We start from the raw sequence: 72,089 nt of genomic DNA, 5'->3' as shown, positions 1-72,089 counted from the left end.
TTGGCACCCATTCACTTGCATTGTTTGGACCAAAAAAGCTGAGAAATTCTTCCTAAAAAATCTTCATTTGAGTTCAGCAGAAGAAAGAAAGTTATACACATCTGGGATATCATGAGGGTGAGTAAATGATGAGATAATTTTCATTTTTAGGTGAACTATTCCTTTAAATTCTGTTGCATATTTTGGCTGCTGCCTGCGATATTTTCATACACAAATTTATAAGCTCACCTTACACATATACAGTGGACTAATTGCTAAATATTGGTCTCATTTTATAGAAAACCCCCAAATTATATATGTGAAAAAACACAGATTCCAATAATTTATAAATAATATTGTATATGTTTACAATCTTATGATGAACACACTTATCCTGTATTTGAAAGCCTGTAATTCAGGCTCTGTTTGCTCCATGACCCTGCAAAAACTGTTAATTTATTTATGGCAGCAAGTACAAGAAAAATAAATGTTCCCCTTTCACCTTCTATCACAACATACAGATCTGAAATGTAGGTGGCGCTCTAACACAGCTGAGTACTAACCATGTGCTCATCCACAGACATTCAGAGGGGAATGACTTGCGCCTGGTAAAAGCAGCGGCTATTTTCAGATGCTGTCTGTGCTGGTTTGATGCCTGAATCACTAAAGGAATTATGCAGATCAGGCAACAGCGCAAACGCACCCACAAAATCACTGCTGAACGCAATTTGCACTTGCAATTCTGATCTTGCTGGCCAAATCTGAGCGCTGTATAGCAGAGGATGCAGGATCCATGACACAAGAGTTCTCACTAGTCTCTCTGCTAGTGTATGTTAACACAAACAGTACAATGTATAATGTTGAAAACCTTGTGGATGTGCTTTTGAAACAGTGTGTATTTTAATGTTTATTCCAGTGCAATGCATTGCAATTTAGTTCACTTTTACAAATTGAAACAGTGGTAATCGTCAGCATGTCACAGATGTTGTCCATAGACCTTACCATGTATTGAACCCAGAACATTTCTTTAAATAAAGACTTTGTCACTGCTTCCATGATTATTATGTTGTATTGAATGATGCACAGTTTGTGACTAACCGCATTTTACTTCGGAGAGGACTGAGCAATTAGAGCTGTTGACCTCAGTGCAGTTCTTTAAATGATTGTTGTGATAAACACAGTTTGTGAGACAGGTCTCGTTTGATCCGGCTCTGCTCTGAGTGAGATTATAGACCAGTCCACAGCCGAGCTGATGGCATATGTCACTGGACACACTCTCAGCGACGTCTTCAGTCACAATCAAAGAGGAAATCCTGTCTGGAGATTTAATAGTCCAGGAACATGTGCTAGATGCCCGAGCCACATATGGAGAACCTGGAAGTTATAGAGGAAAATCAGCATTCCATATTCTACAATGTGCAAAGATTTGTGTTATATGTATCTCCATGATGTACTACTATGATGTACCATAAAAAATACAGAACTTTGTCATAGATTTAACTCTGCTTAGTGTGTAATGGTTAGCGTTGGGTGTAATATGGTTACAAAGTAATTATGTTACTTATCCCTTCAAACGGAGTCGGAATATCGCAATTACGAGTTCCAAGCACATGACTGACCCAGCAAAGTCGTACTTACGAATGGGAAACTCAGAATTCTAGATGATGCATGAGTTTCCGACAGTGGCGGATTTAGGCATGGGCGACATGGGCAGTTAATTACTTTTAAGTGCATTACTTTGGTTACACATTGTCCAAAAATAAAATTATTTCTGTAGAATACATTTAAAACATGAATTATGATCATATGTGCATCTGTTTGAGTTTCTGTAACAGCTGAAGGGTGTGCGATAATGAACAAGGAGGAAATAGATATTATTTTGAATTCGTTGAGCTGTAAAACAAATTAGTAAATTTGGGTAACACTTTAAAATAAGGTCACACTTGTTAACATTAGTTAACTACATTAGTTAACATGAACAATGAACAATTATATTTTTATAAAATTTGCATTCACTAAGAGATAATAAATACTGTAAACATATTTTGTTCATTGTTAGTTCATGATTCCACCTAATGTATTTACTGATGTTAAAAAATGTAACTTTATTATAAAGTGCTACCATAATTTGTAAAGTGTATTTATTAATTATTTATTACATGTGAGGTAAAATGGCTCAATATTTGGCAAGAATTAGATGAAAGTCACCCTTTTTATTCAGGATGTTATAACTGCATATCAATTATTTTTATGGAGTGACTATTTGCGCTAGGTGTAAATGGTAGCTGCCACACAGCCTGGCTTTTTGCACTCAAATAGTATGGTGAAAATACTGAAATTAAAGACAAACTGAAAGGATTGATCTGGGCAAAATTAATTATGGTTTTACATTAGTAATATTCTAGTCACCATGTTTTTTGTTTTGTTTTTTGTTTTGTACTGACACCTAGTGGTGTGGATGCAGCATCATTAAAAATCAACAGTTTTCAGTTTCAGATGCCATTGTAGAAATTCACTATTCACAAACAGCCATGATTCATTTAATCCAAGAGTGAAAGTGTCCAATAACAAGATGGTTACTGAGATTAAGTGAGTAGTATTCAGCTGGTCATGTGATCCTAAAATGGCAGCCCTCAAGAGGGAACCCTTCCCCCATGTAGAATAAAACAGCTTTTATAAGGTTACTGATATGAGTCCTCATCTTAAGTGAGTGGTCATGATTTTATACATATGTTTCAAAATTACTATTTATTTCTTTAGGAGTAAAATGTTTTTAATGGAGAAAAAATTACTGAGTGCACCTTTAAGTATATAAAATGCAGTTCATTAAAATAAAAAATTTAGCAAATTGGAGGTCGATAAAATGTAGCGCAACATATTTTCAAGAAAAATTATGGATACCATTGTGGTCTACATAGTCCATGGACTGAGACAGTTAGCTACATGCGAAATGCTTTTCTGTAATCTGTTTTTTGCTGCCAACAACTGTTGTATCATTTTCTTTCTTGTGTGGGAATAGTTTTTAGTTTCACATAATAAACTCTGACCTACATGACATGCTTTATTTAATGTCCCCATCAGTTCTTACCACAGATAACCTCAGAGAGTGTCTTGCAGTCATTTCTCACAGTCTCAGTGCAGTTGATCAGTTGAGAGTTGAGGTACAAGCAGCCGGTGAGACAGCTACTGTTGAGCACTACATTACTGTCCTTTGTTTTATACTCATCTCCACATCCCAGAGACACACAGATCTGTGAGAAGAGACTGTGAACGTCCTCCATCACTATCAGTGATGTCTTGTTATCAGAGGAGCTGAGGGTCCATGAGCATGACCCCGAACGCTCATCCGGTTGTGACACAACTGAGGAGACAATAAATATATAAAAGAAGTAACTCATAAGGTGAATTCAAACTTTTGGACTGAAAAAAAAAAAAAAAAAATCCTTTTCTTAATCAGTGTTTTTGTCTTGTTTCCAGTGTAAATATCAAAACATCTTTAAGTAACGGATAATGTACAGTCAGCCGATCATTACTGCAAAATAAACCCTGACAGGTTTAAATCCAGAACAAATGGATCAGAGGTCTTGATTCACACTGATGGGCTTTATTTTGTGATAATGGCCGGTTGACTGTACGTTATTCTGAACATTACACAAATAAACATACAAATCAATAAATACATAAATAAATGGACATGAAATATTGATTTGCATTGCAATTACATCATTCTGTGAGAAGAAAAGAATTTTGGAGTCTCCAGAAATTCCTCCTCCTGTTTGTGTCAGAGTTCTGTTGGTGATGTTTATTTTATAAAACTGACCGTCTGACTCCTCATTAGCAAGCTTATTACAAGATTTCATGCTAAATAAAGTAATAAATGGGCATGAAACATGCATTGATTTGAGTTTAAATATTTTACTAGCTCACTTGTAGAGATTGCAGAGTGATATGAGAAATAGGAAAGACGACTCGCAAATACCCGGATGAGTGGTCTGATATCACTTATACTGTATACATATATGTGCGTTTGTTATTCATAAAATATCAGACCGCTAGATGCTGCGATTGACCAATCAGAATCGAGTATTCCATGTCAGAAACAACATAATTGTACTTGAGAAGCAACTTAATAGTTAGATTTAGATATACAAAAACAACAATATTGTTGTTGTTATTAACAATTTTATAAATTCCAATCATAAAACATACAAACACAACATAAAAAAACGGAATAAATTATTCACATTAAACCCCCTCCCACTGAACACCCCCCCCCCCAAAATCTATCTCCACAGCCCCTCCCTGAGAACGTTCCAAAAAAGCCAAAAAAGCATATTGCCCAAAATGATATTATATGACAGACTTCCTGTTTGATGTGCCACCTGTTATTGTGTGGAAGTGAGCACATTTGCACAGTTTGAACAATAAGTGCATCACCGCCACATCCTGTCACACTCTACAAAAGAGTTCAAAATGAAGTCAGAATTATTCCTCTGATGCTCAACATTGAGTACACCTGAGAAAAAAAGCTAATAAAATGTACTACTACTAAATGAAAATTAAAAATGAATATCAATAAGATTTGTGCATACGTTTTTCAAGAAAGAGGAAAAAATATTCGTTATCACCCAAAAAATAAATAAATAAATAAATAAATAAATTCTGTCACCCAGCATGACATCCAATATAAGAAAAGTGAATAACTCACGTTTCACATTCACCGTGACATTTGGAAGCTCTGCAGACATGAGATTATCATAATCTGAAAAACAAAGACATAACATAATCTAGAGTCTGTTGCCTTTAATGAAATTATATTATTATTAAATTAATAGGCAAGGCAAGTTTATTTATATAGCACATTTTATACACAATGGTAACTCAAGTGCTTTACATAAAAATTATAAAGAAAAACAAGATACATACAAATCAATTTGAAAACCAATTAAAGGAATATTCCAGGTTCAATTCAAATTAAACAATGGACAGCATTTGTGGCATAATATTGATTACGACAAAAAATAATTGCAATTCGTCCCTCATTTTCTTTAAAAAAGCAATCAAGGTTTCAGTGAGGCACAATGGAAGTGAATGTGGAAAATGAAAGTGAATGGGAGCAATTTTTGGAGGGTTTAAATGCAGAAATGTGAATCTTATAATTTTATAAAAGCACTTACATTCATTCTTCTGTTAAAACTCATGTATTATTTGAGCTGTAAATTTGTTTAAATTGTCATTTTTACAGTTGTTTTAGGGTTTTAGGGTTTATTGACATTACATCGTCATGACTTACACAGATGCGGTTAGACTAAAATCATGTTAACACACATATAGTTTATGTATTGTGTCTATACTTTTGAAACAGTGAGTATTTTAACATTTACGGTTTAGCCACATTCACTTCCACTGTAAGTGTCTCACTGGAACAGATCTGTGCTTTTTTTTTTAAAGAAAATGAGGGACAAGTCCAAATACATTTTTGTGGTAATTAATATTATATCACAAATGCTGTCCATTGAGATTAACTTGTATTGAACCCGGAATAAAACAAGAAATAAGAAACGTAATAAAATAAAAATGATAAAAATGAATAAAAAAGGAAGAGGAAAAGAATACAGCAATAAAACAGTGCTCAGTCAGTAAATGTTTCCAGTCCTCATTCAATTCATAGGGAAGTTTTTTTTCTTTCAACTGAACAGAACTAAGACTGTGTGTTTCACTGTGTGCAATGACCGCAGCCGGTGTCTTTACAACACTATAGATATACACTAGATATGTGACCTGCTCTATCGTTTAAGTCACTTTGACCAAGAAACACATCTTGAACTTTTTTCTCAGCTTTCTAATGATATATTTATTATGTTTCTACTCCAAGCCGCTGTATAATCATTTAAACTATTTTCTTTTCACTTTAGTGCATAAATGACGATGGGTGAAACATACATTTCTGGGCATGTTGTCAAATTACAATAAATAAATTATTAAATAATAAAAAATAAAAACAACAATTGGGAAAGTTGTCACAATGGAAAACTGCCATTAAATAGCTTATTTTAGGCTTTTCAGATAAACGTAAAACAATTTAAAACAATTATACAAAATACAAAATAATTCACGAAACGTAACGTAAAAGGTAACAAAGGTAATCAAATTATTTTCTTTGGAAAACAGAAATTGGAATCAATGAACTGCATAAAATTACCACACATAAAGCATGTGACAACCTACCCTGACCTGACATTTATAAAATAGAGAGCACATTTCAAACTTTCAGGTAAATCCTTCATTATATAGTTGACTTTTGCCTGAATGTGACCCAGTGTGGATTCATTGCATTCACTTGTTTTCAGCTATATGCTTGAAAACCAAAATACAAACTGCAATAGAAAACTAGCATATGTGCAATCTGAATTTAGACCTTATAAATACTGAGTATAGTCCACTAAATTATACTTATATACTTATATATATATATATATATATATATATATATATATATATATATATAGAGAGAGAGAGAGAGAGAGAGAGAGAGAGAGAGAGAGAAAGAGAGAGAGAGAGAGATGCAGAATACAGAATATGGCGTATGCAGTATAGTATATTATATTATAAGTAAAATATAGCCTATTTATCAGTATAAATACACATATCTTTAATATGTATAATATTTAACATGTAATACATTTATATATTTTATGTATGCCAGAATTAAGTGATTTTAGTGTTTCTTTTCTGAATGGTTAACTATTATCACTTCATCAGATTAGACAGTTAAGATGATGATGACATTTTGTTTATGTTGTGCTTTTATGTCAAAATGGGCTAAGAGCATAATATTAAAAGCTACTGATTTCTTTGGAAGCCCAATGATTTCACCGAATTAATTCATTTAAGCATCTATTTAAAAAAGAATACAGATTTTACTGACATATTTACTGACATTAAAACTAATTGATTTTATCTAAAGGACCCCCACAACCTAACAGACAAAAAATAAAGTAACTTAAAGTATATGTACGACTGTATATTACCTTGACAGCCAGACAGACAGATCATTTGCAGGATTGTCATAATCTTGAAGGCATCCATTCTTCATGAGTTGAATGAGGGTTGTGTTCACAGCTTCAGTGCTTCACCTTCTGAACACAATCACAAAGAGGAAGTGATTAAAACATGCCGAATCCTGCAACATTTGCAACAGTGCACAAAATAATTCTAGTGTGCAGAAACATTCACTCCCTTAAAAATCCCACAATGCACTGTAAAAACAAGGTAGCATCGTTGCTCACTATAGATCTTTTTCACACTCCGGGTTTTGGAACATGGAAGTAAACAATTGCAGGGTAAACGTCGACAGCAGTTTTAAGGAATGTGTAGATAAGGGTGAGCTTTCAGAGTCTATGAAACAGGGCCTAATCATGCTACATCCAAAATCTAATAAAGATATTTTGCATTTAGACAATTGGTGCCCAACTGCTTAATTCAGATTATAAATTATTAGCATCTTTATATGCCTATAGATTACAACTGTGCTTGGAAGAAATTATATCAGTCACCCAATCTGGCTTCATGAAGGGAAGACACATCTCAAACAATATTTAATTTGTGCTATACCTTTTAGATTACCCAGAACTAATTAATGATGTTTTGACTAACTTATTTTGTTTTTAGATTTTTACAAGGCATTTGACACAGTTGAGCACAACTTTATGTACCATGCCCTAAATTATTTTGATTTTGGCCCAGACTTTATAAACATTGTACACGCATTTTACAAAAAATATCTCTAGCAGTGCATCACACTCAATATTTTAAAAATATATAATATAAAAAATATGCAAGATTTACGCTGCTAAATATGGCATAAACGCATCATCACAGTCTGTGAAAAAGGTCTATTATTCACCTTATGTGCAAGAGAAACTAGCGCGCAGCCATCTTGCACATTTCCAGTCTAGCGGTTGTTATATAGACATCTGTAGTGTTGATGTCAAAGTATAATTAGCTAGCGAAGTGGATTTACAGGATATAGAGTTGTCAAAAGTCATCATGAGTATTTTAAAGTGTTCATGGGATGTCATAACAACTGGAAACAGAGCAGGGAGATTTTAAGACAAGAGTACTTCATCCTACAAGATCCTACATTCAAGCTGTGGACGTACTGATGTGCTCATTAAACTCCAAGAGACAACACAAAGTCATTAAAAATATCTCTGTACGACACCTCTGACCATATTTTCGTGTCATTCATCCATCGTGTTATTGTGATAAGATGAAGATGAATAGATTTTTTGATCGTTAAACCGGGACGGGGGAGGGGTGCAACTATAAAAGTGTATGTTTTATTTTATATTCCGTTTACAACCATTTTAATCACATTTAAGCCTCTTAATATTGTAGGGTGACAAATTCATTTTAAAAAGTACAATTGTAATTTTCTTTAACGTTATGAACTTACATGTGTAATAATATGAACTGTCACTGTTGGAAATTTCATATTAACTACACATTAACATAAATTGTTGTAACCTAAAAAATAAGCAGAATTACACTTATAACAATTAAACGCTCGTATCATGAAAAAATTCAGTGTGTCATAGCTGTCTGAATGTGATCTGCCAGGTCCAATTTTACCTCCGCGGGTTTCAGAAACATTTAGAGTGACAGAAAAAAACACCTCACGAGCATTTTGATGTAGTAAAGGGGTGCTATAGACTCACACCATCAATACTGTCTGTGCTCCCACACATAATTTATTTTGATCGACTCTTCTCAGTAGCTTCAATACAAACAGGAAGTTCGATGACAAAATGCGGAAGAGAGGAGTGTGGAAAAGGGGCGGGGCTGAATAAGGTCAATAGATGCATTACAATCTACCGTTAAGGCCCAAACATACTCTACACAAGTACGTGAACGCAGACGCACTGTGAGAAAAGTTGCCCTCTCAGTAAATATATTTCAGTAAGCTAACATTTAATGGCTAGTACTCAGTTCCTATTTTCATAGTGTGTGTGCGTGTCAGTAATAGAAATCATTTGGAAAGTGTTCCGTTTCACTCCTGTTTCCCTGTTGAACACCGTCTAGTTGAACTCGTCTATTCTAAACTATTTTTGTTTCATTTACGCAATTAATGCAGAATCTGTATGTATGTCTTTTTCAAATAAGGTAATGACTGATCTCATTGGACAATGTAGTTAGTGTATATAGTAGATTTTCTTACTAATTACAGTAAATTATAGAAAAGAATTAACATAAAATGCCTGGACTGTGGGCATTTGAGGACACTGAAAGTGCTGATGTTGCAAGAATGCTCTGTGCACTCAGCTGTGGCAGGCAGAGACAATGGTACTAAGACATGAGAAAACTCTGGGAAGTATAGCAAAGTTAAAGTTTAACACAACCAATAATCAAAACATGCTCAGATTGTGATATATTGATTACTTAGAATGTATACTTTCATAATAAATGAATTTAAACAGTTATTTTTTTTAAATGAACTGAAAGCCAGGTTTCCACCATTAAAACAAAGTCAGAGGCTCTGTGAAATAATGGTGGCGAGCTGAATCCATTTGATACAAAAAATATTAAGAGGGCGTAGGCATGATGTAATGCTAGATAACAAACTGTATAAGACAGGATGGTTTTGACCGAGCAAGTCAGATCTCAGCTGACATCTCCGGTTTGTTGTTTTGCTCTATAAACTCTTAACCTTTGACACCTGGAACTCCTGACCTCGAGAGTTTCTTACTGACTCTCCACAACATGTACTGCTTTTCCTGTTCCTACAAAGGTATATAATGCTGTGCTGAACAATAAAGTATGAGAAATTTCTGATGCATACTTTAGTATCTGTGTCATTTCTCCCCTCATGAGGATCCGGATCGAGACAGAGACTGCAGACCTGACTTGATACTTAGGGGCCAATCCTGAAAAATTCCTAACACGCACCTTGCTACATAAGCTCGATTTCACGCATTGTTGCGTTGCGAAATGTGTCAGCGCTCAATTCAATAACCAACGCAAGTATGCGCTGCATTCTCATAATTTGCCGCAATGGGCGCTAGAGCGGATTTTCTTCTTTCAATCAACAACTGTCATGGCAACTCGGGCAGCAATTTGAGTTGAATGTTTTCGAAAAATATATACAAATTTTGTCCCCAGTCCATTCGAACGAACTTGTTTTTTTCTCCATGTCTCTAACCCCACCCCTCAACTATCGACTCATCTACCACATCCGGTCTGCATCCGAAAACGTAAGCAGCTGACTTGCTGCTTAATCAGATGATGTCTTCACTGACAGCTGTTTTGAATGAATGGAACTCTTAAGGAACTGATCTCCGAACAGTTTGAAAAGCACCTTATTTTCATCCTGCCTCCGTATACAGCCTCCGAAGGCAGCAATGTCCTGGTTTCGGATGCAGCACTGGTTTCGTGGTCACTCCTAAAAAAATATATTGCCCTGTTGTGGTCTGAGGTTTGTAACAGCCAGAGCAACGCAAGAGCGCATGTAATGTATGTACAACGGTACCACGCGTTGGCCAAGCGCTCGCGTCTGTGTTTGCGTACTTCAGTGAAGTATGTTTCGGCCTTTAAGGTGCGTTGCAATCCGCAGGGCCCCGCAGTGTTTACTACTCCCTACTCACTGAGCATGGGATATCTGTTGAAGTGCACGTCACTTGACTAAATTTGTTCATTTGGAATACCCTGAAACATCATCATACACAGATGACGCTTGAGTCGCGCTGATCACGGTGTGAAATTAAGATGACACAAAATACTCGTGTAAATACATATAAATGTACAGTAAATAAACTTTCATCCATATATATAATACATTCACCTGCATACTTATAAAAATGCATTGTTATACATTTAAATGAATATACAGGTGCATCTCAATAAATTAGAATGTCGTGGAAAAGTTCATTTATTTCAGTAATTCAACTCAAACTGTGAAACTCGTGTATTAAATAAATTCAATGCACACAGACTGAAGTAGTTTAAGTCTTTGGTTCTTTTAATTGTGATGATTTTGGCAAACATTTAACAAAAACCCACCAATTCACTATCTCAAAAAATTAGAATACATCATAAGACCAATAAAAAAAACATTTTTAGTGAATTGTTGGCCTTCTGGAAAGTATGGTCATTTACTGTATATGTACTCAATACTTGGTAGGGGCTCCTTTTGCTTTAATTACTGCCTCAATTCGGCGTGGCATGGAGGTGATCAGTTTGTGGCACTGCTGTGGTGGTATGGAAGCCCAGGTTTCTTTGACAGTGGCCTTCAGCTCATCTGCATTTTTTGGTCTCTTGTTTCTCATTTTCCTCTTGACAATACCCCATAGATTCTCTATGGGGTTCAGGTCTGGTGAGTTTGCTGGCCAGTCAAGCACACCAACACCATGGTCATTTAACCAACTTTTGGTGCTTTTGGCAGTGTGGGCAGGTGCCAAATCCTGCTGGAAAATGAAATCAGCATCTTTAAAAAGCTGGTCAGCAGAAGGAAGCATGAAGTGCTCCAACATTTCTTGGTAAACGGGTGCAGTGAATTTGGTTTTCAAAAAACACAATGGACCAACACCAGCAGATGACATTGCACCCCAAATCATCACAGACTGTGGAAACGTAACACTGGACTTCAAGCAACTTGGGCTATGAGCTTCTCCACCCTTCCTCCAGACTCTAGGACCTTGGTTTCCAAATGAAATACAAAACTTGCTCTCATCTGAAAAGAGGACTTTGGAACACTGGGCAACAGTCCAGTTCTTCTTCTCCTTAGCCCAGGTAAGACGCCTCTGACGTTGTCTGTGGTTCAGGAGTGGCTTAACAAGAGGAATACGACAACTGTAGCCAAATTCCTTGACACGTCTGTGTGTGTTTGATGCCTTGACCCCAGCCTCAGTCCATTCCTTGTGAAGTTCACCCAAATTCTTGAATCGATTTTGCTGGACAATCATAAGGCTGCGGTTCTCTCAGTTGGTTTTGTATCTTTTTCTTCCACACTTTTTCCTTCCACTCAACTTTCTGTTAACATGCTTGGATACAGCACTCTGTGAACAGCCAGCTTTTTTGGCAATGAATGTTTGTGGCTTACTCTCCTTGTGAAGGGTGTCAATGATTGTCTTCTGGACAACTGTCAGATCAGCAGTCTTCCCCATGATTGTGTAGCCTAGTGAACCAAACTGAGAGACCATTTTGAAGGCTCAGGAAACCTTTGCAGGTGTTTTGAGTTGATTAGCTGATTGGCATGTCAAAATATTCTAATTTTTTGAGATAGTGAATTGGTGGGTTTTTGTTAAATGTGAGCCAAAATCATCACAATTAAAAGAACCAAAGACTTAAACTACTTCAGTCTGTGTGCACTGAATTTATTTAATACACGAGTTTCACAGTTTGAGTTGAATTACTGAAATAAATGAACTTTTCCACGACATTCTAATTTATTGAGATGCACCTGTATTTCGCTAGACTTGTAACCCGTAAGTTAAATGACTATTGCTGATTAATAAATAATAATAATAATAATAATAATAATAATAATAAAATTTATGTTGTTATTTTATAATATGTGTGTGTCATGTGCGCATCTCGTGAGCTTTGTATTCGTGCACAACCGCACAGAAAGCACACCTGCGGTAAATTATGCTGAATTTAAACGACAGCGTCTCAAACTCCTTTAGTTTATTTGATTTAGAGTTTATTTTAGACAAACTACGTCAGTACTCTACTGGTTCGCAATGACTGGTGAGTAAATTTTTCTCTCCACTTCCTGTGAAGTGATGAATCGATGTACACTTATTTCCTGTGCCGTTTAAAGTGCCCTTCCAACTGAACATAAACGTTCCCTTCGGATTGTAATCTCCCTTAAGATCCCTACCGGAAACGTCATGTCTTCTGAAGTCTCCCAATTCGTTAGATGTAAAACTATGAAGTCCAATAATTATTTTCTTTTTAAAAGAAATGTTGCTTAATGTCTTTTATCCATAATTAAAATGAAAGGGAAACAAAAATATTTAAATTGTTAAAAGAAGGTTTAAAATACACTTTTATATTTTTTTATTTATTTATCCAATTTATCTGTTATAATAACACTGTACGTTTGAATATCTTCAACGAAAATGAACAGTAGTGTCATTTAGGACATACAGGGATGGTGCTGATTAATAACAGCTGCCCTTAAATGCGCGTGCTCGTTAACGTGTGGCGGGTGATTGAGTCAAAAGTGTCCCAATGTTCAGTGGATGAATACCATTGCCAGTGACCGAATTCACGATATACTACTGATTTACGACATAGGGAGCTGATTGAGACACACCCGTGGAGTGTCTATGGCTGTGTTTCGTTTGGAAGGCTGCGTCCTCCGGAGGTCGCATTTGTCGGCCGCAGACGTTGTCGAGGCTTTCTCGTTTCAGAAAAGTCAGTAGGACACTTCGAATGCAGCCATCTAATGCGACCTTCTTTCGCGGGAATTACCCACAATTCTTTGCTTCAACGGAAATGTCTAAAAAAAAAAATGAGGCCAATTTGCCCATAAATAGTAAGTAATGTTAATTCCCAAGTTGAAGTACCTCAGTAGATGGGTGTCGAGTATATAATATGTATAATTATAGTAATATATAATTAAAATAAAGTATTATAGACTAAAAGTACACCTGTAAAATCTATTTTCTTTTCTCTTGACATCATTATAACTCTTCTAAAATGTACCTCACACATTCACTTCTAACTCAAAGCGCTCGCGCTTGTTAAAGAGTGGCGTGCTGTCATAGCAACCATTTTACGTTCCATTTCCGTTTGTCCTACGAAGGCCGTCTCGTTTAAAAGAGACTTGTTTAAAGGAGGACGCTCGGTATACCGCAGCCTTCAAAGGACGCATCCTACCTAGCATGCAGCCTTCCAAACGAGACACAGCCTATCAGTCCGCAAACGTGTGTTTACACTTGCACTAAACGCACGTGGCTGCAGCAGCGCGGTCTCTGATTAGTCTCTTCACACTTGAGCTCCGCCCATTTAGGAAATGCAAGTGATAAGTTAGAAAGTTAATATTGAAACCCAATGTAAAAGAAACGAAACGCACAAGGTTATAGCACATTAAGCACACGACAAATACATTTGGCTTTATATTTGCATTTTTCTCGGACCGAAAAATAGAAGCCAACGGCTTTACACACTCAAGGCGGGTCTGAAAATTTCTTTGGAATTAATGTTTTAATTTAATCAGATTCATGGATTAATAATATGGCAGTTTTATACTTAATAGCTAATAATATGTAGATAACCGTTGTGTTCCTGAGACAAACTATGTCAAATAACGAAAGTAAACAAACAGGAAAGACAGGGCATATGATCGCGCGCGGGGACAGACACTCATGCGCATGCGCACCACTGACAGCGCTGATAAACAGTTGGCGCCGGCGCGAGAGGTAAGCATTGCGATGTCATTGATCATACTGCTAATTTTTGTTTGTTTAACATATATGCATTTAATTTGGCAATGCTTCAACATCTGTCTAATGCAATTACTGTTGCAAATTATATATATATATATATATATATATATATATATATTTATCATTGCACTTGCCTGCAGTCCTGCTGTCCAGCTGTAACATTATTGAACCAGCTTTATGTATTATTCACTGTAATCTTTTCATAATTTATAGCATTTAACCAAGTAACCCCAACAGAGTAAAAATACATATCTTTTCATTCAGATTGTTTATGGCAAATAAGAAGTTGCAATGCTAACAGGCTAAAGTTTTGGAGGGACAGGACTGAATGTGTAAATAGCATAAAAATGTCTTATAAAACACTTATGTCTTCATGCATTTACATGGATTGCATGCATATTTCGCTATGCACGTGCATTTAATGCAACATGTAGAATAATACTTTATTTAGTGTTTGTGACTCGAGAGCCCGCCCGACAATTTGGCGCGCGCGCTTGCTTTAAACATATGAAATGTTTTTTTAAAGACATGAAACTGCGCTTATAAATTCATTATTTACCCGTAAAGTAACGATATTCCTCAAGGCTGGAGAATAGTGCCGTTTATTTTATGTTATTATTACACACGAGTATGTTGGCGGTGTTTATTGTTTTCCCGGAACTTGAACTAACATAAGCTCAAATATGATAATATTTGTATGATAGACCATCAAAGAAGGCAGAACACACAAGATCATACATCCGACAGAAGATCATGACCAGAAAAAGGTAAGATAAATGTTATTATTACGTTTATATCAATGTAATTACACACAGCTCTGTTAGCTGAACACAGCTGGTTTTCTGTCGTGATGGGGAATTTCCATTGACTTGAGCTTAAGATATTGTCTGTCCCTTACTTCAAACCTAAACATTTTCGTTAAGTCAATAGTAGACAATGTATGGTGGGGACTGTCGGCTGCTCTACGTAACTAGGCTTGTGGGGACATTTCGGTCATAAATGTAGCATAACTTGTCTAACTCTCTTCTCTTCTGGTGTGTTTTAATGAAGTGGACGCCAGCAAGCCAGATCATCTGACAATGGGAGCACACACTGTATAACACGAGTAAAGAAAGAGGTATACATTGTTTCTGTTCAGTGTGCATGCTGTAATGTTGTGTGCATTCAAACATCAGTCCTCTTTATATTGCATGAAATTCTTTTTTTTTTTTTTTTCCAGCACAACAGGAAGAAAACATCAATCAAAAAGTGTAAAGGCGACACTCAGGTATTTCACACACATAATAAAGTGGATGTAGGTGGGATGAACTGTCACTTGCCATATCGGGACACTACAGCATTTTGACTGCTGGTATTTTATCAAGCAGACTAACATAGATGATGTGTTTTTGAAATTACGAAAATTACTTGTGATTAAGGATGTACTCGATCTGATACCTAGATCGGATTAGCTCCGTTACTGACGTTTTTAACCGGATCTGGCATCGATCCAACAAGAGCGATCCAAACCCGATGCTGTGTGTAAGACCCCGTTTCCACCTGGTATTAATATGCGTCTCGGGTGATCCGATCACATGTGGTTAATGTTAAATACAGGTCTAAAGGGGTCTAAAACATTTTGTGATCGGATCACAAAAAAACACATATGAATGTGGTCAAAAACACTTGTGACCACATTGCATGTGAGGTGTAAACGCTAAAATGTCCTGAATGTGTCCCGACAGCAGCGAAGCACCACCCCTCACCTGTCAATCAACTGCTGCACTAAAACAAGAATTTAAACTTTGCCGGTTACGAGCGGATTTAAATGGAAATAGCCATCTGACCAAAAAATTTTAAAAAGCAGATACATACACAATCACGACAACTTCAAAGATCTTCTTCAGTGTGTCTGAAATCAACAGAGATGAGAGGCACAAACATCTGAAGCTCCTTTAATAGCCTACAGGTAATCCACTAAAATAACGGATAATTCTGCTGGGAATGTTGTGTTTTTGCTTAGAATAAATTTCTGTCATACATTTCCATATGACTCTTGCATTTAATTTAAAGTCTCTTGAAGACATAAATCTCAAGGCTGCATTTAATGAATAAATATGAAGTCTGCATCCGCAGTGCGCTTCAGGAATTAAACGGTGCTCTGTTGTGTCACACACACACATTGCATGCATGGGCTGATAATGCAATGCTATTTTAGTGATAAAGTTGAATACATATGGTGAATAAATAGGTGAATATGCATGTTCTGGTTTTTCTGATTAACAATTTTTTATTGATTCATATATTAAACACAGTAAAACAAAACATATATACACAGAATCAATATTTAACCTCCACTATTACCCCTCCCAATCCCCAACCCCACCCTGGCCCTCAACAACATCCCAGTGGTCATACATGATTATAGACACACACACAAAAAAAAACATATAATAATCACACATTTTAACAACTACACCTCTCTCTCCATTGCCTCTCCCCGAGAACACTCCAGAAACACCAGATATCTGCCCCATTTCCCCACAAACGAGTCCAATTTCCCCAGTCATCTAGATGACTCTTCTGCAAAAGCCGCCACCCTCCCCATCTCCAAGCACCACTCCTGAAATCGGGCGATCCAGCCGACCTCCATCCTCTTAAAACTATCTATCTGGTGATCATGACACTGGTTAGGACCCAACTCTTTATGTGTCTGTTCTCTACATCGATGATCACCCAAAATACAGAGTCTGGGGCAAAATGAAACCTGAGTGCCCAATACATCACACACAAAACTCTGAACCTTCAACCAAAATTCTTGGATCTTAACACACCACCAAAAGACATGGGTTGTGTCTCCATCCTCTGATTGGCATTACCTATACAATCTAGAGGGGGTCCAATAGAATTGATGTAATTGTAATTGCAATTGAAATTGATTGCATAAGGCGCACCCTTGAATCTCTAGATGCAGACTTGACGTTTTTTTAGAATCCTAGCCCACACTCCCTCCTCCAATACCAGGTTTAAATCTTTCTCCCATAATCTCTTGATGGAAGTTAAAGCTCCATCCCCCAGACTCTGAATTAGCAGGGAGTAATACACTGATGCCTCATGACCTTTTCCAAAAGCAGTAATCACCACTCCCAGAGGGTCTGCCGCTTTAGGGGGGTGTATGCTACTTCCAAAAATAGTACAGAGCAGGTGGCACAGCTGTAAATATCTAAAAAACTGAGATCGGGGAATCCCAAAATGTTGAACCAAATTTTCAAAGGATCTCAACACGCTGCTCTCATATAGGTCACCGAGTGTAGTAACTCCCCTCACAATCCACTCTGACCAGCAGAAAAGGGACTTATTAATATATAATTTTGGGTTCAGCCATATGCTCGAGGCAACATTTAAATAAATTAAACACTGGACACTTTTGTCTATACTGAGTGCAAATGCGAGATAACGGTTTGTAACTTAACTTCTCTGGTTAGTTTGATAGAAAGGCTTTGCAATGGCGAAATAGGGGCAAGAACTTCCTGTTCAATACAAAACCAGGGAGGGGCTCTCAGGTGAAAGTGACCAATGAACCAAATGTCTGAGATGGAATGCATAATAATAAAACAAAATCTTGGTTAGGCCTAACCCACCGTCAATCGGCCTATGCATCTTACTGAAATGTAATCTGGGACGTTTACCATTACAAATGAAGGACTTCGCTATGCTATCAAATTACTTGAAATAAGAGAGGGGGACATCTATAGGGTGTAGTGGCATGGTAGTGGCGTAGTGGGCTAAAGCACATAACTGGTAATCAGAAGGTAGCTGGTTCAATCCCCACAGCCATCACCATTGTGTCCTTGAACAAGGAACATAACTCCAGGTTGCTCCAGGGGGATTGTCCCTGTAATAAGTGCACTGTAAGTCGCTTTGGATAAAAGCATCTGCCAAATGCATAAATGTAAATGTAAAATATATAGGGAGAGACTGTAGCAGGTAGTTGAATTTTGGAATACAATTCATTTTAATAACATTAACCTTCCCAATCATAGATAAATGTAATGAAGCCCACCTGCCCACATCGCTCAAAAACCTTTTTATTAAAGGGTCAAAATGAACTCTAACTAAATCACACAAATTTGCTGGGAATAAAATACCCAAATACATAATGCCCTGTTTGGGCCACTGAAAGGCACCCGGCTGAAAAGCTGTTACTGGGCAGTACGCTGTCAGAGACAAAGCTTCGGATTTAGACCAATTAACGCTGTATCCCGAGAATTTAGAAAAGGAATTAATAATTCTGTGGAGGCAAGGCATAGATCTAGTAGGGTCATAGATTAATAATAAAATATCATCTGCATAAAGCAAAAGCTTATGAGCCACACCTCCCACCATCACCCCTGGAAAATCATCCTCCTTTCTTATCGTGGCTTCTAATGGTTCCAGGGCAAGACAGAACAATAATGGGGATAGAGGGCAACCCTGCCAGGTGCCCCTATCCAGAGTAAAATTAAATTTATCTGAAATTAATCAATTTGTTTGTTCTGGTGCTACCGGGTGTCTGTAAAGCAACCTAATCCATCCAATAAACATATTCCCAAACCTGTATATTTCCAAAATCTTAAAAAGATAATCCCATTCTACCATATCAAATGCTTTTTCAGCGTCAAGTGAGATGGCAACGACCGGAGTCTGCTCAATCGCCACTGACCACATGATATTAATTAGCCTCCTGATGTTATCAGATGAGCTGCGGCCCCGAATAAACCCCACCTGATCTATATGTATAATAGATGTCATAACTTTACTTAATCGGTTAGCCAAAATTTTGACAATATTTTAACACCTAGTTGGATCAGGGAAATTGGATGGTAACTCTTACACTCGCTTGGATCTTTGTCCTTTTTAATAATCAGACTGATCCGGGCTTGCGTCATGGTTCCATTCTTTAATGATTCTGTATAAACTTCTAGCAAAAGTGGAGCCAATTCTGTAGCATAAGATCTAAAAAACTCAACAGCAAAGCCATCTGGCCCTGGAACCTTGCCTGTAGGCAAGGCCTTAATTTCTTCGCCAAGCTCCTCCAAGTTTATCTTAGAATCAAGATAATTTTTTTGCTCATTGGTCAATTTAGGGAGTTCTAATGGTTCCACAAAGTTTCTAATATCTTCATCAGCAGACGAAGACATGGAACTATAGAGATCAAGATAGAATTCTTTAAAAGCATTATTAATATCAATGGCTGAGGTAAATATTTCACAACCAGCAGATTTCACTGAGGGAATGGTAGAAAAAGAATCTCTCTGTTTTAATATCTAGCCAGAGTTTTCCTGCTTTGTCCCCCGACTCAAAGTATGACTGTCTTGCCCTGAATAGCCAATTTCCCTCACCAGGTCGTGATCTGAGACTAAAATGTTTCCAATTAAGCAATCAACAACAGATGAAATGAGGGACTTAGATATAAAAATAAAAATCTATTCTAGAATAAATCTTATGGACTGATGAAAAAAATGTATCGTCCCTACCAGATTGGTTCAAAAGTCTTCAAATATCTGTAAGACCAAGATTTTTACACATCCTGTGAAGTGTCAATGTTGCTCTAGGGGGCTTACACACTTTTGCTTCACTATGATCAAGGACTGAGTCCATCAAAGATTAAAGTCTCCTCCAAATATTATATCATGAGGGGTGCCCACGACTTGCAACATCCCTTCAAGATCTATAAAAAAGCCCTGATCATCAACGTTAGTTGCGTAAATATTAGCCAAAAATTAGATTTGCCCCTGAATTTCTGCTAAAACAAGAGACTCTTCCTAATTTTTCTTTAATCTGTTTGAGATATTTGAATTGTAGATGCCTACCTATCAGTGTAATGACTCCCCTGCTCTTAATTGAGCCAGCACTAAAGAAAACATGTCCACCCCATATCTTCCTAGTTTTTTCATCTTCCTGCAGGGAAAGATGTGTTTCTTGAAGAAACATCATATCATATTTCTTACATTTAAGAAGAGAAATAACCTTGCTTCTTTTTATGGGGTGCCCCAACCCATTCACATTCCACGTGGAGAGAGACAGTCCACTCATATTAACATTTGACATTTTGACATATTATTTTTATTTAATGTTGTTTATTTTTCCCCTTTTCTCCCTAATTTGGAATGCCCAATTCCCAATGTGCTTTTAAGTCCTCGTGGTCGTGTAGTGATACGCCTCAATCCGGGTGGCGGAGGACGAATCCCAGTTGCCTCCGCGTCTGAGACCGCCAACCCGCGCATCTTATCACGTGGCTTGTTGAGTGCGTTGCCACGGAGACATAGCGCGTGTGGAGGCTTCACACCATCCACCGCGGCGTCCACGCTCAACTCACCATGCGCCCCACCGAGAATGAACCACATTATAGCGACCACGAGGAGGTTACCCCATGTGACTCTACCCTCCCTAACAACCGGGCCAATTTGGTTGCTTAGGAAGCCTGGCTGGAGTCACTCAGCATGCCCTGGGATTCGAACTAGTGAACTCCAGGGGTGGTAGCCAGCGTATTTTACCACTGAGCTACCCAGGCCCCTGACATTTTGACATATTAGAAAAAATTGATTGTGTGTCAAAAATACAATTATAAAGACCACATTCCAACATTAGTGCAACAATCAAACCCCAAACTTCCCCCCGAATCAAACAAACAGAAAAAAGGAAAACGTGCGCATTAACCCCACGCACGACAGCGCCAAATGACGTCCAGTGTTTCTATACAAATTTTGTGAGACAGAGTTACACAACAGAAGATAATCTATAAAGCAAACTCCAGCCAATAGGCGGAATAAACACAAAGAATATTTAGATTCATCCGAAGGTGTTTTCCTCTACAAAACTTACTCCAGCCGCTAGCAGAACAAGCACACACACACACACACACACACACAAAAAAAGGCTGTTCAGTTTCTTCGGACAGTCAAACAAATGTTCAGTGAGCTGGCCTATTCGGCTGTTACATGAGTGCAATAAATGACCTAATCACTCCAATGTCTTGCAAGAAAAACTCCAACCAATAGGAGGTATAAGCACAAAGAGCGTGCAGAATCATCCACAACACTGTCCCGAAGGAGTGTTACTACACAAAACAAACTCCAGCCACTAGGCAGAACCAGCACAAAAAGAAACAAAAAAGGCGCTCAGTTTCCTCAGACAGTCAAGTGAATGTTCTTTGAGTCGGTCCACTTGGCTGCAACGTGAGTACCACAAAATAACTTAATCAGTCCATTGACTTTATGAAGGACATCGCTTTTTGGGGACATAAAAAATATTATACGCCCATTCTTAGCATCTATTCTCAATTTGGCCAGGAACATCAGTGCAAAAGCGACCTTCCATTGACGTAAGAGTTTCTTGCATTCCTTGAAACGATCACGTTTCTCTCTTGTCGAATTCGTAAAGTCTGGGAACAAGAAAATGCTGTGGTTCTTCCAAGAAGACTTACTTTACTCCTCGCCTCACGTAACACGAGATCTTTATCGGATGAACTCAGAAATTTGGCCAGAATTGATCGGGGCCTGTCTCCCTAAGCGGATCGCCGAGCCGGAACCCTGTGAGCTCGCTCAATTTCCAGCTTATGGCCTGTTATGTCGAGCAGACTTGGAAGGAGCCCTTCCAGGAATTTCAACATATCCCAACCTTCTTCGGCCTCAGGAATTCCAACAATCCGGACGTTATTCTGCCAACTACGATTTTCCATATCCTCTAACTTTTCTCAGATGCACTCCAAATCCACCTTGGTCACTAGCGGATTAGCAGATAATTCCCTCTCCGATGACTCCAGATAATCGATCTGTTTCTCAACATCCCCCCCTCTTGTAACCACCTCTGTGAATTTCGTCTCCATGGCAGTGATCGATCGACGTAATACAGCAAGATCCTCCAGGTCAGCAACGACCTTCGTCAGCATTGCCGACAAGTTCAACAATTCTCGCCGAATTTCCTGCACTTCCCCGGCCAGATCTGCTTCCGGGTTTAAAGCCTGCTCGGGGGCGTCAGCTTGAGCACGTAAGTGTCTTTTAATGTCTCTAGAGCCCAAGGATTTTGAATTCTTTGACATATTGTCTTCCTAGAACAGCTAAGGATCAGGGTATATCGAATCTCACCAGTTTATGACATAAAAAGTATTAAAACCAGAAAAGTGCACAGAGCTCGCCGTTCACACGTCCGAACCTCTCATGCCGTCACGTGACTCCCCTGTCTAATTTACATTAAAATTATGCAAATAAGTGAGAAGAATTAAATCACTGAACAGCTGAAATCAACCTCCGGTTTGCGTTTTGTTGGTGTTTATTTTGTAATTAATGAACGTCTGACTGCTCATTGTGTATCTTATTACAAGATTACTTGCCAAATAAATAAATAAATGCACATGAAACATTGCTTTGAGTTGATATTATTTTATAAGCTTACATGTAGAGATCACACAGTGATCCGAGAAGTAGGAACGTTGGCTCAAAAACCCAGATGAGCATTTAGGTGGCGCCATTGAACAATCAGAATCCAGTATTCCAGAGAGCTGTGTAATAAGTGTTAGGGCTGGGCAATAAAATTATCTCAATATTTATCACGATAAAAAAAAAATCCATTATATCAATGATAAGCTTTTGAGTAATTTTCAATATTTAGCCTATGTTCTACATCTAGACGATCAGGTATGTGTCGTTAAAAACGCAATCAGTTCGTCTTTCTCAGACTGTGTGTAGTTGCTAACAGTAGCTGCCTTGCTAGATTAGGCTCAAAATTAGGCTCCAGTCACAACGGTCTGTGTCCCGACCTTGGATTCATTCCATCCAGACCGAAAGACTTCATGATGACGGTTGCACCCTCTCATCGTCTCTAGTAAGCAGCATGACAAAACAGCAGTGCTGTGTACACCAGCTCTGATCTTTCTGCACTGTATTCTTGAATATTTTTCTCTAGCACCGAACACGCTTAATTTATGCTCTGTCCCGCTCTGCATGTGTTGCCTCTTTTCCCCACATGTGAGTAGACATGAGGCGCCACATATGTTAACGTGGTTTCAGAGCGCCTTTAGACCATAACGTTTTTTCGTTCTAAATTTAGCTTTATTAATCATCATGTTACGAGCCTTTAATAATAATAATAATAATGATAAACAAATAGATTACTGTTCTAATTTTGTGAAAATTATTCAGATGTCATCATCTCTGGCATGAGATGACAAGGAAGGACAATAAAATTACTAGTTTGGTAGCCTAGTCTTTCTCACTTTAATGAAAATATAAAAACGGTCCATTCAGACTTTTAAATTTTCTAAATTTTCTCTCAGGGGATACCCCTGAATCCCCATACAGTATCATTACTCAGTCACAAGGGCTTCTATGCCCCCATTTTTGGGTATCTGAATGTAAATAAAAATAAATAATTTAAATGTAAAAAATGTTCAAACAAATACTGGACTGCTGTCATTAAGATTCAAAATTAACAGATGATCTTTTAACATTCATATCCAACTGCACTCGATCGATGAACTCTATAAAATATTTTAGTATTTTGGACCTCAGACCCCACTGCTTCGGCTGTCTCTGGGCCCCCATTGCAGTTTTGTAGAGACTATGTTGAGTGAATTTTTTTTTTTTCTTATTTTTTCTGCCAACTTGGAAATTCAAAAAAATGTGTAAATGTGAATGTATATTGTGATAAATATCAATATCGAATGATATGAAAAATAATATCATGATAATATTTTTGGCCAAATCGCCCAGCCCTAATAAGTGTGCATATCTCATTATATGTTCTGTTCAGAATGTATGGAGGCGTGATGTACTGCACGGGATGGACAGAGTTGTGGAGTTCTCTGATTGGTCGGATCAAACACCAGACACAAGGCCGTCTCCTCTGCCAATGCTCAGGTGTGGTCCTGCAAATAAACACATTACAAAGCATAAACACTCTGACATGTACCAATAACGTACAACACTCTTTTGTGTATCTTGTTTATTGTTGATATATTGTTTGATGTGTGTGTTTGTGCTTTGGGCAGTTGGGGCAGCTCAGAGGACGTCTGGGTGAAAATGTTGAGTAAAGAAATGAAGTATCAACACAATAAGAGCTGCTTACACAGACACCCGTCACTGCAGCCTAAGATGAGAGCTGTTGTGCTCGACTGGCTCATGGAGGTACAAATTCGTATTGTCTGTTCTTTACATTTGATTTTTACTTAAAGACCCCATGAAATGGCTTAAAACAAATACATTTGTTGTGACCTCATGCTTGACTCTCTTCTCAGGTGTCTGAGGCATACACACTTCACAGACAGACATTTTACCTGGCGCAGGACTTCTTCGACAGATTTATGTTGACGCAGAACGACGTGCAGAAAGATCGACTGCAGCTAATAGGAATCACTGCACTTTTCATCGCCTCCAAAATAGAGGTACACAAACCCTCTTTATAACACCACAAACAAATTGTCCTGCATCTGTCATGCAGGTGTATGGTGTATAGCATGTCTGATATGGGTCATATCTGCAATGCTCTTGAATTTGTGGAGAACAACAAAGAGATTGTCTCTTTGTGACATTGGGTCGAATGCTCTGTTATTCTTGCAGGAAATCTATCCTCCTAAGATCACAGAGCTGGCCTATGTGACTGATGGAGCGTGTTTGGAGGAGGAGATACTTCACATGGAGCTGATCATGGTGAAGGTGTGGACGACGAAGCTTCTTCTGTTCTGCAGTTTAATACACATACGCACTATTTTGTCTTGGGCTGGGCGATATATCAAATATTTATGTGTGGGGAATCATACAATCCATGTGAAGCAGATCTAGACATGTGGTGCTGGGGTGAATGAGGGTTTCAGAGAGAAACCCCAGCACACCACAGCGAGACCTAGCTACCTGTAAACAACTGAGGCTGTTTTAAAGTTAGACAGAGGAGTACACAAGTTGATTGGCTAACAGATTACATGTCAAAGGATCTATCGAATTGGGCCAAGTAGAGTTTAACTCAGTCATCAATACATTTGCATCATCACTCAAAGGTGCTGAATAAAAATTCTCTCATCATTCACTTACCCTGATGCCATCTCAGATGTGTGACTGTCTCTCTTCAGCTGAACACAAATGAAGATTTTTAGAAGAAGATAGATTTCTTTTAGATTTCTAAAATGCAATTAAATGGGTGCCAGCAATTTGATGGTCCAAAAGTCACATTTAGGCAGCATAAAAGTAATCCATGTGACTCCAGTCGATCAGTTAATGTCTTCTGAAGCAAATCGATACATTTATGTAAGAAACAAGTCTATAATTAAAACGTTTTAACTTTTAAAAATCGCTTTCTGCCAGCAGTTGACGCATCACATAGTTGTTGCGTGACACAAGCGCGTCGGCGAGTTCGCACGAGAATTCGGAAGTACCGCTTATTTACAACAGAAGAATGAACATCAAGCGAGAGTTTGGCCATTTCAAACGGCATCAGAGCCCTGGACAGAAGCGCCATTTAAAGTTAAAAAACATTTTAATTATCAACTTGTTTCTTACATAAACATCGATTCATTTCAGAAGACATTTATTGATTGACTGAAGTGGCATTGATTACTTTTATGCTGCCTAAATGTGACTTTTGGACCTTCAAAGTGATGGCACCCATTTACTTGCATTATAAGGACCTGACAGAGCTATAACTTCTAAAAATCTTCATTTGTGTTCTGCTGAAGAGAGACATTCATACACATCTGGAATGGCATCAGGGTAAGTGAATAATGAGACAATTTTCATTTGTGGGTGATCTACTCCTTTAATGTTCAGAATGGATTTCTCCATGTATTAAAAATGTTTTATAAAAAATTATGTCAGTAAATAGTGCTTTTTATTACTAAGTATTGTTACATTAGTGCTAATGAAGCCATTTCAGAGCAAATAAATAAGTATCAAGATACATATTGAACATCATCATAAGGCTAAACAGTGTTGAAATATCTGTGCTCAACAGGCATTAAACTGGGATCTGTGTCCAGAGACTGTTGTGTCCTGGATGAAGCTGTACATTCAGATGGCATCAGTGTACGACTTCACCAATCTACTCGTGCCACAGTTCTCTCAGGAAACTTACATTCACATTACACAGGTGCACAGGCTTTCCACGCCACTAAACAACATGATTTTGTGTTAAATACTGTGCATCTAAAGTTGACCTGTCTATTGTGATTGCATTTTGATGCCACCTTTAATGATGTCTTTATTTTGTCTCAGCTTATGGATTTGTGCATTCTTGATATCAATTCTTTGGACTATAAATATGGAGTGTTGGCAGCAGCTGCTTTTTGTCACTTCATGTCAGCTGATGTCGTCCAGAAAGTATCAGGTAAGATTTAATCATCTACACAGTTAAAGACAGTTGTGTTCAATACCATCAAGCTCTTCATGGCGCTATAACTCTCAACATATTCCATATTTAAACACTTGAACAATAAATGTAACCACATTAGTCAAATTGTTTTGATTTTTCTAAATGCACTGTAGCTTCATTTGCAACATCGAATAGAGATTTACAACCAGTTACCAAAATAACACTCGCTAAATCCAAGACATACAAACGTTTTAAAGTTACCAGGGACTTTATGACTTTATAAGGGACAACATAATAGATGGTTTAAGTCGAATTATAAGATTGATATCTCATGCTGTAAGACAGCGATTTAAAAGAAAGACATTCAAATCATCTATTAAAGAAACATGTCCTGATTTGCAAATCTACTAACAGCTAACCTCAGTGGAAAATGTATCATCTGAAGTTTATTTAGATGCTTGAAGTTTTTCTCCAAAACACCATGTGGCGACACATATGTGCAATTTCCTCGCATTAAGGCATCAAAACGAAAATATGAGGAACAAATGCACAGTGTCTTCATGGTTTTTGTGCTAAGTAGACTTTCCCAAGTTACCTCTACAGTCGTAAGGACAAATATGTTTTATAATATATATATACATACTGTATATACACATTCATTGTAATATTTATGGAGAGAATGTAAATAAATCCAATATGGACGAAAAGCATGACAAGGTGCAGAGCTTCCAACTCTTTATCCCCCTTTTAAAAGGGTAAGACTATGACCATTTGATTTAATATTTATTTTCAAATATTTGTTTTATTTTTGTTATTTGTGTATTTATTTAAATGTTCATTTAGTTTCTTAAATGTTCAAGATTCTTTTTTTAAGCTCAGGGTTCCCGCGGGTCCTTAAATTTGTCTTAAATTCAGTTTTCTCAAATTTAAGGTCATAAAAAGTCTTAAATATCTTAAATAATACAACAAAAGTCTTAATTTTTATTTAAAGAGGTCTTAAATTGGGGAACGGAAAGACAGGAATTGCGACATGTCCTAATGTGATTATTTAACTTCAGAAGGATATGATTTAATTCAGTAAGAGAGTGCGCTGTGTCCTTAAAAGATGCGCCTTTGTTCCAAGCATGTGGGGAGCTCGTGATACTGTTTCCAGTGGTTGCAGGGCAGTCCGCAATCAGTGAGTACCAGACATTTATGACAAGAGATCGCTGATGATGCACTGTTGATGAATAATGACAATGTGTTAGAAGTGTTTATATTGTTATACGTTGTAGATTATTGTAAGAGCGCATATTTTATTCCCCTTATCTGTTTAAATGAGCAGATGTAAGCAGTGATGCACAGACATTGGAAATTTCAAAATAAGAGTCCACGGTGTGTTTTGGGCTTGTTTATTGTTAAAAGTCCTGCGTTATGTATCAAATGTTTTTTGTTTGTTTTGTTTTTTTGTTTTGTTTTTTGGGGGGGTATTTTGGTTGCACAATAAACCGCATTAAAACCGTGTAAAAACATGTCTTAAATATTTGAAACTGGCAGATAGCCTGTTTTCAGTGTTAAGGTCTTGTTGAATGTGTGCCCCAGCCTGTTTGAGTAAAAGAATCTGTGATACATTATTTATTTTGAGATTGTGTGGGTTTGTGTTCTGCTATTCACCTTATTAAGCCCCGCCCCTTTTCCACGCTCCACTCTTCCGCATTTTGTCATCGAACTTCCTGTTTGTATTGAAGCTACTGAGAAGAGTCGATCAAAATAAATTATGTGTGGGAGCACAGACAGTATTGATGGTGTGAGTCTATAGCACCCCTTTACTACATCAAAATGCTCGTGAGGTGTTTTTTTCTGTCACTCTAAATGTTTCTGAAACCCGCGGAGGTAAAATTGGACCTGGCAGATCACATTCAGACAGCTATGACACACTGAATTTTTTCATGATACGAGCGTTTAATTGTTATAAGTGTAATTCTGCTTATTTTTTAGGTTACAACAATTTATGTTAATGTGTAGTTAATATGAAATTTCCAACAGTGACAGTTCATATTATTACACATGTAAGTTCATAACGTTAAAGAAAATTACAATTGTACTTTTTAAAATGAATTTGTCACCCTACAATATTAAGAGGCTTAAATGTGATTAAAATGGTTGTAAACGGAATATAAAATAAAACATACACTTTTATAGTTGCACCCCTCCCCCGTCCCGGTTTAACGATCAAAAAATCTATTCATCTTCATCTTATCACAATAACACGATGGATGAATGACACGAAAATATGGTCAGAGGTGTCGTACAGAGATATTTTTAATGACTTTGTGTTGTCTCTTGGAGTTTAATGAGCACATCAGTACGTCCACAGCTTGAATGTAGGATCTTGTAGGATGAAGTACTCTTGTCTTAAAATCTCCCTGCTCTGTTTCCAGTTTTTATGACATCCCATGAACACTTTAAAATACTCATGATGACTTTTGACAACTCTATATCCTGTAAATCCACTTCGCTAGCTAATTATACTTTGACATCAACACCATAGATATCTATAGAGAACCGCTACAACGGAAGTTCCGAGACAACATTTTCAAAATGGCTGCGCGCTAGTTTCTCTGGCGCATAAGGAATCTGCTATGGCCACAAGGTATTAATTTTATTTGTTCAGGTTTTAAAAAGTCTTCAATTTGATTTTAGAAACCCTGCAGCAACCCTGAAACTACTTTGTGATTGTTTAACCTTAAATGCCAATTTGGTTTAAAAAAAAAAACAACAACTTGTCATTAAGAACAACAATAAATTTGATCTTTAACCTGTTTTGTAGTGCAATGCAGTAACGTGATAATACTGTATACCGCGACTGAAGCTTCAGCAATTATCACAATATAAAAATGTGAAACTGGCAGATGCCTAGAGTGTTTGTGTGTATATTTATAATCTGTTCAGATTTTAAAAGTTGTGTTGTGTGATCAAGCCTTACCGCAATAATTTCTGTAAAACAAGGGTCATAAAGGTTGCTGGTTGGTAAAGCTTGAAAAGAAAAGTCCAGTTTAAAAGAGGTCCTTCATAGATATTCAGACTGTCTCAGATGAGCACTTGTGATCCGATCACCCGAGATAAATATTCATATCAGTTGTGAATGGCCTCAGTGTAGAGATGCATGCTTTCAAACACATGTAAATTAACTTGTCGTCATCACAGGGTTGAAGTGGGAGGCCGTTGAACCATGTGTGAACTGGATGGCTCCGTTTGTAGAGACCATGTTGAGTTATGAGAACCCACAGCTCAAAGACTTTATGAAGGTATCTTCAGATGACAGACACAACATTCAGACACACGTGGACTACCTCTCCATGCTGGTGAGTGTCATCTTAACCTCTATCAAAATCACTGTCCCTGCAGTTCATGTAGTAGACTGTAGCCTAGACTAATGTTGTTAAAAGTACTGGTACTTCGGTGCCATGTCAACACTAAATTTAAAAAAATGTAACAATACCAGTATTTCTGCAGTACCGACTCAGTTCGGTCCTGGCATGACAGACGGCTGCTTACACATGCTCTGTGACTCCTTTTAAACTGAAATGGACAATTAATCAAATTAAAATGGTGTTATTCATAGTGACTATTAAAGTCTACATGTACTTTGTGCTGCAAAGTGAATGTGTGGAGCTGCTCAAATACTGAAAACACCACATTTTATGAGTGTCGCACTGTGCTTGCTGTAGTAGATGACAGAAAAGTGCGTACATACACTGATGCGCGCAGCGCCTGCATACTGTATATTTATACAATTAAATTGCAGCATTTTGTGCTTCAATAATCATACTGAGTCATTTAACCAATGTCTAATCTAGAAGTGTGAAAAATTCCATCATAAACACAGGACCGGAAACGCCTTCACGTCAAAATAAAAGTTTGTTTCAAAATAAAAGCTTGACACTTGAAATTTAAGAAATTGCGACAGAAATATAATACTAGTATTATCATTATTATTATGCTGATTCTACATATCACAAGCAAGAGTGCTGTTGTGCTGAATAGAAGTTTCCAGCAATGTTTTCATTTATAAAGTGATTCTCTGTTGTGCAGCAATTTATTTGACAAAAATCATATGTTGTGTTTTAGATTATGTTGAGAGGATCTTTACTAAAGCACTTCATTTAATAAAAAAAAAAAAAATTGCAATGGTATGTTGACAAGTAATTGTTCTGTTTTTCTGTTGATTGAAGTTTGGATCCATATGATTAAACAGTTTAATGATGAAACTGAATTAAACTTTAAACATGGAATTCAGTGAAAAATTGAAAACGTGGAATTTGGGAAAAAATAAAATAGAATTTAGAAAATAAAACTGATTTCATAGGATCCTACTTAAAAACTTGAAGCAACATTGAGAAAGACTTGAAGGAAACATGCATTTGTTTTAATTTATTTACTTTTAAATGTAACATTTTAATAGGCTAAAGGTATATTACCTATTTTTTTATTTGGTATCGAAATTAGCATCAAGAACTGTGAAATTCTACTGGTATTTGGTACCGACAACTCAAATTTTGGTTTCGTGACACCACTACTGTAGACTGTAATAAGATGTACTCAAAATGGCTGAATTTAACAACTATTGTCCACAGTATTTGAGTCCAACATTCACTTGGATTGAGATCCAGATTCTTTTTTGTTTTCTTGTTTGCTTCTGCAGTGTCAATAATTCATTTTTCATTTGTCTCTTTATTCCCAGAAAGAGGCTCAACAGAAGCATTCTGAAAGATTGGAGGCGGCCTTCTTTCCCCCAACACCACCCAGCAGCACTGAGAAACCCAATGAACACTAGTGCGCTCAAACTACACAGGCACAAGACATCTCAGCTGAACTGAATTCTGAGGTTCTAGTCACAAGTTGTAAAACTGCAAGTACTGTGTGTGTGTGTGTGTGTGTGTGTGTGTGTGTGTATAGAGCTTGAATTGCAATCTAAGAAAGTTAATTCTATTTTCTATTCCAAATAGACTTAATTTATGTGGTTAAGTTTTGACAGAGGTTCTTTTAAACTTAATAGTACAAAATTTGTACAGAAACAGGAGCAGGCCTCAGGATTGTTCTTATTTTTTTGTATCTGTTTTGGATTCATAAGACTGTCAATCTGATGTTTTTGTTTTTGTTTTGTTAGACCGTATATTGTTCATTTGTATATACATGTAAGCTATTTGCATTGACCAGTTTCACCTTTGCTAAAGGCATTAAATTGTGTATTAATGATCATTCCTTGTAACACAAAATTGTGTAAATGGAATACATATTTGACCACTGAAAATTGTGTATATAAATATACATCTTTGTGCACATGTTGTACGTGTAGAAATAACCTAACTCAATTGATAAGAATTAGGTTAGGCGTATTTATTTTAATTGTTTTTTCCAATAAAAAATGTATATGAAACGAAGCTCTTGGAGTGAATTTAAAAGTAGAGTTTGGCCATGGCCTGCAGGAATCTCTTCTTCCTCTTCTGTGCTGCGAGCTGCAGGACGTCCTCTGGGTTACTGGAGTTCAGCTCCGTCTGTCCAATCGCCTTGATCTGTTCAAACACATTTCACATCATCAATATAGTGAACACTGACTGAGCTGCTTCAGTTTACTTTGTGACAGTCAATTGAAAATCAAGCAATTCTGTACAAATAGTCATAAAAGTGCATTTAAAAACCAGTGGACATACAGTTGAAGTCAGAAGTTTGCATACACTTAGATTGAAGTCACTAAAACTAATTTAACCACTCCACAGATATTAGCAAACTATAGTTTTGGTAAGTCGTTTAGGACATCTACTTTGTGCATGACATGAGTAATTTTTCCAGCAATGGTTTACAGACAGATTATTTCAAATTTTATTGACTACCACAATTCCAGTGGGTCAGAAGTTTACATACACTAAGTTAACTCTGCCTTTAAGCAGCTTGGAACATTCCAGAAAATTATGTCAATCCGTTAGACAATTAGCGTCTGATACGAGCTGCACCTATGGATGTATTTTAAAGCCTACCTTTAAACTCAGTGCCTTTTTGCTTGACATGGGAAAATCAAAAGAAATCAGCCAAGACCTCAGGAAGAAAACACTGGACCTCTACAAGTCTGATTCATCCTTGGGAGCAATTTCTAAACTCCTGAAGGTACCACGTTCATCTGTACAAACAATAGTACGCAAGTATAAACACCATGGGATCACACAGCCATCATACCGCTCAGGAAGGAGACGCATTCTGTATCCTAGAGATGAATGTAGTTTGGTGAGAAAAGCGCAAATCAATCCCAGAACAACAGCAAAGGACCTTGTGAAGATGCTGGAGGAAACGGGAAGACAAGGATCTACAGTTGTGCTCAAAAGTTTGCATACCCTGGCAGAAATTGTGAAATTTTGGAATTGATTTTGAAAATATGACTGATCATGCAAAAAAAACAAAAAAAAAAAAACAAAACTGTCTTTTATTTAAGGATAGTGATCGTATGAAGCCATTTATTATCACATAGTTGTTTGGCTCCTTTTTAAATCATAATGATAACAGAAATCACCCAAATGGCCCTGATCAAAAGTTTACATACCCTTGAATATTTGGCCTCGTTACAGACACACAAGGTGACACACACAGGTTTAAATGGCAATTAAAGGTTAATTTCCCACACCTGTGGATGCACTGAGAAGGCTAGATACTGAGCCATGAGAAGCAAAAAAGAACTGTCAAAAGACCTGCATAACAAGGTAATGGAACTTTATAAAGATGGAAAAGGATATAAAAAGATATCCAAAGCCTTGAAAATGCCAGTCAGTACTGTTCAATCACTTATTAAGAAGTGGAAAATTCGGGGATCTCTTGATACCAAGCCAAGGTCAGGTAGACCAAGAAAGATTTCAGCCACAACTGCCAGAAGAATTGTTCAGGATACAAAGAAAAACCCACAGGTAACCTCAGGAGAAATACAGGCTGCTCTGGAAAAAGACGGTGTGGTTGTTTCAAGGAGCACAATACGACGATACTTGAACAAAAATGAGCTGCATGGTTGAGTTGCCAGAAAGAAGCTTTTACTGTGCCAATGCCACAAAAAAGCCTGGTTACAATATGCCCGGCAACACCTTGACACGCCTCACAGCTTCTGGCACACTGTAATTTGGAGTGACGAGACCAAAATAGAGCTTTATGGTCACAACCATAAGCGCTATGTTTGGAGAGGGGTCAACAAGGCCTATAGTGAAAAGAATACCATCCCCACTGTGAAGCATGGTAGTGGCTCACTGATGTTTTGGGGGTGTGTGAGCTCTAAAGGCACGGGGAATTTTGTGAAAATTGATGGCAAGACAAATGCAGCATGTTATCAGAAAATACTGGCAGACAATTTGCATTCTTCTGCACGAAAGCTGCGCATGTGACGCTCTTGGACTTTCCAACACAACAATGACCCTAAGCACAAGGCCAAGTTGACCCTCCAGTGGTTACAGCAGAAAAAGGTGAAGGTTCTGGAGTGGCCATCAGTCTCCTGACCTTAATATCATCGAGCCACTCTGGGGAGATGTCAAACATGCGGTTCATGCAAGACAACCAAAGATTTTGCATGACCTGGAGGCATTTTGCCAAGACGAATGGGCAGCTATACCACCTGCAAGAATTTGGGGCCTCATAGACAACTATTACAAAAGACTGCACACTGTCATTGATGCTAAAGGGGGCAATACACAGTATTAAGAACTAAGGGTATGAAGACTTCTTTGTCGCCATGTTTTGTTTTATGATTGTGATTGTTATAACCTACAGTTGAATATGAATCCCATAAGAAATAAAAGAAATGTGTTTTGCCTGCTCACTCATGTTTTCTTTAACAATGGTACATATATTACCAATTCTCCAAGGGAATGCAAACTTTTGAGCACAACTGTATATCCACAGTAAAATGAGTCCTATAGCGATATAACCTGAAAGGCTGCTCAGCAAGGAAGAAGCCACTGCTCCAAAACTGCCATAAAAAAGCCAGACTACAGTTTCCAAGTGCACATGGGGACAAAGATCTTACTTTTTGGAGAAATGTCCTCTGGTCTGATTAAACAAAATTCTTTTTTGGCCATAATGACAATCGTTAAGTTTGGAGGAAAAATGGTGAGGCTTGCAAGCCAAAGAACACCATCCCAACCGTGAAGCATGGGGGTGGCAGCATCATGTTGTGGGGGTGCTTTGCTGCAGGAGGGACTGGTGCACTTCACAAAATAGATGGCATCATGAGGAAGGAAAATTATGTGGCTATATTGAAGCAACATCTCAAGACATCAGCCAGGAAGTTAAAGCTCGGTCATAAATGGGTCTTCCAAATGGACAATGACCCCAAGAACACCTCCAAAGTTGTGGCAAAATGGCTTAAGGACAACAAAGTCAAGGTATTGGAGTGGCCATCACAAAGCCCTGACCTCAATCCTATAGAAAATTTGTGGGCAGAACTGAAAAAGCATGTGCAAGTAAGGAGGCCTACAAACCTGACTAAAATTCCAGCAACTTATTGTGAGAAGCTTTTGAAAGGCTACCCAAAACATTTGACCCAAGTTAAACAATTTAAAGGCAATACTACCAAATACTAACAAAGTGTATGTAAACTTCTTACCCAGTGGGAATGTGATGAAAATAAAGCTGAAATAAATCATTCTCTCTACTATTATTCTGACATTTCACATTCTTAAAATAAAGTAGTGATTCTAACTGAACTAAGACAGGGAATGTTTTCTATGATTAAATGTCAGGAATTGTGAAAAATTGAGTTTAAATGTATTTGGCTAAGGTGTATGTAAACTTCTGACTTCAACTGTAAGTGTTTTCTGGCAAATCTACAAAAAAACAATATTCTATAAGCACAGTGGTGTGATGTAACTGACTCTTGAATCATCATGGACGCCAAAAGAAATCAAGTCTCACCGCAACTTGTCTTTTGTCGCTCTCTCCTCGTTTGTGGTGAATGTCTGAATTCAAAGGCTACGGTTAAGGTGCTGTAAGCAATTTTTTCATGTAAAAGTATGCAAAACATGTTTCTACTCCCTTAAAGATATGAATGAAATAAGTGTCTTGAGAGATCTCACTGGTCTCTGTGACAGCTGTAGACTTTGTAAACAGCAAACAAAAATGTGTCTGCGGACACTGACACTTTTGACCTGTCAATCATTTTGCTCGTTCTCATAGTGTTGTATTTGAAGAGGATCATTAAAACTATGATTCGTAATGTTTGTTAGTTGAGGGCACTATTGTGCCACTGTTGAATTTGACAGCCACAGGAACAAACAATGCTGCTCTTTTTTTTTTCTCAAGAATGTATAGCTGCAGGCTGGAGACCTCCAAATGGGGGCGGGGTTACTCCAAAAGGGGGCATCACTTCCAATTATGGTTAAGGTTAGGGAAAGGGTTAGGTAAGGGGCTCCCTATATAGTCAATGGTAGTTTGGAGCGACCGCCCCTTTTTGGAGCAATGCCTGCAGTTATCCACCTTTTTTCTGAACGCGGAAGTGTTCCACGATTTGACTGTTTTCAATTTCCGGTCTCCAATGTTTTCACTCGCATCGGTGTATATTCTTAGTGGGTAATGTATTGTTTAAAGTGTTACATTTCATCAAAACCTGCCGATACTTCACAGAGTCAAGATGACGTTTTTTTTTTATAGACAGTGCCTCACCTGAGTGTGTAGATGTCATGAAGAAATGGTCAGAGATAAGTTACGTTGATATAATTAATTATTCTGAGCTGTTACGACAGCCAACAATGTAACAAGTTGAGCCTGAAATTCAGTTCAATTTGGCGGTTTTCACTTGGCCTCTTGAGACCGGAAATACAAAATAGGCAATTAGAATCATCATGGCGCCGCCCTGTGGTTGCTCAGGAAAACTGTGGATACCCTTCTCGGTCTTTTTGGTCTCAAAATAGACCTTTCACAGACTGTGATGACGCGTTTCCGCCTTATTTAGCAGCGGAAACCTCGCAAACTTTTTTATATTATAAATTTTTTAGATATTGAGTGTAAATTTAATACATTATGCTTATTGTTTATTACCCTGGAATTAGTTTAAAAAAAATGAATTACCACAGCTGTGAGGGTTTACCCTGCAAACGTTTACTTCCGCATTCCAAAACCCGGAGTGTGAAAAAGGTCTATTATTTTTGGAAGGCGGGGTTTTGGAATGAGGGGGCGTGGCTAATTCAACGGCTCAGTCACGTGAACGCTTCAGAACGCTAAAAAAAGTTAAAAAGTTAACAGCATACAGAAGATCTGACATCTTTAAAAACATCTGTTCCCTTTGCACGTTTGTTCATTAAATATGTTGGCTAATTTAATTATGCTTTGAGCTACTAATGGGTCTGTTCCAAAACATACTGAGCTGCCTTTCTGTGTCCTATGACAGCATCCTAACTGAAATAAATGAGAGATCAGGAACAGATCAGATAGCACTCATCATATGCAGCATGTTACACTTGAATACTGTAAGCCCTTTAACATTGTTCACTAGTGAAAATGTCATTTCAACTTATATCGGTTACTGCAATTTCACTAGCAGAATTTCACAGTGATCTGTCATTCATTCCAGTTCAAAACAACTGCAGATTTCTATAATTAATTTACTAATAGTTAACTTTTCAATTTCACATATTAGGAATGTACTACATACTTGTAAAAACAAAATTTTGTAACACTTGTAGCCCAACAATTAGAGTGATCCCTCCCTCAGTGAAGTTTTCCCTGAATCTCCACACATTATATTCTGTTAAAATTAGATGTTGCATGTTATAATGCATTATACTCTAAGGCATAACTATATGTAAATACTGTATTATAATTGTGGTTACAAATATTTATGAGAAGTTATAACATATTATAAAGTGTCTTATGATACATTACTAACGCATTATAATGACTTTACAATGCATTACAAATATGGGCTTCATAGAAAGTGTTACCCAATATATTTCATGTCAATAATAATAATAAAAATGCTCATTTTTGATATCTGGAATTTGGATTTCACAAGTGGCAATGTTAATTTCAGATATCTGTAATGTGATTATCTCTGGTAAGGAAGTCTTTTAATATATCTTTAATTACTCTTCAATTTATTAATATCTGAAATCCATTTCTAGATATCACAAATGCCAGATCTAACTGAAATATATTTACAGATATCAAAAATGAGCTTTTTCACTAGTTGTAATTCAATTGTTGATATCACTAATGGGTATTTGTACTAGTAACAATGTAATTAATGACATAACATAAATATATACTAGTAAGATTGGCTGATGTGTATTTGGAATTTCAACCAGTAAGACATTAATTTGAGATATCTGTGATTGTGTTATGAACACGAGAGAATGACAGATCATTGTTAAATTCTACTAGTGAAAATGTAGTAACAGATATCAATAATCATTTTTCACTAGAAAAAATACAATTTTGATATCAAGAATGTGTATTTCTGCAAGTAATAACATGAGTTTTGATAAAGAATTAACATTTTTACTAGTGCAAACCTAATTAATGGTAACAAAAAATGAGCATTTTCACTAGTAGTTCAAGAATGAACATTTTAACTAGTGAAGAATTCATATCCTGCATGTGAATAAATGTCCAAATGGCTTGAAATACCTGATTTCAATAAAGGTAATGTGAGAGGAATGACGCGATACTCTAATAAACATAAATATACACATCACACACACATTTAGGGCAAAATAGGGAGTTTTCTATTATTTTAAACCATTTTATCAATACTTTTAATTGTAGAGTGGATTGTAAGTATACTGTATTTATAATACAAATTTGACTCGCTTCACATCTTGGATTTATTTGTCCACCAAGTTCGTCACAGTGCAGTCTACACTATATAGAGTCCTGATCTTTTTTTAAAGGATACATGTCAGATATTCCAGAATGGTCACGTCCCAGATGTAGTCGTAGAAGGAGTCCATGGAGTCATGACTGATAAAACATAAAGATACTTTAATACTGAAGCGTTCAGTAAAGCAAGCGTTAATGCAGCATGTTTGTGAGTTCACCTGTTCTGCTCTTGTAGAGCTTTAAATGCGGTCATGTAGTCGACTTCTCGCAGAAACTGACAAAGAACAGCCACCTTCAGTGAAAACACAATCACATCTTGAGATTATCCAGTACACTACACTGAGATGACACTCATGAGGGTGCAATGACATCATCATTACCTGAGTGTGACAGTTCAACAGCGAGCAACACTTGATCATTCTCTTCAGCACCTGCACACACGTGCACAACACACCTCACATTAGGGGGCTTTTTAATTACAAAAAAAGAAACCAATGTTCTTGTATTTGTTGGTAAGCACCTGGTCGGTGTAGACGTCAGGTGGAACAGGTTTAGTGAAGTAATCTGAACACACGGTTCCTGCCTGCAGGTAATAATGCATCGCTGCAGAGTACTGGTTAGTCACTGCAAAAATAAAGGGCAAAAACGACATTTTAAACATGCACAACAAGATGAATCTCTATGAATATCTTCATGCTGTCACTATCATATCAGCTATAAATATTTTGTTGTTTATTGCTGTGAACAGGCTTGTAATGCTGCTTCTGTACAGTATGAGTGTACTGAAGGTGTACTGGATGTGTTCATGTAAGTGCTACACGTGTCTTCTCCTTACCGAAGTAAATGTCGGCCTGCGTGCAGAGCCACGACTGATTGTTTGGGTTCAGACTGAGAGCATAATTCACCAACTCCTTTAATGTGAGCACCACAGCTTCAACATCCACTGACTGTAAACTGCAGGAAAATCAACATTTCATCATCTAATCCAACCTTATATACCACATAATAAATACTGAAATGGTTTATATTTATTTCACTCTGTTTAGATGATCATAGTTTTAAACATGTAATAATTTGTATATTTATAAAGGATTTTCATAGGTTAATACTGAATATTTGGCAAAAGACTAAAACAGTCCAATCTAGACATAAAAAGACATTTAAAAAATGCCAAAAGTAATTGATGAAGATCTGGTACAAAAGTTTCCAATTCAATTTTAATGAGACCGTCATGTAACAGAAAGAAGCGGTTGAACTCTGTACGTTTTAATAATAATCAACTCCTGGGACATCAAACTGATCAAAGTTGAAGAAACAACCATATACAGATATAAACATATACAAGATATGATTTGATGGATGTGTTGTGACATACTTGGCTAGAGATGAGGGCCATATTGACAGATGCTCCGCTGTCACTTCATTCACTATATCATCCTGAAAAAACATCATACACATGTGTACACAAACAAAATGAACCATCATTTAAGAAGCAGCTGTAAATTTCAGATCAAGCTATTATTTATAACGTTGTATATGGTGTGTTAGCACATACCCGTACGATACTGTGCAGCCTCACAAACAAAGAGATGAGTGTCGTCAGAACCAGCGGCTCCTAAACCACATAATTTAACATACAGTCATTGTGGATTTACACTCATTTACCTACATTTACATCCACTCTTAATGTTTTTTAAAGCAATAATTTAAGACAGGTCATGCTACATTGTGATGACATTCATGGCTGTATGGAGCAATCAGCATCCAGGACCACATCTATCTGACTTACATATAGCTCAGGAAAAAATTAAGAGATCATTGCAAAATTATCAGTTTCTCTGGATTTAGGTGTATGTGTGAGTAAAATTATTATTATTTTTTTTTTAATCCTATAAAGTACTGACAACATTTCTCCCAAATTCCAAATAAAAATATTGTAATTTAGCACATTTATTTGCAGAAAATGACAACTGGTCAAAATAACAAAAAAGATGCAGTGTTTTCAGACCTCGAATAATGCAAAGAAAACAAGTTCATATTCATTGGAGGATCGGTGATGATCTGGGGGTGCTTCAGCAAGGCTGGAATCGGGCAGATTCGTCTTTGTGAAGGACGCATGAAAGCCACGTACAAGGTTATCCTGGAAGAAAACTTGCTTCCTTCTGCTCTGACGATGTTCCCCAACTCTGAAGATTGTTTTTTCCAGCAGGACAGTGCTCCATGCCACACAGCCAGGTCAATCAAGGTGTGGATGGAGGACCACCGGATTAAGACCCTGTCATGGCCAGCCCAATCTCCAGACCTGAACCCCATTGAAAACCTCTGGAATGTGATCAAGAGGAAGACGGATGGCCACAAGCCATCAAACAAAGCCGAGCTGCTTGAATTTTTGCACCAGGAGTGGCATAAAGTCACCCAACAGCAATGTGAAAGACTGGTGGAGAGCATGCCAAGATGCATTGAAGTTATTCCACCAAATATTGATTTCTGAAAAATGAATATGAACTTGTTTTCTTTGCATTATTCGAGGTCTGAAAACATCTTTGTTATTTTGACCAGTTGTCATTTTCTTCAAATAAATGCTCTAAATGACAATATATTTATTATTTGGAATTTGGGAGAAATGTTGTCAGTACTTTATAGAATAAAACAAAAATGTTCATTTTACTCAAACACACACCTAAATCCAGAGAAACTGATAATTTTGCAATGATCTCTTAATTTTTTTCCAGAGCTGTATTATATTATATATATTATTGATACATCATAAAACTAAAATTTAATTAAAAAAAAAACGTTTTTGAAATTGATGACTTGGACCAAATAATAAAGAAAAGCAGCCAATAAGTGCCCAACATAGATGGGAACTCCTTCAATACTGTTTAAAAAGCATCCCAGGGTGATACCTCAAGAAGTTGGTTGAGAAAATGTCAAGAGTACATGTCTGCAAATTCTAGGCAAAGGGTGACTACTTTGAAGATGCTAAAATATATCACAGTTTTGATTTATTTTGGATTTTGTTTAGTCACAACATAATTCCCATAGTTCCATTTATGTTATTCCATAGTTTTGATGACTTTACTATTCTAAAATGTGAAAAAAAAACAACATAATAAAGAATGAATAAGTGTTTCAAAATACCTATATATACACACACTGTATACCAATATACACTGATGAGCCACACCATTAAAACCACTGACAGGTGAAGTGAATAACATTAATTATATCATTACAGTGACACCTGTCGAGGGGTGGGATATATTAGGCAGCAAGTGAACAGTCAGTTCATGAATTTCATGTGTTGGAAGCAGGAAAAAATGGGCAAGCGTTAGGATCTGAGCGACTTTGTCAAGGGCCAAATTGTGATGGCTAGATGACTGGGTCAGGGCATCTCCAAAATGGCAGGTCTTGTGGGGTGTCCCCGGTATGCAGTGGTTAGTACCTACCAAAAGTGGTCCAAGGAAAGAAAACCTGTGAACCGGTGACAGTGTCATGGCCAAGGCTCAATGAGGCTCGTGGGGAGCGAAGGCTAGCCCGTCTGGTCCGATCCCACAGAAGAGCTGCTGTAGTACAAATTAATGAAAAACTTAATGCTGGTTATGATAGAAAGGTGTCAGAACACATAGTGTATCACAGCTTGCTGCGTATGGGGCTTCATAGCTGCAGACCGGACCGGTCAGAGTGCCCGTGCTGACCACATCCACTGCCAACACCTACTATGGGCACGTGAGCATCGGAACTGGACCATGGAGCAATGGAAGAAGGTGGCCTGGTCTGATGAATCACGTTTTCTTTTAGATCATGTGGACGGCCGGTTGTGTGTGCGTCGTTTACCTGGGGAAGAGATGGCAGCAGGATGCACTATGGGAAGAAGGCAGGTCGGTGGAGCACAATGTTCTGCTGGGAAACCTTGGGTCCTGGCATTCATGTGGATGTTACTTTAACACGTAACACCTACCTAAAGATTGTCGCAGACCACGTACACCCCTTCATGGTAACAGTATTCCCTGATGGCAGTGGCCTCTTTCAGCAGGATAATGCGCCCTGCCACCCTGCAAAAATTGTTCAGGAATGGTTTGAGTATCATGACAAAGAGTTCAAGGTGTTGACTTGGCCTCCAAATTCCCCAGATATCAATCCGACTGAGCATCTTTGGGATGTGCTGGACCAACAAGTCCGATCCATGGAGGCCCCACCTCGCAACTTACAGGACTTAAAGGACTTACCACCAGACACCTTCAGAGGTCTTGTGGAGTTCATGCCTCGACGGGTCAAAGCTGTTTTGGCGGCACGTGGGGGACCTACTTGATATTAGGCAGGTGGTTTTAATGTTGTGGCTGATCAGTGAATATATACATATTTACTGTATGAATTGTCAAATCAACCAAATTTCAGAAACTTCACTGGCAAACATTTTTTATTGTTAATACTTTTTCTGAAGAAACATCATTGAAAATGAAAGCAAAAATATTGAATGCCATGGGTCAAAATGTACTCTTTACTTATTTTGTCGATGGGGGTCAAAATGAAAATTTTCTCCAGTGATTTTGGAGCAAAACTACAGGTCAAAGGTCCATTACATAATTTTTTGTGTTGTTTTTCCAAAGTTGGAGACCCTGCCTATTACTCCATAAGTATTAAAGTCCATTTTCAATGGAAACTAGAGGTCGACCAAAAGTGGATTTTGCCGATACTGATAACTAAGGTTGTGGGAAAGGCTGATAACGGATTAATCAGCCAATACTTTTCTATATAAAGTATAGCCTATATGTTTATATTTCACCCGATGAGATTTAATGAGGAATAATGTTTATAATTATTCACAAGATATGAAGCTGGAGACACGATGTGTGTGCTGAAAAGGCACATTTCCAGATAGTCGCTCACTTCAATTTAAAACAGTTCTATCTAATCAATATAACAAAAAATGCATTGAAGTGAGGATAAAAATATGGATGAATATTTTCAATGATGAAAGATTTAGATACAGCAAATCCCCACAAGGTGTCAGTGATTGTTTTTATTTCACTGCTGGTATACTGTAGAACACAGCTGTTCTAACAGCAGAACCCACCAGTGCCGGCTTCAGAGGAACACGTACAAAAACAAAAAAACAAAAAAAAACAATAAAAAATATCAGCAACTTGCAGCATAGATTTTAGCCAATAACCGTTAGTTTCAAAAGAGACTATGGCACAGAATCAGTAAAACTGATATAAACTCACTGAGCACTTAGGTACACCTGTACATCTACTTATTCATGCGATTATCTAAACAGCCAATTGTGTGGCAGCAGTGCAATGCATAAAATCACGCAGTTACGGGTCAGGAGCTTCAGTTAAGGTTCACATCAATCATCAGAATAGGGAAAAAAATGTGATCAGTGATTTGGACCGTGGCATGATTGTTGGTGCCAGATGGGCTGGTTTGAGTATTTCTGTAACTGCTGATCTTCTGGGATTTTCACACACAACAGTCTCTAGAATTTACTCAGAATGGTGCCAAAAACAAAAAGCATCCAATGAGTGGCGGTTCTGTGGGCGAAAATGCCTTGTTGATGAGAGAGGTCAACAGAGAATGGCCAGACTGGTTCATGCTGACAGAAAGGCTACGGTAACTCAGATAACCGCTCTGTATAATTTTAGTGAGCAGAATAGCACCTCAGAATGCACAACACATCAAACCCTGAGGCGGATGGACTACAACAGCAGAAGAAAACATCGGGTTCCACTTCGGTCAGCCAAGAACGACTGGCTGATTAGATAAATCGCATGAATAAGTAGGTGTACAGGTGTTCCTAATAAAAGTGCTTGGTGAGTGTATCTCTAGTTGAAAACCAAATGTGGGTCAGATGGTATGAAGCAAATTTTTCTTGTCTAATCCACATTTGGTTTTCAACAATTAAAAACAGGTAAAGGTGAACAATTTGCACATGAAGTCACATTTAGAGCCCAGTATCTCCAAATACGGCCTTAAATTTGTATATTCCAAAAGGAAAGTTTGTTCTTAACCGTAATCTAAAAGGATATTAAGATATTTTTAATACTTCTGGAATAGGGGTGGGCAATATACCGGTAGAAATGATAAACCAGTTGAAATTTGGCAATTGGTATACATTTTGGATTAACGCCTGTATCGCGTTAATGCAAAATCTCCAACGCATGCAAGACATGTGCACTTCATTTTATTCATGTAACACATACATGGTACACATTCTGTCGGAGAAATGGAGGAGAAAGACAGAGGGGCTTTATGTGAGACTGAGAGAATTGAAGAAACAGGGTTTTTCCAGGTACTGACCATTTTTCGGCGGCCGCATTAATCTCACGCTCTGAATATGCTTCTCATCTGAAATACGCAGCTGTGTTTCACGTGACTTTCACATGCTCTATATCTGATGCATGAAAGTGCGTGAGTCCAGCAGGCTTCCAGATTGGGCTCCACAGACACTTGCGCTACTCAACACGGTTTCTCTCTATCGCAGCACAAGCTTCAATGCTTTGACCCATTTGAATTGTACTGAGTTTTGAGGTTTTTACCTTAAAGCGCTGAGGAGGAAGTCAAATAATTCAAATGGTGAGAGAGCCTGGCATTCTAACAAACACTAACAAGGAAAACAGCTAAAACAATGTGTCATGCGCCAACAATTATGTGTTAAATGTCATGCATATCATTTAAACTACACCACATCACTCTTAATAAAAATCAGTTTGAATGATGTTAGATATTAGAAAACAAACTGGCTTTGCTTTCAGATGTTCAAATATTGTCTACAAAGATGACTTAAACCATTAAGAGCCTAATGAAGTGTTTTACTATAATAATCCTGAAATCAGAATGAAATGGGAAATTTAGCATTCACCAATGTATTTTTTTGTTTTTTTATTTACTCTATGTTTGTCAAGTTCCAAATAAAGAGAAAATTATCAAGTCATTTTTATTTGTATAGCGCTTTTCATAACACGCATCGTTTTAAAGCAGCTTTACAGAAAATCATGATTTAACAGAAAATGAAGCTGTAATATCTATAAAGTCTTAGTCATCATTGTGTAGTTTGATTAAATGTGATCGTAAAACGTGTATACAAATAATTAAATAAATTGTTTATTTAGAACCCCAATTACATAAGTAGTTTTCATTTATAAAGTATTTAATTCGATGACTGGGTTTTTCAAAAATAGTCATTACAATATGGTTATTTAAATAATATTTTTGTAAAAAAAATTTTATGTAACTATATCATGATATATATCGTTATCATGATATAAAATTTGTGATATAAGATTTTGGTCATATCGTCCACCCCTATTCTGGAATTATAGACACCAACTTCAGAAAAACAACATGAAAAAACTGTTTGCTTTTTCCATTTTTAGACTCACCCCATTGGCATATAGTGCAACAAGAGCTGCTGAAATCAACTGATTTATTAATTGACCCACATATCTCTGTGTAAAAAAAAAAAAAAAATAATGATTCTAGCACCTTTCTAAAGTTATTTAATATCCTGTAGTTTTGCTCCAAAATCACTGGCGAAAACTGTCATTTTGACCCCCATCTACAAAATAATGGATTACTTAGTAAATAGTGGTCCATAGCATTTAATATTTTGGTTTCCATCATCAATAATCTAGTAAAAAATGATCAAAAACAAAACTGAGGTGTGGACCTCCAGATGAGTTGACACAGAATGACCCATTTGTGGATGTCACACTTACCCGTAGTTTCTTCATAAATGTCATGAATTTGCTCCTGAAGTCAACAAACAGAGAAAATGCATCAATGCATTAAACTAAAATGTGTTCTCATTGGTCTGGTTGAGTTAGAGGTTGTCTAAGATGAATTTAGCATTATTCCTCATGTGTGATAGTGTTCCTGCAGCAAACACACTCTTTCTCTGACCTGGGCAGTATGCCGAGCGAGGTCTCTCTGTGTTTGAGCAGACTGACTCTTCCGTCACTGCTGCGCTTGTGTTGACTGGACACACTGCAGATCTGCACGATCACTTCCCAGAGCTCTTTAGCTGTGCGGCGGCTCTCTTTAGGCCCCGGCAGCTCCTTACAGGTGGACGCGATCAGCTGACCCAACTGCACCGCTCACAGGATGAAGAATTTGTTGGAAATACACAAGGAGAGAATCAATCTGAGGTTAGAAATCTAGATCTGACGAGACTATTAGTGAACATGTGTTTAAACTGTGTACTAATATCAACCTCAGAAATGCATCTCCTGCAGCTCGTTCCAAAACCTAGTGAGCTGTCCAACTAAACAGCATTTAAAGACACCGTAGGCTCGCCACGGACACAAATGAGTTTCCATGTCGGCTAGAATGTTACCTTAGAAAGATAGCTGCATATATAGACAGTTGTACAGGGTTTGGAGCAGAGCTGGAGAATCTAGAGCACACACACCTTTATATAAGGGTTGTTGTTGACCAGTGACTGTGGCACCTGCAGCGTCAGATACTCGTTCTCTCTCCAGTTGAGCATGAACACCACGCACTCCTCACCAACTATCTGACGTAGAGGAATATCTGGGAGGGATTCATTTATAACATAACCTGTAAGATTACTACGTTCTTATTGTTAGCTGAATGCATGATCACATGACACAAAATATTTCTCGATATTCAGAGAGCAACTTGAGCAGAGCGATCGGTTCAGCAACTGATTCAATAGACAAATTTATTAATGATCTCAACACAATCACTACATCACACCGTGAATCCTCGTTTCCAGGTAACCGCGGACTCTGCTGACCAGGTCTGGTGGAGGTCTCTCCATGTTACCGTCGGCAGCAGCCGTCTCATGACCTCTGACCTCCAGCAGCAGGATCTCGTTGAGCATGACCTGACGCAGCTTAGGAGAAAACTCCGTCACCACCTCCAAACATGCATCAAACAGCTGACGAGCGTATGCAAAACTCTGCAGCACGTTAACACAAAAAGACAAATGAAGAGACAATAAAATATAAGCACTGATGAAATTAACAAGGGCTCATAAGTAAAAATGTCCCGATAATGAATTGTGCTGTTTTTTTTTTTAATTTTATTTGTAACATCTGATATATTTTGTTATACTGTATTCTATTGTAGTCTATATGGATGTCATATAAAACATCATTATTTTTTAGGTTACAGCCTAAATATTTAGAAGAATCTATTTTAATAAATGGATTTAGTTGAAGTGGTTGGCATGAAAAGATGACACACTGTACTGTATATATATATGGTTAGAAAGAAATATGCACCCTAAAAAAATAAATAAATAAATAAATAATTGAAAATCAACTACAGTGGTCAAATATTACCAGTAAAAAAAAAAACAAAAACAAAACTGATGCATTTTTGGGCTGCCGCCTGCAATTTTCACACTCAAATTGAAAAGCTCACCATTCAAAAATACGGTGGACTAATTGCAAAAAACTGGTCTAATTTTTCAGAAAAAACCCCAAATGAAGAAAAAAAAAGAGACTCCAATTATTCATAAACAATATTGCTTATTTCTACATTCTTATGATGACAAGAAAGTAAAGAAACAACTTATTTCTTTTAAATTATTATTATTATTTTGTCATCCTAAATTTTTAAGCTTGTAATTCTGGTTCTGTTCACTTTGAAAAGTCTTATTTCACTCCACTAGATGGCAGCAAGCACTAGAAAAGATCACAGATTACAGATCTGAAATGTAGGTGGCGCTCTAACACATTTCAGCCTACACAGATGTGGTCGTCCATAGACATTCAGTCTCATTTTCAGTTCATGCACCATCCTAATGGATTCATTGAATATCTTAGCCTATGAGTGGACTGCAGAGTTTAAGGGGTACATTCTGAAACAGAAAAAGGCGCTCCCTAAATTGTTGCCACAAAGTTGAAAGACAATTCTCTAGAAAGTCACTGTGTAACATTTAAGATTTCTGGACTTGAATTGCTGGAATAGCCAAACATACTTTTAGCCATGTAGAGCATGTTAATGATTTTAAAGTGAGTCACCTTTATATTGATGCAGTGCAGACCCTTGGCCATGAGAATATACAGCAGGTCTCTCGTCAGACTGTCTTTTAATGACAGTATGATGTTTACATAGTCAGCAGGAACCTCCCACTACAGGAAAAGTTCAAATGAAAGAGTCACTGGTAGCAAAAGAAACCATATTTTGGCATATAAGACTCAAGTCTGTGCTTTGATGTAGTTGTTTGTAGTCTGAGCAGAAAAATAAATGCATGATGCATTATAAGCTTCACATTTCTGCATTTAAACCCTCCAAAAATTACAGTGAGGTATAACCTTGATTTATTTATTTTTTCACCCAATTTGGAATGCCCAATTCCCAGTGCGCTTTTAAGTCCTCGTGGTGGCGTAGTAATTCGCCTCAATCTGGGTGGCGGAGGATGAATCCCAGTTGCCTCCTTCAGTCTCATTTTCAGAGACAGTCAATCCGCGCATCTTATCATGTGGCTTATTGAGCGCGTTGCCACAGAGACATAGCGCATGTGGAGGCTTCACACCATCCACCGCGGCATCCGCACTCCCCACCGAGAACGAACCACATTATAGCAACCACGAGGAGGTTACCTCATGTGACTCTACCCTCCCTAGCAACCGGGCCAATTTGGTTGCTTAGGAGACCTGGCTGGAGTCACTCAGCATGCCCTGGGATTCGAACTAGTGAACTCAAGGAGTGGTAGCCAGCGTCTTTTACCACTGAGCTACCCAGGCCCCCAATTTTTGCTTATTTTTAAAGAAAAGGAGGGACGAATCAAAATTATTTTTTGTGGTAATCAGCATTATGCCACAAAAGCTGTCGACTAAGCTTAACTTGTAGTGAACCCGGAATATTCCTTTAATATTTTATACAATATTATACTGTATATTAATATGTGACTACCTACTGTTAAAAAATAAAAATAAAAAATACATGTACATAGCAAATGTGAACAATTTATCACTAATTTACCATATAAAGTTTGTAAAAAAAACAAATAAGTTTTTCTCTAAACTCCATATCAACTGTTTATTTCAATTTTATCATCAAAATGGTGTTTAAATAAATTTATTTATTAAAGCTTTAATCAAATGAAAATATAACCATTAATTTTCAGCATAATATTGTATTATTTTTTATCAAATGAAGTGCTTATATACAGAACCTCACAGCACAATTCAAATATATTTTGTTAAATAAAGTGCTGCATAACAGAGCATCACAGATGTGAGATACTGCGTATGTATAATACAATTACTACTGATTTATTATTAGTAGTAGTAGTAGTATTACAGTGAATATTACAGAACTTTACAGTAGTGATATGTTTCTGTCATACTGTTTTCCTATAAATTTAACTTTAATTTTGACTGAGTTTTTATTTTGAAGTGTTTGTGTTGCTCTGACGTTATGATGACACATTCCCAGTCTAGAAAAGCCGGTCACTACATGATTCAAAGTGATTGTTAAACTGCAAAAGGCTGCTATTTAATTAAATAAGTTTGTACAGGTGCATCTCAATAAATTAGAATGTCGTGGAAAAGTTCATTTATTTCAGTAATTCAACTCAAATTGTGAAACTCGTGTATTAAATAAATTCAATGCACACAGACTGAAGTAGTTTAAGTCTTTGGTTCTTTTAATTGTGATGATTTTGGCTCACATTTAACAAAAACCCACCAAATCACTATCTCAAAAAATTAGAATATGGTGACATGCCAATCAGCTAATCAACTCAAAACACCTGCAAAGGTTTCCTGAGCCTTCAAAATGGTCTCTCAGTTTGGTTCACTAGGCTACACAATCATGGGGAAGACTGCTGATCTGACAGTTGTCCAGAAGACAATCATTGACACCCTTCACAAGGAGGGTAAGCCACAAACATTCATTGCCAAAGAAGCTGGCTGTGCACAGAGTGCTGTATCCAAGCATGTTAACAGGAAGTTGAGTGGAAGGAAAAAGTGTGGAAGAAAAAGATGCAAAACCAACCGAGAGAACCGCAGCCTTATGAGGATTGTCAAGCAAAATCGATTCAAGAATTTGGGTGAACTTCACAAGGAATGGACTGAGGCTGGGGTCAAGGCATCAAGAGCCACCACACACAGACGTGTCAAGGAATTTGGCTACAGTTGTCGTATTCCTCTTGTTAAGCCACTCCTGAACCACAGACAACGTCAGAGGCGTCTTACCTGGGCTAAGGAGAAGAACTGGACTGTTGCCCAGTGTTCCAAAGTCCTCTTTTCAGATGAGAGCAAGTTTTGTATTTCATTTAGAAACCAAGGTCCTAGAGTCTGGAGGAAGGGTGGAGAAGCTCATAGCCCAAGTTGCTTGAAGTCCAGTGTTAAGTTTCCACAGTCTGTGATGATTTGGGGTGCAATGTCATCTGCTGGTGTTGGTCCATTGTGTTTTTTGAAAACCAAAGTCACTGCACCCGTTTACCAAGACATTTTGGAGCACTTCATGCTTCCTTCTGCTGACCAGCTTTTTAAAGATGCTGATTTCATTTTCCAGCAGGATTTGGCACCTGCCCACACTGCCAAAAGCACCAAAAGTTGGTTAAATGACCATGGTGTTGGTGTGCTTGACTGGCCAGCAAACTCACCAGACCTGAACCCCATAGAGAATCTATGGGGTATTGTCAAGAGGAAAATGAGAAACAAGAGACCAAAAAATGCAGATGAGCTGAAGGCCACTGTCAAAGAAACCTGGGCAGGTGCCACAAACTGATCACCTCCATGCCATGCCAAATTGAGGCAGTAATTAAAGCAAAAGGAGCCCCTACCAAGTATTGAGTACATATACAGTAAATGAACATACTTTCCAGAAGGCCAACAATTCACTAAAAATGTTTTTTTATTGGTCTTATGATGTATTCTAATTTGTTGAGATAGTGAATTGGTGGGTTTTTGTTAAATGTGAGTCAAAATCATCACAATTAAAAGAACCAAAGACTTAAACTACTTCAGTCTGTGTGCATTGAATTTATTTAATACACGAGTTTCACAATTTGAGCTGAATTACTGAAATAAATGAACTTTTCCACGACATTCTAATTTATTGAGATGCACCTGTATTTATCTCATTAATTCACAGCTTTTGCGATTAAATAATCTCGCTAGAACATAACGTGATTTTAATTTGTGGGCTGAATGTTTATGTAATGATTTGTATGTCAAATGGTATTGGTTTTTGGTATTGGAGCATTTTTACAAGTACGAGTACCAGTACTTGAGCGTGGTATCGGGACATCCTTAATTGTCACATTAGTGACCTCTACAAGGCTTCCGAGCCCCTGCTGAACAAAGTCCTTCCTGACCTTACTGTTGACCCTCCAGAAGGGTCGTTCAGTGATGCCGTGCAGCTCGATGAGGATCTGTCTGATCTGACGAGCATCCAGAGACAGAATGAGCTGCTGCTCCAGCTGAGCGATGTTCACACTCGCAGATGCTGTCAAGAGCAAAAACACAACCAGCACTGCTCAGTCTGTACCGTTAACAACATCAATCACAGCAACACAATTGCCACGATTTAACATGTCCAGGACGCACCAGGAATATCGTAGAATGACGGCAGTGGTTTGGCACTGAGGTTGACAGAGGCTGATCTCCTCTTCATCTGCTCCATCAGCATCTTCTTCTCCTCATCCTGAAGAAGCTCCATGAAGAGTTTATGAGACGACACCATGAAGGCCAGAGAAACATCCTGCAGCCACTCACAAACACTCCTACAACCAAAACAACAGACAATCTGCTGAAAGATGACAGAGCAAAAGTGGTTTCCAAGTAACCTTGTTAGTGTGCTCACTTGATGAAAAGAGCCATTTTCCTCTTGGATGTTTCTGATGTGAGCTCCTTATCCAATGACCTCGCACACACCTGTGGATATATGAGAACAGTTTCAGTGTTAAAAGGAATATTCTGGGTTCAGTACAAGTTAAAGGAATAGCTCACCCAAAAATAAAAATTTGCTAATAATTTACTCACCCTCAGGGGTGACCCTCATCTGAGTTTCTTTCTTCATCAGAACAGGATTTAAGATTTTTAGGAAAGTATTCGAGGTTTTTAGCTTCATCCAATGCAAGTGAATGGACACCCATTTTTGATGGTCCAAAAAGCATATTTAGTCAGCATCAAAGTAATCCACACGACTCCAGTCGATTAAGTAATGTCTTCTGAAGATAATCGATAAGTTTGTGTGAAAAACAAATCGCTAATTAAAACGTTTTAACTTTAAATCGGCGCTTCCGCCAGCTCTCTGTAGCTGTTTGAATTTACCTAACTCTCGCGTGAAGTACGTTCCTCTGTGGTAAACGGAGCAGAAGTTCTGAATTCTCACGTGAACGTGCCAACGTGATGACGTCACGCGTCAGCGACGGGAGGTATTGAGTGTTTACAGGAAGCGATTTTTTTAAAGTTAATAAAGTTTTAATTAGCGATTAGTTTTTCACACAAACATATCAATTCACTTCAGAAGACATTACTTAATCGACTGGAGTCGTGTGGATTACTTTGATGCTGACTAAATATGCTTTTTGGACAATCAAAAGTTGGTGTCCATTCACTTGCAATGGATGAAGCTAAAAACCTGGAATACTTTCCTAAAAATATTAAATTCTGTTTTGATGAAGACAGAAAGTCATATACATCTTGGATGGCCTGAGGGTGAGTAAATTATTAGCAAATGTTCATTTTTGGGTGAACTATTCCTTTAAGCTCGATCAACAGCATTTGTGGCATAATGTTGATTACCACAAAAATAATTTCAACTCATCCCTCCTTTTCTTTAAAAAAATAAAAAAATCTGGGTTACGGTGATACACTTACAATGGAAATGAATGGGGCCAATTTTTAACGTTCAAAAGAATAGACAAACATCAAACAATGTGTGTGTTAACATGATTTTACTGTGATAAAATCACTTAATAACCGCATCTGTGTAAATATATAGCCAATTTTACAACTTCATTGCCATAAAGAATGAAAATGTAAACAACTTTACAGCTCAAATAATACATGAGTTTTAACAGAAGAATGAATGTAAGTGCTTTTATAAAATTATAAGCTTCACATTTCTGCCTTTAAACCCTCCAAAAATTGCTCCCATTCACTTCCATTTTCCACACTGACTTCCATTGTGCCTCACTGAAACCTGGATTTTTGCTTTTTTTAAGAAAATGAGGGGTGAGTCTATATTTATTTTTGTGGTAATCAACATTATGCCACAAATGCTGTCGATTGAGCTGAACTTTTGAACCCGGAATATTCCTTTAAGCATGTGCTTTAACTTGAACTTTAAAATAACTTTACTGCCGTTCACGTCATTTTTGACCTGGGAAAGGTAGATCATTTTTAAATACCACATAGTTTTTAGTATGGGAACTAAACTTTGGGACTTTGTCAAGACTATCAAAATACACAATACATTTTATTTTTTAATAGAATTAAGAGATTAAACCATTTAAAAAAAAAAAAACATCGTTACATCTTTTGCGTTCGCAGGTCAATTTTGACCCTGGCATCAATTGTGGCTATAGACATGACACTATATCAATTTTTTAGTACATCTATGAATTCACTTTTTACTTATAAACACTTCACTTCCATTTAGAATCTTTCTCATACTCTCACACACTTTTTTTGTCTCTCACTGGGACTGCATCTTGTTTACAAACATGCACACAAACACAGTCACATCACACTGGTTCTGCTGTAGTTAATGTATATTTTGAAATGTCAAACAATTTCTACATTTTATTATAAAAAAATAAATAAAAAAAAAGGCATTTTAATAAATAACTTATTTGTCAAAAATATCAATCTTTTTACATGTATGAACAGTTAAGAACCTATTAATGACGTACAATATAGTTTTAGATGAAACCCATCGGGTTATGAATGATTTATAAGCTTGAATTCCACCAGGACAAAACCGACCCAAGAACACAAAAGGTGTATGCAGATTCTGAACGCAATAGGAGGGTTAATGGTAGATGCTTTTACTTTTAACACCAACATGGCCTTTTAAAAGATCATAAGAAAGAAACTTTGAAAAGAACCTTGAACATTTATTAAACTAAATGAACATTTAAATAAATACACAAAACTTACAATTAAATAAACATTTGAAAATAAATGGTCACTATGTCTTCAAGTATTTTCCAAACTTCAGACAGTGGATAAAGGGTTTAGAGGCTTTTCTCCTTCAGCCATGCTTCTCATCCACGTTGCTTGTTTAAATTCTCAATCTCTTTAAATATTATAAAATATTTATAAATTATATAAAAAATGTACCTTCAATAAATATTTCTTTCTGGTCATGAAACTGTATTTAGCATGATTCAGTGCTGTTACTGTGTCACTTGAAATGAGTCAGTCTCTGCTTTTTGTCTTAATGCAAGGAATTTTACCCTTTTGTGTCTCCACATGGGGTTCTGAAGAAGACTTCAGTTATCCTAAGCTTTCAATTAGAAATTTTTCAGTGAGGTAAGGTTAGAAGTCGCAATGCTTTCTTTAACAGACAGTTTGAATGTATTTTAAAGAATGCTGAATGTTGCTTGGAAACTGTAAACAGCATGGAGTTCGGTAAGTTAACTACATTATATGGTAGAAGAACTACTTTTTGAACATCAGTGTATTGTATCGTAGTGCTGTTGCCACTGTATTATAAAAGCAATAAGCCATTAGGGTCCATGCATTGCAGTGATTTTACCACAGTAATTACATATTACCCTGTAATGTCCGGGCTCTCATAGCTCATTGCTTTATTATCCAGTAATGGTGCAAGGCTTGTACCTCCAGCAGGAAGCTGATGGTGTTTTTGTTGGGTTTGAGGAGCAGCTGATGGAAACACACACTAATCACTTCACCCTCCAATGCATCTCTCACTGCGTTACACACACACAGTTTATGGCACACCTCCTCCAGAGCCCTGTCCCTGTCATACAAACACATTCACACACATGTGGCTTCAAAGAACATTCACAAGGTCCACAAAGAGCATCTGTGACATGCTGTCAATTGCCACACAGAAAATATTGACTTGAAAGAACAAACAAGAATGGCATTTACAGTAATGCACTTACAGTGGAAGTCTAAGGGGCAAGTGCACAGGTGGGTATAAATATTAATTCTGTACTAATGTGAAATGTTATTTGCACTGTAATGTTTTAATAAATCATTATTTTAGCAGTGGGACTTTTCTAGGTGGATGAACTTCTGGTTATATATAAGTAGTTGTAACTGCTGTGCGCAGAATGCTTTACTGATAGTTACATCACATCTCTTACATGTACCCTCCTGGTCTCCTTGCATATTGCTTGGATACTAGTGTCTGCTACATGACTAAATGTAAATGCATATATCCTAAAATGAAAATCAAGCAAAAGAAACCGGGTTTACTTTTTAAGCTGGTCATGATATGTATAACTTTTCACAGACAAGGTTGGTAAGTGATTCTTTCACACTTTATACTTTCGAAACCATATGATTCACAGAGCTGTCATTTTGCCTGCTCTACTTCCATTGGAAGTTCATTCCTTAATTTGCCTTGTTTAAAGGGAGAAGCTGAAATTTCTGTAGTAATTGACAGTATGTCACAGATGCTGTTGATAGGGCTTAACTTGAAATGAACAGAGAATTTATTCTTGTAATGTTTGTCCATTAGGTATGTAAAGCATCAGTATTTCTCACCCTTGTTGTAGTTTGTGCAGCAGCTCCAGTTGAACTGAATGTCTGAAGCTGTTGGGTAGACCGAGTGTGATGTTATCTCTGATGAAAGACTCTATCAAAGCCTGCACAATAAAAAACAAAAAACACATAAGACAACACCAAATTTTCAAGTTCAATTTCATACGCAGCCCTTTAGAGGATAGAGAGGGATCTTTTTTTTTTTTTTTTTAATGTTTTGAGTTTCCTCGCAATTAGTTTTACGTTTGTTCAGAAAAGTTTTGCAGTCCCTCGCAATACCTTTATCCAAGCCTTGCAAAAGTTAAACATGGTTTAATAGCTGAACTATTGTATTTGTGTAAAATCATAACCACAAAATAAAACTAGTCTACGGTAACCATTTTTTAAACCATGATATTCATGGTAGTAATACTACAGGAAATCTAAAACTATGGTCATACAAATCATAATCATTCTGCCAAAACAAACAAGGTTAGTTTAACTATAGTAACACCATGGTTAAAGTGTGGTACATGTGTTTTTTAAAACCATGGTTTTAAGGGCATGTTTTTTTGGTACAAACATCTCGGTTACAACTGTAACCTTGATTCGTTGAAAGGAGGGAACAAGATGCTATATCAGTAGCTGATGCAATGGGAACGCCCCTCAGGAGTGACTATCTCTGAAGCCCTTTAAATTCATGCCATTCTAGTGCCAGAAGCAGATTGATGCTCTGCCACTGATGCGCATTATCGTGAGCATATAAATTGCACATGAAAGTATGCATCTTTTAAGTCGCTCGACATGAAGGACGGACATCAGACAAGATGTCTCAAGATCTGGACCTTCTTCAGAGCAGGCAGATTCGTGGGCTCTAGTCACCACTTCTTGGTACTCAAACCATCAGGAACACTTGTCGTTCCCAGAGGAGGGTTTCCCGCTGGGACAAGGGTGGGAGCGAACAATTGGTCAAGGACGTTGAGGCCTAACCGCAGGCTCAGTCTCCACTTTCTGGAGATCTAACGCAACAGGGGCACTGAGCTTGGCCCCGAGGAAGAGCATGAGTGAGCTGCCTGCAACAGAAAAGCACATTGCCGTGACAAAAGGTGTTTGTATGCTTGCAACTGCTTTTTAGCCATTTGAAACCAATCGGTGAAGACAGGCACGGCGTCACCGAAGAGGCCCTGCTGTAACACTGGAGCATCAAGCTTCCCTATCACGAATCTTTGATAAGTTGAGCCAGAGATGACACTCTATGGACATCAGGCTACCCACTGACTGGCCGATGGCTTGGGCGGAGACTTTAGTAGCCTCGGTAGCGTAATGCAGCTCCTTAGATGACTCGGGGTCAGGTCTGTTCTCATTTATGTCTTTAAGCAGGTCAGCCTTAAGGTCGGCCTTGCCTATGAGCAAAGATCTCCACATGGCTTGGATGGGTGCACTGGCCGAGATTTCCATCCAAATGATGAGGGGTTTCAGTATAGCCCCTTTGCGTGGCACAGTCCAGAGTCATGAACGCCGCTGCACCAAAAACGTGAGTTCACGCAGAGTAGGGCGAATGCCACGTTTTAAAAAATTAGTCATGCAGCTCGGAAAAAAAACAGTACCTAGAGTTGCGCTGACTCGGCAAAAACCGTTAGTCAAAACGAGAGCGCTGGGGCCCACAGGCCCACTCGGAGCAGGCCATTCGAGCTGCAGTTTCAACTGCCAGACAAAGCACCTGAGCCAACTCAGTGTCAGAGATTTTGGTGCAGACTTTCTCCCGTTGGGGGGGAACACCAACAGACTCATCGGCCGAGTGAGACCAGACCTCACCTTCAGACGCTGCGAGCGATATGGCACCACCGCCCAAACGTGATCACACCATGCGCGCAGATTGTGGGCCGAATTCGTCATTGACGAATTCAATGGGCAAAGACGCCTGTAGAGGCGTGGAGGCACGCGATGCTTGAGCGGGCAACAATTATTTCTCAAACTCTCAGTGCTCAATATCCCACCCACGCAGGCCTCCCTCCCTCATAAGGAGTATGGTGAGAGGGAGGGGGGCGGCATCGTCCTTCAGTAAGTAGGCGAGCCGCAAGCGAAGCATCTTGATTTTCATGCGTTCATAACGTATGTAATCAAGTCTCACAAGTGCCGCATCAGTGAGGGTTTGGCTCAGGTATATAATGCAGTGCTAGTGCCTGTCAGACAGAAAAATATAATGCTTACGCGGTACATTTGTGAAACGCCATCTTGAAAAAAGACGTTGTAAAGCAAAAGGTCATTTATGTGCTTTACTTGTAATAAACACAACAACAATCACAATATGAACAGCATTTCAGAATATTCCACTCACTGGTAAGGTGTGCAATATCAAAGACAAAGCAAATATTCAGGTGTCCAGAGCACAAGAGTTGCATTTGCGACTACGAAGAGAAAGATTCTGACGAAATGGCGCTGTGCTCCAGTCATCTCTAAAAAATCTGCCATTACACTAGACTAGAATGGAGACCTAATTAAAGGGATAGTTCACCCAAAAATGAAAATGTTCTCATCATTTACTCACCCTCATGCCATCACAGATGTGTGTGACTTTCTTTCTTCTGCAGAACACAAATGAAGATTTTTAGAAGAATATTTCAGCTCTGTAGGTCCATAAAATGCAAGTGAATTGGTGCCAAAATTTTGAAGCTCCAAAATCCACATTAAGGGAGCATAAAAGTAATCAATATGACTCCAGTGTTTTAATCCATATCTTCAGAAGTGATATGAAAGGTGTGGGTGAGAAACAGATCAATATTTAAGTCCTTTTTTTACTATAAATTCTCCTCTCAGTCCATTGGGGGTGATATGCACGAATAATGTTAATCACCAAAAACAGAAGGAAAAATTACTTAATTTTTATCTCTTTCTCACCCATACATATCATATCACTTCTGAAGATATGGATTTAACCACTGGAGCCATCTGGAGTACTTTTATGATGCCCTTATGTGGATTTTGGAGCTTAAAAATTTTGGCACCCATTCACTTGTATTGTATGGACCTACAGAGCTGAGATATTCTTCTAAAAATCTTCATTTGTGTTTTGCAGAAGAAAGAAAGTCACACACATCTGGGATGGCATAAGGGTGAGTAAATGATGAGAGAATTTTCATTTTTGGGTAAACAAGCCCCTCAAGCCTTCCCTGACCATTCAAAATCTTAGTGTCAATCTTAGTCACCTTCGTAACATTTTGTGTATTCACTCCTCTCTCAGCCTCCAGGATGAAACTCTACTATACTGTATGGCTTTGTGACATCATGCCTAGATTTCTGTAATTCACTTTTCGTTGGTCTTTCTGCAAAAACTATCAAATGACTTCAATATGTGCAAAACTCTGCTGCCCATCTTCTCAGTTTTACAAAAAAAAAACCTCACATATCACTCCAATTCTTCAGGACCTTAACTGGCTCCTTGTTTCTTTTCGCATACAGTTCAAGATCCTCATCCTCACATACAAAGCTCTTCATCACCATGCCCCTCGTTACTTATTCGAGTTACTCCTCTGGCCACTCCTTAAGGTCAACTGATACTGGCTCATTTGCAGTTCCTAAATGTAGATTAGTCTCTACGTGTGCCAGGTCTCTTAGTGTTGCTGCCCCAAGACTATGGAACTCTCTTCCTCAGAATCTCTGTGAAGCCTCTTCCTCAATAAACTCCTGAAAACACATCTCTTTTTTTCTCTGTGTTACTCCTCTGCATCTAGTCCATGAGGTTTATTTTTTCCTCTCTTGTTGTGTTTAGTTGTATTGTTGAGATTGATTGTGATGAATTTCTTGTTGTGACTGATTCTGTAAAGCGATCTTTGGTTTTAGAAAGCACTATTTAAATAAAACGTATTATTACTACTCCTTAGGGGCTCCGAACTTTCAAGGAGAGTTAAATATTCTCTTGTCATTCCAGAAGGATGTTCTTTGACCACTATGATACTTATCTCTCTGCTGGTTTACACTGCCATCAATGACCTGTTGTAGTAGAAGTACAGTACAGTGTAGCTTCATAAACCAACAACAGTTGATCCTCAAGATTCAGCAAGAGGGGTTTTCATCTCTAGACATTTGATGCTCCTGTAATGCATTCAGAAATCTCACTGACCCCGAAGTTGCGGTTCCTGATGAAGCAGCTGATCTGGCCGTACGGGGTGATCTGGGTCTCGCTGGGGTCTGATGTTCCGGTCAGAGTTCTACAGGCGCTCCAGTAACCAGACAAACGCTGCTCATCCAGATGACAAAGAGATGAAGAATCCAACTGGAAAACATAACAAAACTCTGTTACCATTAATACATTCATGTGGCCAGTGTTGGGTAGGTTACTTCTACAGCTACACTTGTAATCAGTAATGTAATATTTTAGATAATATAATATAATTACTTTTGGATTACTTATTGCATGTTTTGATGCAAAAACAATTCACACTCCTTTACACACTTTCATTAAACATTAGTGAACTAATCCTTTTAGGAGCCTGACAGTCGAGGAAACTATGAACTGTCATTGTACAGAAAAGAGCAGCGTGAAGATGATTTAAAATGAATGTTTTTGTGTTTCACAGGAGAAAAAAAGTCATATGGAATGTTTGGAATGACATGAGGTTGAGTAAATGATGAAAAATGTTAATTTTTGGGTGAAGTATACCTTTAACTGGATATCTGTCTCACCTTAGCGAGCAGTTCTCGTGTGATTGTGAAGTGTTCTCTGGCTTTCTCGTACGCAGAAGGATCTGAACAGCCTTGCTGAAAGTAAATTCCTCCTAAATCATAATGCACCTGACGATAAGACGAATGCATAGATGTTTTATTAGTGATGTAGCAACCTTTTCACACGATGAACATTAAAGCGGAGTTAACTGGTTATTGTGTGCTAGTTGTTTTCTCTGTAGATCTGACACACCTGACAGTGCAGGTCATCAGCGCTGACTCGCAAACCGGCGGTCGATGACTCTGTCTCTCCGTTGGCTGTACTGGGATCAGCTGCCAGCAGGTCCAGGGTTCTCATTGTGTGGATGTAGAAGTCTTTCTTAATGTTCAGAGCTCCTTCTAACACCATGATGGAGTCTGCAGCCTGTTCTCTCAGCTGAACAACACAATGATAATCACACACTAGCATAATAACAGTAAGGACAACTGACCAATCTTCAGTATGCAAATGGAAATTTCAGATATTGATGCAAGTAAAAAAAATATTGAAACACGTCAATCCTTTTACCTTAATTACAGAGATAGTTCAGTGATATGTTATTATTTACACACGCTTATGTTCCAAAGACATTTGCTGCAGTTTATTCTGTGGAACAACACTTAAATTTCATTTTTTTAACTCTGACAAAGCTACTGTATGGCTTCTGAAGACTTGGAATATAGCACACACAATGTGTAGACTTCTTTTATGAAAGTTTTATAGTGGTTTTCCTTCCATTTTGGAGCTCGAGATCTGCCAGTCTCAATGAACTCTTGATATACGGTTAAGTGCTGTGTGAAGATTCTTCAAAAACTTTGTGAAGCCTCTCCATTTGTGTTTCACAGAAGTCAGTCATATGGGTTTGGAACAACATTAGGGTGAGTAAAGGATGACAGAATTATCATTTTTGAGTAAACTCTTTTAGGCAAAAGAAAAACACACATGAACAATGTGATTTGGTCTATTAGTTAAAAAAACGTAGTACCTCTAGAAACAGAGTGAGGGGCTGTTCACACATTCATTCTAATTTAATTGTTGTTGATCATTTCTGTGATTATTGTCTGTGTACACGTCTCAGGCTATTGTGGTGCATGTCCCAGTCTTTTAGTTTTATGAGAGTCACACAGCATGTTAAAAACAGTTCAACTGCATTCTATTCCCGTCCTGTGTGAACAAACCCTCACACTGTCCAGATCGACAGCAATCAAACAACTGCCCATTAAAACACAGGGAAGGCAGTGATATGCTGGTCGTACCACGCTCAGGATGTTCTCTGTGAGGTCCTTCTCCTGCTGGACCACATTAATCCTGCAGCACACACAGACAACACTATCAGCACACACAACACACTTTTATTCAGCATTCAAACACGTCTTTTGACGTCATGACATGTTCCTCACATATTGATCTGGTGTGGTCCAGGTTTAATCTGTTTCTCAGGGAAGCTGCTCAGCACAATGGTACGGATGGCCCTGTTGAAACGGTTCAATTATACAAACAAACACATTAAATTGTTAATTACAAGAAATTTGAACTGTTCTGTTACCCAAGCATTACCACTGAACATACTGTTCTGCGAATTTAAATACACAAAACTAGTACAACACAAACAGATTACAGTTAAGAGCCTAAACTGTAAATAAGAGAAAATGGTAACAGCAATAATTTAATAACATTAACAAACATGTTCAATTGATCAAACTTACTGCATGTTCTCTGGTCATTATTGACAAATAAACCCCTTTACAAGACACCTCTCCTTCGGTTTATGTAAGGAATAATTGACGATGAACCATGTAATTATTGAAAATGAATGCACACCCAAGGTGTAGCAGCCACTCCGCTTATATTCAATAATTCAACAGGAGTCAGTTATTCCACTTATACCAGAGTTACAACATCTTACGACATCGTTCAGGGTTTAATCTCAAGATGAGTGGAACTACTTTCTTCCGCCATGGATTCAGCGTCTGTCTTTGATACAGCTCAAGCCTTCTTTGCTAGTTCGAAAATGTCACTTTTGAACTAGCAACGGAGGATGCGCTGCCTTTCAGCATTGGAGTAACAAGGTAGTGCGTGTGTGAGAGAGCGAGAAAATCAGTAAGATTACGTGTGGAAATAACTTGTGTATGTGGCTTTCTTCAGCGGTTACATCGCTTCAAGTTGCCAAGATAAAAGGTTAAGTATACTTCTCAGCAGCAGCGTGGTCATGTCGCTTTTCCATTGTTAAACAACTGTGTACAACCTCACTGGCTGTTTGTTGCTCACGTTTGTGTGTCCGTGTGTGTGTGTGTGTGTGTGTGTGTGAACGCAAATGTGCTTTCCACAGATATTAAAAGTTATTTTGGATAATATACAAACTGTTGTATTGATCAAGTCACGGGGTGCGTTTACATCACGGCTCTGTTTTCTGGTCGCAACTCGAGTATGTGTGTGTGCGCGCGTGTCAGTATGTTTAACTGGGTGAGACGAGAGAGAGTGAGAGAGACAGACAGAGAGAGAGAGGGGCGAAAGACCCATGGTATAATTTATGATAATCACCAGCTGACTGTACAGTTTTTCTTACTAAACATGACATTAATGTACATTCAGTTTTCAGAGATTTCAAGAAATTTGATATTTTTTAATATATATGGGGGTTTCTTAAATTTTGGGCACTTTTAGTACTGTGGATTTTTAAAGAAAATTAAGTCTTGTTAAGGGGCAGTGGTAGCTCAGCGGTTAAGGCTCTGGGTTACTGATCAGAAGGTCGGGGGTTCAAGCCCCAGCACCGCCAAGATGCCACTGTTGGGCCCTTGAGCAAGGCCCTTGACCCTATCTGCTCCAGGGGCGCCGTATCATGGCTGACCCTGCACTCTGACCACAGCCTAGCTGGGATATGTGAAAAAGAAGAATTTCACCGTATATGTGCAAATGTATAATGTGTGATAAATAAAGAAAATTATTAATTATTATTATTAAAACGTTTTTCACAATTAAATTTTTTATTATTATTATTTGTCTAAAAACAATGTCCAGCAGTGTATGTACATACATCACAGGTGACTTATGTCATTTTTGTCATTTTTTCTCATTTCCAGCTCATCTCAAAGTCTGTTTTGTGTTTAACAGAATTCTGTGCTGAAATGATGCTGATGGAAATGACATTTTTAATATTTATTTATTTTTATTGCCATGTCAGCATCACTGGCTATTTTCATGGCAAGATCAAGGTAGTTTTAAAAGGTAATATACACAATATATAATACAGTAATATACACAATGAACATTATATAAGGTCTTTCATTTCAATATTTGATAAAAAATGTTTTTAAAATGAAGACTAAGTCTTGCTGAGGATAATTTCACAGCTAACATTTTATGTTTCCTGAACTTTTGTTACTTCAATATTTTCACTTTTGCATAATTTCGCAATTTTGATATTTCCGTGGATTTTTCTTTGTTTTCTTCAAACATCACTAGTCTCTTATTTCATCTCAAGCATGCTCTTCACTAACACTTTTGTCCACTTGATTAACAAGTACACTAACTTTTGATGAAACTTTATTAGGGGCAACATTTTTGGTGTGATTGAAATGACATCACAACTGTGAGACAGTCGTAATAAAAAATAAATAAAATAAAAAAATGATAGAAATCATATCCGCAGAATAAATATTGAAATGGTTTGTGTTTATTTCCCTCTGTTTAAATGATCATAGTTTTAAACGTAATAATTTGTATGTTTATAATGGATTTTCATAGTTTAATACTAAATGTCTGAGTCTGAGACAAGACTAAAAGAGTCAAATCAAGACATAAAAGGCATTTGAAAAAAAAAAAAAAAAAAACTAATATAATTGATGAAGGCCTGGTGAAAATGTCCTTCATATAACAAAAATGTAAAATAAAATAAAAAAACTCCTGGAACATGAAATTGTTGAACAAACACCTATACAATACATTCATATTTGAATGCTGATTTAGCATTATATTATTGAAAGTTAAAGCTAACCCAGTAAAATCAGAGATGTGAACTTGATTTGTCACACTGACCAGCGGTTGTATACGAGTACAGCCATTGCGGTGGTGGGCGGTAAGCTGGACAGATCCAGATCCACATGTTTCACACCGGGAGGAACTCGACTCACACACAGCAGCTCATTCAGCAGCATATTCAACACAGGGATCGTCAGACTGCAAAGACAATCACAACATACAGATGAACCGCAGCTTCACCCTCTGTCAGTGTTTACTTCACACTCGATTTTAATCAGAAGTTTTGTCCTTTGATGAAAATGTCCTTTAGAATTACTCAGTATTTCATCATATTCATTTATTTTACTACAATTTTAAATATAATTTTAGTCATCAAAAAAACAACATGTATTTAAGTTGACAATTATGAGAAAAAAGGACAAAATAACTAAACAAAACATGTTCAGTATCAAACTGTACCAGACCAACATTTAACCAAGTATTCAAATAATCTGAAAATGTCTAAATTATTTAGTTTCAATTATTTAAACATGTCAAAAATATTCAAGATTAATATATGTTTAATATGTAAGATTAAACACCATGAGAAAACTGTCCTGTAAACCTGAGCTCCTGAAATAATAACATACTGTATAATGAGTAGATCCTTTTTAACAGTTACTCTGTTGTGAATTCCTCAGGTTTAAACAGTTAAAGTTATCGAGTTATGTATAGCGCATTTGTACAATGCAAGTTCTGCATTCTGACTAGCACTTCACTTAGTTCAAGTTCACCTGTTCATTGGCATCATTATCTGTGCAGATGTTGTGGATATAACAGATTTGTCACATAAATAGGATGTGTTTGATAAAAAAATTAATTAAAAACAGAGTTAGTGCTTTGTTCATATCTTGCAATATTGTTTTTTTCCGGCCATATTTTTGTCAACAGTATTTTTCAGTGATAACTGTCATGATGTGTCTTTCATCTTGTCTTCGTTACTGTTGACAAAATAAAAAAGCCTTTACCGATGAACATTTTCATCTGTCATTTTATTTCTGCCTCCTGTATCCAATTAAGATGTTGCGTTCTTCTGATCGTTTGTTTCAAGCAAACACTCTGGTCTTATGTGTGACAATAGCACACCTGTCCACACCACAACACATGATTTGAGGTATTATTCATGTCCGTAACATAAACTGTGCTGGACGAGTAACGTGGAGGTTGAATACTTAGATTTAGAGGTTGTTCGAATCACAGATGCTGACTCTGAGCAACAGTTCTATTGGTTCTTGCATTATCTCCACAACAATGACTATTTGAAAGATTTATCCAACATTCAATCTAAGAAATGTGCACATAAACACTGCATCTTCACACACCCTTTCTCCAGAACATTGAGGTCCCATCTGAGGTGAGCAGACACTTTGAGTGCCAGCAGCTTGAGCGTGCGGTTCCTGCGGTTATCCACCGGCGGCTGGACCTGGTTCTGCTCATTCACAGATGGTTTCGAGGCTTGCTCAAGAAACTGAATGATCAGCTGGACAGGAGGTGGATCTGTGGGAAATCCATCAGATCTCGTTTCATTATGAAGCTGATCTCAGGAAACCAAAGTAATACAAATGTAAATTGAGTCTTTACTGTTGCACAGGCAGTGCTGGTGGGAATCGTTTCAGTGACTTACACTACATTTATTACTGGGGCAACTTCATGTGGACTCACCTGATCCGATCAGTCATTTACTATTGTAAATACAGTATCCACTAAAATAACCATAGTAACAACAGGTATTGTTACAGCATAAAAGCATAATAAATTAATATTTATAATTATGAAAATCTATAATATATTTAAGGGAAATGGACTATATAATAGGACGCAGATGGTGAAATAACCGGAGAAGAACCTCAGAATTATATTGCACTTGACCCAGCCCATTAGTGCTTTGCGTATGCATTTTGCCAAATCCATTTGCATCTTGACTTAGCGCACGCTTGCACGAAAATACCAAAACTTAATGGCCATGCCCACTGACTTGGTGCATATGACATATTGCATAGCGCTGTGCTTAAGGCATAGGCTAGCGCTCTAAAGGTAGGGCCCTCTGTGTCATCTTTTAATGTCAAATAGTCCTACTTCAATTTAATCAATTTAAACAATTCTTTAAGTCTGAATAATGAGATACAGCAGGCTGTCACCAATAAAATTAAATCTAATATTTGTAGTATTCAATTATATTTCAAATTTCGATTCGATCCAATACCAATTCATTTGGGAATATTTCAGTTAAAATAACTGCATAATTGCCTGATCTCCACTCTGCATTATTTGTATTGTGAGTGAAACACTTTCCGGGTTGACTTTTCTCATTCACATTTTTCCAAATATTTTTGGAAATTAAATGGATAGGTCACCCAGAAATGAAAATTCTCTTATCATTTACACGCCTTAGGCCATCCCAGATGTTTATGACTTTCTTCAGCAGAACAAAAATGAAGATTTTTAGAAGAATATTTCAGCTCTGTAGGTCCATACAACGCAAGTGAAAGTCGACCAGAACTGTGAAGCTCCAAAAAGCACAAAGGCAGCATAAAAGTAATCCGTATGACTCCAGTGGTTTAATCAATGTCTTCAGAAGCGATATGATAGGTGTGGATGAGAAACAGATCAATTTAGAAGTCTTTTTTTTGCTGCTGCATTGCATCTTATTGTTCCAGTGTATCGTCTATTCATTATTATAGGCTGTTATAAAATTACCTGTTACAAAATGTACAAAAGATTGCTTAATCAAAATATAATGCATCATATTTTGTCATTATGTGAAGGTACGCTGCCCAACTCAATAACAACATCTGTCTGTTCTTCCTTCAGGTTACTGTAGTAATCTTAGTAAGTGTGCACCAGTTTTTTTTAGTCACTCCATTTTCAAATCATGGTAGGTAAAACAGGAGACGCCATAACCTTCGCGTTTTTAAATGTGTGCTAAGTTCAGTCGCTGCATTCTGTTCCATTTAGCTGCACTCTTTCTAGCTGTTTGAAACACTCGCCTGCTATATATGCATTGCCTTAGCGTGTTGAGTCCACTGTCACACGCCTTGTGTGTGTGTGTGTGTGTATGCATGTCCAAGTGTTCGCTCCTGTGGGGAAAGCCGTGATGCTCCGCATTGTTGTTGCTGTGATGATTCATGAAGCGTTCCATTCAACTCGGAGAGTCTGAATTTCCACCTTTCAACTGGGGAAAGTGCAATGGAATGACACATTATGTCTGACTTTTAACTTGGAAACTCTTGGAAATCTCACTTGGAAATCTTCAGCTCCCATTTCGTCGAGATGGAGGTGTGTGTTACGTCACGCAAACATTTCAGCACCCAGTGCAGTGATGTTTACAGTCAGTGACAAACATTCACTTTTATTTGAGTACTCATGCCCATCCCTATTACTTTTATGTGTTTTTTGGAGCTTCAAAGTTCTGGTCATCATTCACTTGCACTGAATGGACCTACAGAGCTGAAATATTCTTCTAAAAATGTTCATTTGTGTTCTGCAGAAGAAAGAAAGTCATACACATGTGGGATGGCATGAGGGTGAGTAAATGATGAGAACATTTTTGGGTGAACTATCCCTTTAAGTAGTATAGCACATGGAGTTGCCCAGAATTTTTTTTACTGCTAGTTTATCTTCAATAAGTGAACAGTCATGGAATTCATCCTCCACTGAGACTTGTAGCCTCTGCACAGAGGGTATGCTACAAATAATATTTGCTGGAAATTTTCACTTGTCCACTGAAAACAGACATAGATCTTGGGCTTTTAGGAATCCAACATGTAAAGATCGTGATGTATGTATTTGTAACTAGAACAGGATATTAAGGACTGTATCAGATAAATAAACAGGCACTTGCAGGGGCATATTGCCCCCAAATTCTGAATTTTCAGGGCATTTCTACCCGTTAATTACTGACCCTGACGGTGACTGTGAGTCATGATACCTGGATGAGCGCTCTGTAAGTGCTGCTCCAGTAATGATGGGTCAAGCAGGAACTCAAACCAGGAAGTCTGTGGAGGGGTGCAGGGCCGACTGCCGCTCACCGCCTCACGGTCTGCAGCCTCAGCACTCATACTCGCCAGATGGAAAACTTCAGCACTGTTAGTGGAAATTCAATGCATGAACAACACATGCACACACCGTGGGTCAGTATTTTTGGGCTTGAGTTTAGAATGCACATACATCACCCAAAACTCTGAGCTGGTATACTACCATAATACATGTACTACTTCTGAAGTATATAATATGAATACTGTGTGCACTATACATGGAATACAGTTTATACTGTGCAGAATCAGAGACAGTGTACAGACATACAGCACTTTATACAAGACCACGCATTACACATTACTATTAAAAGAGTACACATATAGAACAATCTCTGTATATTTACATATTTGGGCTTGAGTTACAACGCGCCTATGATGTTAAAAAAAAATGCTGACTGGGTAGGCAGCTCACTAGGTTTTAAGACACTGCCCATGTCTTTAATTTACTGGTACAACACATTTCAGTTTTACATGCGATCACATACTGAATTCATTTCTGTTTCAACCGTTTCATATAGCGATAATACCATTGGTGTCAGTAAGTTTTGTATTTACTTTATTATAATAATAATGCAAGTCAGATTCATGTCTGTTCAGATGCTAATTGCAAGAGTTCATTGTTAGTCTAGAGCAGTGTTGTTCTGATGAAACACAATAAGACGGAGCATTGATTCATTCCTGCGTTATCAACTCACCTGTTTTAGGGATTATGAATGAATTACGTGACAGAAATCACCCAGAGAATTTCAGTGAACACGAAGAGTCAAACAACTCAAGTGTCCCTATTCGCCATTGTGATGTATTTCTTCACTGGATTGGATCAGTGAGCGGACACTAGAAACAGCGCCGCCTGCTGTACAGGATAGTCTTTTTTTCCTACAGCGTGACCCGTCAGAAGTATTCACCAAATAGAGTGGACAAAAATAATAATAATAATATAATAATAATTTGTTATATACTATATAATTATAATAAAACATTTAAAAATAATGTGCGTAAAGTTATATTGTGAAAATAGTCATGGCTGAAGGGTGTTGTTAATAAAAATACTAAAGACACAAAATTTTATGAAATTTAAAATGTACAGTTTTTCTAAGTAAAATCATTAAATGACCTCCTAAACATTGTAATTGTTCCTATGCAACAAAAATATAATATAATATAATATAATATAATATAATATAATATAATATAATATAAGTACAGTGTTGGGTTTTCGTTCAGGAGCGGGTTTAGTTATTAGCAATAATTAATAATTATGTAATTTTTTTTATTAATTATTAAAATCAATAGAACATTGATTAGAATCAACATTAGCTTATTAATCCTTCAAATCAACAATCATCAAAGATAACTATCTATTATCAAAATCAATCGAACATTAATTATTATCAAAGACAACTATTAATTATTAAAATCAATAAAACATTGATTAGAATCAATATTAGCTTATTAATCCTTCAAATCAACAGTCATCAAAGATAACTATCAATTATCAAAATCAATAGAATATTAAAGAATAAATATTGCCGAGGCACCACCCTGGAATCAGGGACTAATAACCAGACAGTATAACAGTCTCAATATAGGATCTTTCTCTTAGGAAGTCGACATCTAGAGAACATCGAGATTCAAAAAGGAACCAATGAAGGCTTGAATCCGAGCACTGACATCCCCTGCCAGCTCTTGGCACAGGTGCATGCAGAACAATACAAAAACACTTCTCTTTAAAGTATAACAAAGTTTATTGATGCTGTAATATCAATTAAAGCAAGAGTGTGTAATCCAGAGAGGCTAGCAGTTTGAAAGCATAGAGCCCGCCCTCGCTTCAGAGGTGTCTCCAAAGCCATGCCTCCTCTATCACACATGAATACACACACACACACACACACACACACACACACACATAGAGCAGAGTTCATTCTGCTTTTAGCATGCTTTTGATACAGACTTTTTTTTGTTGTAGAAGTTTCTAACATGGTCTTTCTTTTCTTGTTTCCTTTTACTGGTGGTTCAGGAGGAACATATTGTAGATGCGGTTTGCCTTCCATTCTCACGCTCGATCTGCACAACATCAAGGAACCTGCGCTGATGACGTGTGATTGTCTGCACGAACAAGTTGCGCGATGGCATACAAATATAGACTGACAGACAGGAAGGACATCCTATCATTACATTCGGACCGAATGCAATGATTGGTTGATCATTTTTTAGCCCTGTCTCTTCCACATAAGATATATATATATATATATATATATATATATATATATATATATATATATTTATTTTATTTTTTTTTTACATTTAGACCACTTAAATTATTCATTGCTACCAGGATGTGAAGAGACTTTTAACCAGTATAACAAAAAATGTTTCTGGAAAAGATTGCACACCCTAGCTTTAATAATCAATACAAAGCAGTCGATAAACTTCCAACTTCCAACTAAAAACTAAACAGTAACATGATTAGATACAGTAACAGATAAACCTATAATACATGAGAGGAGGGTAGATGTGAGGTTTCCGGCATGAGAATGTGGCCGCGAATGTGGGTGGAGACACTGGTTAATGGCGCCTGCCCGTTTAACATGTGTCTCCGCTGGTACGATAACTTGGGGACAAAGCTGGGCTCTTTCGCCAAGTTATCTGTTCACCAAATGTGTGTATGGGTATGTTTGTGTGGGGTTGTGTGTGTGTGCGGTTAATACAAGAGAGAGAGAACACGGTGATGGCACCGAAGCCGGTTTAGCGATCGTGGGAGAGACAGCAACCGTTAGTTCTATCACATAGAGACGTGGTGAATGGCTCGTAATCCATCCGCCGTGGCTGTTGGTTCTTTAATGGGTAAACTCAGTATGCCGGTCTCACCCGCGATGGTGGAAATGCACAAACAGCCCAATGTGGTTGGACAACAACACAGCAACTCTCATTTGTGGTAACAGTAAGTTACAGTAATACCTTGAGTATTATTAGCAGCAATGAGTGGACTCGGCGGTCCGTAAACTGTTCAAGCAATAACCTTGATACACAAGAATAACACACTATAATAATCTATCTCTACCCAGACATAAACCTCTTACTTGAGTCGCATGAGGATGCGGGTAGAATGTGTGTT

At 37.6% G+C, this 72,089-nt stretch overlaps 3 protein-coding genes across 5 annotated transcripts in view; 1 reads left to right on the top strand and 2 right to left on the bottom strand.

Annotated features, from left to right (window-relative positions):
* The window catches only part of LOC127420696 (deleted in malignant brain tumors 1 protein-like), a 24,133-nt gene extending 14,044 nt beyond the window's left edge, over window positions 1-10,089 (bottom strand). Inside the window, exons 1-5 of one of the 2 annotated variants that reach the window (XM_051663178.1) lie at window positions 9,821-10,089; window positions 7,011-7,118; window positions 4,688-4,741; window positions 3,068-3,340; window positions 1,078-1,353 (exon numbers count right to left, since the gene is read on the bottom strand). In XM_051663178.1, the coding sequence (XP_051519138.1) occupies window positions 1,078-1,353; window positions 3,068-3,340; window positions 4,688-4,741; window positions 7,011-7,068 (661 nt within the window). In that variant the 5' untranslated portion in view covers window positions 7,069-7,118; window positions 9,821-10,089. The remainder of the gene's footprint in view (window positions 1-1,077; window positions 1,354-3,067; window positions 3,341-4,687; window positions 4,742-7,010; window positions 7,119-9,820) is intronic. The other variant, XM_051663177.1, reaches the window with a different exon arrangement.
* Window positions 10,090-14,268: 4,179 nt separating this feature from the next.
* LOC127420728 (G1/S-specific cyclin-E2-like) lies at window positions 14,269-32,094 on the top strand. The gene is made up of 12 exons (XM_051663237.1): window positions 14,269-14,405; window positions 15,137-15,199; window positions 15,483-15,549; window positions 15,652-15,699; window positions 24,201-24,307; window positions 24,439-24,574; window positions 24,685-24,831; window positions 25,007-25,102; window positions 26,391-26,525; window positions 26,651-26,762; window positions 29,934-30,091; window positions 31,471-32,094. Exons 1-12 carry the CDS (start codon window positions 14,284-14,286, stop codon window positions 31,561-31,563), a joined length of 1,284 nt encoding a protein of 427 aa, XP_051519197.1. The 5' UTR covers window positions 14,269-14,283; the 3' UTR covers window positions 31,564-32,094.
* A 17-nt stretch (window positions 32,095-32,111) lies between these two features.
* On the bottom strand, window positions 32,112-69,796 carry ints8 (integrator complex subunit 8). Of its 2 annotated transcripts, none has more exons than XM_051663158.1 (28): window positions 69,670-69,796; window positions 68,842-69,023; window positions 66,263-66,437; window positions 64,959-65,099; window positions 62,324-62,395; window positions 62,180-62,231; window positions 61,137-61,319; window positions 60,905-61,012; window positions 60,342-60,494; window positions 56,246-56,346; window positions 55,349-55,490; window positions 52,362-52,432; window positions 52,106-52,281; window positions 51,874-52,004; window positions 48,566-48,676; window positions 47,292-47,496; window positions 46,984-47,105; window positions 46,476-46,660; window positions 46,292-46,325; window positions 40,126-40,185; window positions 39,946-40,007; window positions 39,406-39,524; window positions 39,091-39,194; window positions 38,951-39,001; window positions 38,789-38,862; window positions 38,647-38,711; window positions 35,670-35,713; window positions 32,112-32,302 (listed from the first exon to the last, which is right to left on the bottom strand). In XM_051663158.1, the coding sequence occupies exons 2-28, from the start codon at window positions 68,996-68,998 to the stop codon at window positions 32,186-32,188; spliced, it is 3,015 nt and encodes a 1,004-aa protein (XP_051519118.1). In that variant the 5' UTR covers window positions 68,999-69,023; window positions 69,670-69,796; the 3' UTR covers window positions 32,112-32,185. The 2 variants fall into 2 exon arrangements, with proteins under 2 accessions (XP_051519118.1, XP_051519119.1); XM_051663159.1 differs by having other exon boundaries at window positions 68,869-69,023.
* Between the last annotated feature and the right edge of the window lie 2,293 nt (window positions 69,797-72,089).

The sequence above is a fragment of the Myxocyprinus asiaticus genome, chromosome 30 (genome assembly GCF_019703515.2).
Source record: "Myxocyprinus asiaticus isolate MX2 ecotype Aquarium Trade chromosome 30, UBuf_Myxa_2, whole genome shotgun sequence".
NCBI classification, from domain to species: domain Eukaryota; kingdom Metazoa; phylum Chordata; class Actinopteri; order Cypriniformes; family Catostomidae; genus Myxocyprinus; species Myxocyprinus asiaticus.
This window is presented reverse-complemented; position numbering and strand designations above follow the sequence as displayed.

Bases quoted from the DNA above. Each gene is read 5' to 3' on its own strand.
- LOC127420728 (XM_051663237.1), top strand. From the start codon at position 14,284: ATGTCAAATAACGAAAGTAAACAAACAGGAAAGACAGGGCATATGATC. The intron at 26,526-26,650 runs GTGCACAGGCTT...ATTTTGTCTCAG, and splicing joins CTTACATTCACATTACACAG to CTTATGGATTTGTGCATTCT. The intron at 30,092-31,470 runs GTGAGTGTCATC...CTTTATTCCCAG, and splicing joins TGGACTACCTCTCCATGCTG to AAAGAGGCTCAACAGAAGCA.
- ints8 (XM_051663158.1), bottom strand. From the start codon at position 68,998: ATGAGTGCTGAGGCTGCAGACCGTGAGGCGGTGAGCGGCAGTCGGCCC. The intron at 52,005-52,105 runs GTGCGTCCTGGA...TGCTCTTGACAG, and splicing joins GTCATTCTACGATATTCCTG to CATCTGCGAGTGTGAACATC. The intron at 47,497-48,565 runs GTGACTCACTTT...AACGTGCTGCAG, and splicing joins TGCACTGCATCAATATAAAG to AGTTTTGCATACGCTCGTCA.